The sequence below is a fragment of the Manis pentadactyla genome, chromosome 13 (assembly GCF_030020395.1).
Source record: "Manis pentadactyla isolate mManPen7 chromosome 13, mManPen7.hap1, whole genome shotgun sequence".
NCBI lineage: Eukaryota > Metazoa > Chordata > Mammalia > Pholidota > Manidae > Manis > Manis pentadactyla.
In genome coordinates this window covers 56,970,094-57,042,182 of record NC_080031.1, presented here as the reverse complement: position 1 = coordinate 57,042,182, position 72,089 = coordinate 56,970,094, and the positions used below count along the sequence as shown (strand labels likewise).

At 37.8% G+C, this 72,089-nt stretch overlaps 3 protein-coding genes and 1 pseudogene across 3 annotated transcripts; 1 reads left to right on the top strand and 3 right to left on the bottom strand.

The window, feature by feature from the left end:
* Positions 1 to 14,679: 14,679 nt before the first annotated feature.
* LOC130680436 (olfactory receptor 14A2-like) lies at positions 14,680 to 15,624 on the bottom strand. The gene has a single exon (XM_057491018.1). It carries the CDS (start codon positions 15,622 to 15,624, stop codon positions 14,680 to 14,682), a length of 945 nt encoding a protein of 314 aa, XP_057347001.1.
* Positions 15,625 to 23,740: 8,116 nt separating this feature from the next.
* LOC130680219 (olfactory receptor 14A2-like) lies at positions 23,741 to 25,738 on the bottom strand. The gene is made up of 2 exons (XM_057490489.1): positions 25,062 to 25,738; positions 23,741 to 24,077 (listed from the first exon to the last, which is right to left on the bottom strand). The coding sequence occupies exons 1-2, from the start codon at positions 25,736 to 25,738 to the stop codon at positions 23,741 to 23,743; spliced, it is 1,014 nt and encodes a 337-aa protein (XP_057346472.1).
* Positions 25,739 to 52,979: 27,241 nt separating this feature from the next.
* Positions 52,980 to 53,924, top strand: LOC118920699 (olfactory receptor 14K1-like; annotated as a pseudogene).
* Positions 53,925 to 68,169: 14,245 nt separating this feature from the next.
* On the bottom strand, positions 68,170 to 69,123 carry LOC130680218 (olfactory receptor 14K1-like). The gene has a single exon (XM_057490488.1). The coding sequence runs from the start codon at positions 69,121 to 69,123 to the stop codon at positions 68,170 to 68,172; it is 954 nt and encodes a 317-aa protein (XP_057346471.1).
* Positions 69,124 to 72,089: the final 2,966 nt, after the last annotated feature.

The window sequence follows — 72,089 nt, the reverse complement described above, 5'->3', positions numbered from 1 at the left end:
CATAAATTAGGAGATTTGTAATCTTTTTTTAGGTCTTTACATGGTTTCCAGTGTACTTTATGAAACAGATTTTAACTTCAATTGCTTTATCTGTTACTTCACCTTTTACAACTTCAGACAATAGGAACGGATACCCTATTATGATTAGGAACTGCCTATGCATTTCCCCCACCATCAATCCTCATTTCTTCTCCTCTGTTGGAAGTTACTTGACTAATGTATTCATTGGAAACCATAACTTTGAATCAAAACACACCCATAAAAAAAGTGACTTAAGCAAAATTAGAGATTTTCTTTCACAGTAAAGAAATGGGTGAGATTCCACCATCAAACATGAAGGGGCCCTGAGCTCCCATAGGTTTCTCCTCAGCATTCTAAGCACATGGCTCTAATTCTCAGGAGTCAAAGCCAGCCTGGCAGCTGCATCCATCCCTGCACCCATCCACTGTAGCTCCAAACATTTGCAATCAGTGGACGGCAACCCCAGTCATCGCATCAGGGTCCTGGCACCTGCAAGGAGGGAAGGGCATGTGAACTTCACTGAGACCCTTGGACGAATGGTCTGTGGAAGCAGATCTAAAAGTTTCTACTTAATCTATATTTGAAAGTGTTTTTTTCTCTGCATATCATCAGATGTCAAGGAGTCCTGGACATATGGTTTTCATCTGAGTCAAATCTTCGTAAAGTGACCAGTAGTGTCAAGACCTGCATATATTCTAAGTTCTTATTCATATGTTTGTTTGAAAAATGTAGCTTGATATGCATATGTGTGTGTGTATATATATATATGTATATATAAGCATAATTTTTTTGTATACTCTCTTTTTCCTTGATAAGTCTGGCTAAGGTGTAATGTCTGGCCAAGATGTGTAATAATTAAAATGGCAAGATCAAGGACAAGGCTTGAGTATTGAAAGCAGTCAGAGAGAGAAAAAAGATCACCTACAAAGGAAAACACATCAGGCTATCATCGGACTTCTCAATAGAAACCTTACAGGCCAGAGGGGAGTGCCATGATATAGTTAAGGCAATGAAGTATAAGGGCCTCAAACAAAGAATACACTACCTGGCAAGATTATCATGTAAAGTTGAAGCAGGGATTAAACATTTTTCAAATAAGCAAAAGTTGAGGGAACTTACCTTCCACAACCCATCTCTACAGTGTATTTAAAGGGAATGCTCTAGATGGAAGTGCTCCTAAGGCTAAATAGCTGTCCTCAGAGAAAATAAAACCACAGTGAGGGAAGTAGACCAATTAATTACTAACCAAATGCAAAATTAAATCAGCTACCCCCAAAGTCAGTCAAGGGATACACAAACAGTACAGAATATGACACCTAACATATGAAGTGTGGAGGATGAAGAAAAAAGAAGGGAGAAAAAAGTATCTTTATATTGTGGTTGTAATAGTATAAGAAGCAAGTTAAGTTAGACTGTTAGAGAATAAAGCAGCTGCCATTGAACCTTTGGTAATCACAAATCTAAGCCTGCAATGGCAATAAGTACCAATCTATCGATAATCACCTTAAATGTAAATGGACTGAATGCACCAATCAAAAGACATAGAGTTACAGAATGAATAAAATTCAAGACCCATCTATATGCTGCCTACAAGAGAGTCACACCAAACCCAAAGACATACATAGACTGAAAGTGAAGGGATGGAAAAAGATATTTTAGAAAACAATAGGGAGAATAAAGCAGGATTTGCAATACTTGTACCAGATAAAATAGAATTCAAAACAAAGAAAGTAACAAGAGACAAAGAAGGACATTACATAATGATAAAAGGGTCAGAACAACAACAGTATATAACCACTATAAATATCTATGCACCCAACATAGGAGCACTTACATATGTGAAAGAAATACAAACAGAACTAAAGGGGGAAATAGAATTCAGCGCATTTATTTTAGGACACTTCAACACACCACTTACTCCAAAGGACAGACCAACCAGAGAGAAATAGGCAAGGAGACAGAGGCACTGAACAACACATTAGCACAGATGGACCAAACAGACATCTACAGAACACTCTACCCAAAAGCAGCAGGATAAACATTCTTCTTAAGTCAACATGAAGCATTTTCAAGAATAGATCACATACTGGGACACTAAAGAGCCTTAGTAAATTCAAAAAGATTGAAATTCTACCAACCAACTTCTCAGACCACAAAGTTATGAAACTAGCAATAACTTGTGCAAAGAAAACAAAAATCCCACAAACACATGTAAGCTTAACAACATGCTCCTAAATAATCAATGGATCAATGACCAAATAAAAGCAGAGATCAACCATATATGGAGACAAATGACAAAAACAGATAAACACTCCAAATTCTGTGGGATGCAGTGAATGCAGTTCTAAGAACAAAGTATATAGAAATACAGGCCTATCTCAAGAAAGAAGAACAACCCCAAATGAACAGTTTAAACTCACAACTAATGAAACTAGAAAGAGAAGAAGAAATGAGGCCCAAAGTCAGTACAAAGAGGGACGTAATAAAGATCAGATCAGAAATAAATAAAATTGAGTAGAATAAAACAATAGAAAGAATTAATGAAACCAACAGCTAGTTCTTTGAGAAAAATTAAAAAAAATAGATAAACACCTAGACAGATTTATCAAGAAAAAAGAGAGCTTACACATATAAATAGAATCAGAAATGAGAAAGGAAAAATCACTATGGACACCACAGAAATACAAAGAATTATTAGAGAATACTATGAAAAATTATATGCTAACAAATTGGAGAATCTAGAAGAAATAACAACCTTCTAGAAAAATACAACCTTCCAAGACTGACCCAGGAAGAAACAGAAAATCTGAACAGACCAATTATCAACAATGAAATTGAATTGGTAATCAAAATACTACTTAAAACCCCTGGGCCAGATGGTTTCACCACTGAATTTTATCAAACATTCAAAGATGACCTAATACCCATCCTCCTTAAAGTTTTACAAAAAGTACGAGAGGAGGGAATATTTCCAAACTCATTCTATGAGGCCAGTATCACTGTAATACCAAACCAAGCAAAGACACCACAAAAAAAGAAAATCACAGACCAATATCCCTGATGAACATATATGATAAAATATTCAACAAAATATTAGTAAACTGGATTCAAAAATACATCAAGATTGGACATACAATGGAGAAATGGCAGCCTCTTCAACAGTTGGTGTTGTCAAAACTGGACAGCTACACGTAAGAGAATGAAACTGGGTCATTGTCTAACCCCATAGACAAAAGTAAATTCGAAATGGATCAAGGACCTGGATGTAAGTCATGAAACCATAAAAGTCTTAGAAAAAAACATAGGCAAAAACTCTTGGACATAAACATGAGCAACTTCTTCATGAACATATCTCCACAGGCAAGGGAAACAAAAGCAAAAATGAACAAGTGGGACTATATCAAGCTGAAAAGCTTCTGTACAGCAAAGGACACCATCAATAGAACAAAAACGCATCCTACAGTATGGGAGAATATATTCATAAATGACAGACCCTACAAAGGGTCGACATCCAAAATATATAAAGAGTTCATGCATGTCAACAAACAAAAAGCAAATAATCCAATTAAAAAATGAGCAGAGATTCCGAACAGACAGTTCTCCAAAGAAGAAATTCAGATGGCCAACAGACACATGAAAAGATGCTCCACATCATTAGTCATCAGAGAAATGCAAATTAAAACCACAATGAGATATCACTTCACACAGGTAAGGATAGCCAACATCCAAAAGACAAACAACAACAAATGTTGGTGAGATTGTGGAGAAAGGGGAACCCTCCTACACTGCTGGTGGGAATGCAAATTAGTTCAACCATTGTGGAAAGCAGTATGGAGGTTCCTCAAAAAGCTCAAAATAGAAATACCATTTGACCCAGGAATTCTTCTAGGAATTTACCCTAAGAATGCAGCAGCCCAGTTTGAAAAAGAGAGATGCACCCCTATGTTTATCAAAGCACTATTTACAATAGCCAAGAAATGGCAGCAACCTGTGTCCATCAGTAGATGAATGGATAAAGAAGATATGGTACATGTACACAATGGAATATTATTCAGCCATAAGAAGAAAACAAATCCTACCATTTGCAACAACATGGATGGGGGTAGAGGGTATTATGCTCAGTGAAATAAGCCAGGCAGAGAATGACAAGTACCAAATGATTTCACTCATATGTGGAGTATAAGGACAAAGAAAAAACTGAAGGAACAAAACAGTAGCAGAATCACAGAACCCACGAATGGACTAAGAGTTACAAAAGGGAAAGGGACTGGGGAGGATGGGTGCGAAGGGAGGGATAAGGGAGGGGAAAAGAAAGGGGGCATTACCATTAGCATGTATAATGTGGGGGGAGGCACGTGGAGGGCTGTGCAACACAGAGCAAACAAGTAGTGATTCTACAGCATCTTACAATGCTGATGGACAGTGACTGTAATGGGGATTGTGGTGGGGGGGACTTGGTGAAGGGGAGAGCCTAGTAAACATAATGTTCCTCATGTAATTGTAGATTAATGATACCAAAAAATATATCAAGAGGAATATACAACACAATCAAGTGGGATTCATCCTAGGGATACAAGGATGGCACAACATTTGAATATCCATCAATATCATCCACCACATCAACAAAAAGAAGGACAAAAACCACATGATCATCTCCATAGATGTTGAAAAAGCATTTGACAAAGTTATAAATTCATTCATGATAAAAACTCTCAACAAAATGGGTATAGATGGCAAGTACCTCAACATAATAAAGGCCATATATGACAAACCCACAGCCAACATTATACTTAACAGTGTAAAGCTGAAAGTCTTTCCTCTAAGATTGGGAGCTAGACAAGGATGCCTATTCTCCCCACTTTTTTAACATAATACTGGAGGTCCTAGGCATGGAAATCAGACAACACAAAGAAATAAAAGGCATCCAGATCGGAAAAAGAAGTTAAACTGTCACTGTTTGTAGATGACATCATATTGTAGATAAAAACCCTAGAAAATCCACTCCAAAACTACTATAACTAATAACTGAATTCTGTAAAGTTGCAAGATAAAAAATTAATATACAGAAATTTGTGGCTTTCCTATATACTAATGATAAACTTTCAGAAAGAGAAATCTGGAAAACAATTCCATTTACAATTGCATCAAAAAAGAAAAAAACCTAGGAATAAACCTAAGCAAGGAAGTGAAAGCCCTATATCCTGAAAACTACAAGATACTCATGAGAGAAATTAAAGAAGACACCAGTAAATGGAAATACATCCCATGCTCATGGATAGGAAGAATCAATATTGTCAAAATGGCCATCCTGCCTAAAACAATCTACAGATTCAAAGTAATCCCTATCAAAATACCAACAGCGTTCTTCAACGAACTACAGCAAATAGTTCTGAAATTCATATGGAATCACAAAGGACACCAAATAGCCAAAAAAGTCCTTAGAAGGAAGAATAAAGTGGGGGGAATTATACTCCCTAACGTCAAGTTCTACTACAAATCCACAGTAATGAAGACAATTTGTTACTGGCACAAGAACAGACCCACAGTCCAGTGGAATAGAACAGAGACTGGGTATTGGGGGGAAGAGAGCACAAACATCCCATTTTATCATGACTATGTTCTGATGGTCTAATGTACAGCATGGTGATTATAGTTAAATAATACTGCTGTGTATACTTGAAATTTGTAAAAAGTAGGTGTCAGTTATCCTTACAAACACACACAGAAAGTTAACTTTGTTAGGTGATGGATATGTTACCTTGGTGTTGGTAAACATATCACAATATATACATACTTAGACATCACATTGTACACCTTAAATTTATACAATCTTTATCAATCATGCCTCAATATAGCTATAAAAAATATAGTGTCTATAATCATGATGTCTGATTACAGACAGTACTCATATCACTATATTCTTGCAGTAATTGCCAAAAAAGAAATTACAATTTTCTGGAAGCATCTGTACAAAATTCTGGATATATTTTCCTCCTCTATCATAAAGAGATTTTCTGGATCGCAATCCCACCAACTCTTACAAGTGAAAACCACTTTGAAAGGCATGTTTCTTCCTGGAGAACATGAATTACCTGATGCATAGGGTTTATAATCACTTATTTTAACTGCCAGGGGACAAAACCACCTTGCATTACTTTTATTAACAAAATACCCAGTTACTCTAGGGTCAGAAAATACAGAAACTTTCCTCATGGGAGTGCAAGTCTTGAGAGAGCTAATCTTTGACTTATTTATATTCATTGCAAAAATACAAAGCTGAATGAATTTTAAATATATCAATATGTATTAGTAAATCATTAGTAAAGCAAGCACTAGTGTATACAGTATAACAAATACAGGGGGATTAATATAATTTGTGACATATCAACTTAATTTTGGGAAGGTGAAGCAATGAACTAAAAAATCATTGCAGCATTGAGATGCTTACCTTTTCTTTGAAAATTGTATAGAAGTAGTTTAATTTACAGATTAGTTGGGAAGGTAGAATTAATCCCTATGTCTTCCATTCTCAGTCTCTTGTATTAGCAGCATTACAAATTAATATGAGAATTTGTTGAAATTAATGAACCAATATTGACACATATTATTATTAGCTAAAGTCTGTACTTTATCCAAATGTCCTTAGTTTTTACCTAATGCCCCTTTTCTTTTCAGAATAGTGCATCTATTTGTCATGTCACTAGGGTTACCCTGGCTGTAAAACATCATTGTTATGTCTCCTAGTGCAGTGATTTGATGGTAGCTATGTGACAAGGGTTCTTCAGTTCCTTCAAAGTTCAGGTGAGAAAGCTAATAAATACAGATATCAATTATTCACAAATTGATTTATAGGTCTGATACTACTCCAATCAATATGATACTGTAGACATAGACAACCTTATACTAAAATTTTAGTGGAAAGATACATACATGAGAGTAGGTATAACAATTCTGGAACTAAGAATAATGTAGAAATAAGTACTTCAACAATATTACTCTCTAGATACCATAAGACTGGCTTTGTTGTTTACACTGGAGGATAGGCACATGAATCAGTGGAACAGAAGAGAGAATCCAGAAGCAGACTGTAGAATTATGACAGTGTTTTTTTGACAAAGTTTAAAGCAATTGGTGGAGGAAAGATTGCTTTTTATGCAATTGGTGCTGGAGAAATTGGGCATGAATAGCTGAAGAAAAAAATGCTACAGTTCATTCTATTGGTTCACGTTAACACAAATTAATTCAACATGAATATCATATGAATTCATTTATTTGTGGACTATAAAAACAAAACCAAACAGAATGAGCAAAATGGCAGTAGGCTCATAGACAATGAGAAATGACTAGTGGTTCCTAAGGGGGAGGGGCTGGGGCGGGTGGGTAGTAAAGGTGAGGGAAATCAAGGGGAACAGATATTCTTTATCATAACATAAATTGGTCACGGGGATAGAAGTGCAGCACAGAGAATACAGTCATGGTTCTGTAACATCTTTCTATGTTGACACATAGTAACCGCAACAGTGGGGGTGAGGGTTTAATAACGGGTAACAGTGGAATCACTGTGTTGTGTACTTGAAACCAACATGAGATTGTATATCAATGATACTTCAATAAAACCAATAAAAAATATTAAACTGGATCTTATCACAATTAAAATAATTTTATTTGCAAAAGCTAACATGAAGAATTTGAAAAGAGAAAGTACATGAACACAGTGAGATAACACTGGACAATTGTTAGAACTTCCAAAATAAGAATGCCGACAGCACTCAGGGCTCTCAGGGATGCGAAGCGGCAGAAGCGCTCACCTCCGGCCCGTGAGAACCTGACCTGGTGCAGCTGCTCACACCGGAAGGCAGTTCGGCCATTTCTTACAGGTCTAAGCAGACGCTTAACACACAATCCAGCAATTGCCAGTAAGATGATTGTGATATTGTAGTTTAGTTTTGCAGAATGCTACCATGGTGAGATACTGAGTAAAGTGTACACTGTTCATTTTGGTGTTATTTCTTACATGTTAATTTTGTGACCTCAGTACCAGTTTCAATAAAAATAAATAAACTTGAACACACGGAAATCCAGCCCATGTTCTAAGTTGGAAAATTTCACTAAGTGGTCAGTTCTGTCATTTTATTAAATTTAAAATAATATCAATAAAATTTACAAGGAGCATTTTTATTGAGCTAGATAAACGATCATAAATTTCCCATGGAAAGAAATGCATAAGTTAAGTTTGGAAAATATTGTTCAGGAAGAGTAATGAAGGGGGTTGTGCTCTAACACACACTAAAAATATTGCGAAAACTGTAATAAGCGAGTGAAGTATTCTTAGCTGCATTAAGAGCATAAGGGAATGGGAGCGCAGTGTCAGGTAAGGAAAGGGAGAGGGAAGGAAGAGGAGGGTCCAGATGTTCCTGATGGGACGTTGTTCAGGCAGAGGAGCTGGACATGACTACAGAGGGGTGGGCCATCCTATAAGATTGGTTTGGGGAGCGTATCTGGCTTTCTCTGGTTGGTCCTGAAATCAAAATGGGGCAAAAAGTTTGGAAACAGGTAGTTACTGACCGAGTCCTGGCCCTGCTGCTGATGCTGCAGTGGCTGTGGTCTGACTCCCTGGGCTGGCTGCTTGGGAGGTTGGAGTCAGAGCTCTGTTTTCATCTGCGTTCTGGCCATTGTCTGTTTTTACATTTAGTCTAAAAAATGAATGAGTCTTTGCTCAAATGCAATCATCAATTGACTCTTCACTAAGAAACCTTCATTGAAAAGTCACGCTTTGAAAAGTTAGAAGGTTGAACATTGTACGTCAGGAATCTGGAGACCGGGGAGATGACAGGACTCTCACAAAGTTTGCTTGATTGGGTAGTAAAGGATCCAAATTATTAATTCATTAACTTAATAAAGAAATAAATAACTTTCATTGAGGAGTGAGACAGAATAATAAGGAATACAAAGAAAAGATGTTCAAGAGCAATAAATCCTAAATAATGGGTTTCACAAATTTATTAAACCTAATATGTAGCAACGTCTGAATCTCTTATGGCCAACCAGTATATGTAAAAACTGTCTTCTAGTTCAAAGTATCTATGGCCATTGTTAATTTCTTTGGTGTTGTCCAGTTCTTTAAAACGGTCAAGGAGCTGCCGTGTAAATGTAAACTCACAACAGCTAACAGTGAGGAACATACGATAAAAGCTCACTTGACAGTCGCTAGCCTATTATCTAACATGATCTTTGTGAGTCATTACTTTGGTTTTTATTGTTAAATTACTATTTTTAAAGATGAGAAAACTGAAACACAATGAAGCTAGAGAAGCTGTCCCAAGTGGAGCTATGATGATCAACTCAATATCCAACCCCAGAGGCATGGACTTTGGACTTTCTGCTTTAAGAGAGTTTTTTTCCCCACAGGTCTCTATGGTATCTGTTTGGCAGGTTCAAGTAAATGGTATTTTAATTAATTTTCAAATAGAAATCACTGGTCACAGCCTTTGCTAAAATATGCTAGTATGAAATAATTCTATCCTAACTTGTGTAAGTAATGTGTATGACTATATTTATCATTTTCCAATCTCAAAGTTTTAAAATGGATTTGTGAGGACTTAAAAGTGGAGAGTAAATTGAATATCCATTACCATATTAGGAATGGCATTTTCAGATTTCACTTTCAATTACATTGCTTAATTTGTCAGATGCCATGGACAAACAATATTTGTTTTAAGCATGCAATGATTATTCCCCATATTTGAAAACCTGTATATATTGCTATACATTTAAGTAGTTTCAGTATTAAGTCTAAGATGGTCTATATGGGACTCTATGCATATGACTCAACAAGATTTTTAAAAATTGGAAAAATAAATAATTTGATTTACTGATTTTGGATTAATAACCTTTTAGTTTTACAAATTACCTAATAGGTTGATCTTTATTATAAGAAAGAGTTCAAGTTTTTAACAATCTGCTGACTGGCAGCAGAATAAGAAAAGAATTAGAAAAAGTAAGAACAACTTAAGAGATATTTTGGGCAACACCAAGTTTGTAACATTCATATTATAGGGGTCTTACAGGGTGAAGAGAGAGAAAGGGCTGCAAAAATAATTTCAAGAAACAATGAATGATTCAAGTGGGAAGTATTAAGTTCTGCCCTAATCTGGGGAAGGAATCAGGCACCCAGGTACAGGATGCCCAGAGAGCTTCATAAAGGATGATGCCAAGGATATCCACACCAAGATACATTATAATTAAATGGCACAAGTTGAAGATAAAAATAAAATATGGAAAGCAACAAGAGAAAACAGTTTGTCACATACAGGGGAAACCCCATAAATCTATAAGCAGATATTTTAGCAGAAACTTTACAGGCCAAAAGGAACAGCATTACATATTCAAAGTGCTGAAAGGAAGCAAACAAACGAACTCCCAATAAAAAAACTCTCTACCCAGCAAGACTAGTATTCAGGATTGAAGAAGGTATTAAGAGCATTTAAAGTTGGCAAAAGTTAAAGAAGTAGATCACTACTAAAAGCCCTACATGAAATTTTAGAGGGACTTTAAGCCAAAAAGAACAGAAATTAGTTAATGGTAAGAAAACATACAAAAGTACCAACCTCCCTGTAATAGATAACTAGGGGATAAAGGTAGTGAATCAATCATTTACAAAGTAAGCATGACAGTTAAAAGGCAAAAGTAAGACATTTATCTAAAATTGCAAAAATTAGTTAAATGAAGCATTGCATAAAAAGATGAAAAATGCATCATTAAAATATAAAATGGGAGGAGTAGAAAGGTAACATGCTGGAATATGTTTAAATAAAGTGTTTTTAAGTTTAAAACAGATAGTTATTTACATAGAATATTTTATGTGAACCTCACCTTAACCACAAAGAACAAAAACTTAACAGCAAATACAGAAATGAAAATTAGAAAGGAGTCTATACATAACAAGGAAAGTCATCAAGCCACAGTGTTTTGCAACAGTGGAAGAGACAGAGATGATCTACAAAAACAACCACAGAATGGGGGAACAACAGTGACAATATTTGCTATCTTGATCTGAGAGATGTTTACATAAGTGTATAAACACATCAAAATTTATGGATTTAAACACTAAAATTTGTGTATTTTTTGTATGTACCTTAATATAAATACTTAAAAAAATAAATAAAAGCCATTGATTCTGGGGAGAAAGCCTCAAAACAATGAACAGTGTGAATAAGTATATACTATTCATTATTGCTTTATTGTTTTAAATGTAAATGGACTAAGTTTGCCAATCAAAAAAACAGGGAGTGTTTGTACAGATAAAAACACAAGACTCATATCTATGTTGACTGCAAGAGACTCACTTGAGAAGTAAGGACATATATGCATCCCTATATTTATTGCTGCATTATTTACAATAGCCAAGATATGGGAGCTACCAAAATGCCCCGCAATAGATGAATGGATGAAGAAGTGGTCCATATACACAATGGAGTATCAATCAGCCATAAAAAAGAAAGAAACCCTGTTATTTGCAACAACATGGTTTGATCTAGCAGGTATGATGCTAAATGAAATCAGCCAGGCAGCAAATGACAAATACCATGTGATTTCACTTACATGTAGGATATAAAAACAAAACAAAATGAAATGAAAACAGCAGTAGACCCACAAACACTGAGAAGTGACTAGTGGTTACCAAAGGGGAAGGGTTGGCATGGGTGTGTGGGTGGGGTGGGTGAGGGGGAAAAGAGGCAGAAAATCTCAATCACAGTATAAGTTGGTATTGGGGATGAAAGAGCAGTATGTAACACCTTTTTATGTTGGCAGATAGTAACTGTACTCTTTGGGGTGACAATTTAATAATGTGTGTAATTGTTCAATCACAAATTTCTATACTTGAAACTAACGTAAGATTGTATATTAACTAAACCTCAATGAAATAAAATAAAACATTCATAGAGATTTAAGTGCAGCATAGGGAATATAGTCAGTGATATTATAATTTATTTGGTGACACGTGGTAACCACAGTTTTTTTGTTGAACATTTGGTGATGTATATGTTGGTCAAATCACTATGTTGTACATCTGAAACCAACACAGCATTGTATACTAGCTAAATTTTAATTAAGAAATGCACTTCTCTGAAGGTTCAGAACCACTCCAAAAGATAGCCAAAAGACATAGACAACCTCCCCCGATATCTGCCAGGATCAGTAGGATGTTACCTGTAGATGGGGTGTAGCTCACATTTCTCTCTGGCCATATAATAAAGCCCCCACTTGACAACTGTCCTCCTGCACAGGCAAGAGACAGCAGCTGGCGTCCGTGGCAGGAGGAAAAGAAAGACAAGTCCTCAAGAACCACAGGAAAGGTGTGGCTGTATATGAAAGAGGAAGGGCCTGCAGAGCGCATGGGTGCCCCCGAGTCACGGGACCAGAGTCACAATGCACAGAACTTTTAAGGCAGAGATCCAGAAGAGCGGACTTCGATAACACGTGTTAGCCTGTGCTGTTCTCTTCTAGTTTTCCCAGGATCCTCTCTGTGGACTCTCCAGTGGGGTGTCCCAGCCATTCCTGTTGGGGTGCCGGAAACAGTAGTGGACGAAAGTGCATTTCCCTCCCCCCTTGAAGTGCTTGAAGGGAACCTCTGTAACAAGATGATTTCGTACACATTTATTTAGTGTAAGTTTTCCTCCATGGGAAAAGAAGACCCAAAGAAATGGTGAAACCTGAGAGTCCTTATGCTCAGTTCGATGAAGAGGAGGATACGGTGGAGAGGCATGATGGGACAAAAGTTTGAGCTGACCGCACACTGAGAAGGACTTCGTGAGGCTGGTTTAACAGTTTCCTCCTGGTCTCTGGGGATAAAGAGGCTGGTGGTTACCAAGGGGAAAGGGTTGGCATGGGTGGGTGGGTGGGTGAGGGATATATATCTCTGGGTATAGAGAGGGCACCTTCTCACGTAAGTGTTTCATCATCTGCTTCATAGGAAGATCAGAAATTCCTTTCTGCCCTTGTCATTTCCCAAATTCCTTCCGTTTGAAAATCCAGAATGCCCAGTCATCACCGTCACGTGAGAACCTCGCTCCCTCACAGCGCTCCTCCTGCCGTCGGGGTGCCCACTGCAGATCACCGCTTGGATTAATCATGATATAGATGATTAAACATTGTGACTTTTCTAACTGTATCTTTGCTTCTCTATTTACCAGCTGCCACTCTTCTGAAGGAAATATAGTAACTTTTTAATCAGTGTTTTCTCTAGTAATAAAGCATATTATAGGCAGTGAAGGAACTGAACTATCTCCAGGGATTTTCATAAAGAATTCAAATTCTGAAATATTTAAACCAGTTCTACTTTATCACAACAAATTTAATTTAGGACAACCTAATAATCTTTTCTGTGGTGACAACCTTCCTTGACAGTAACCTTGACACATGGTACCTTCACATGAAATTAATTATATTTAGCATATGTCTTTCTTTAAGGAAAAAGAGAAAAAAATTTTGGTGTTTTATTTCCATTGACTATGGGAAATCTTAAGGATAATTTTATATGTAAGAGAAACAAAAATTTTATTTTATCTTATCATATTTTTACAATATCTAGTATTGGTATGGTAAGAATCAAAAGTTGTCAGAGGGTATTTGGGAACATGTTAAATGATGTCGCATGACTGAGAAACAATGCAGAATCATACATTAATGCCAAGTGACAATGAAACAAACACTGGTATCACATTGCAGAAAAACATAACATGATTGAAACAGTGTATTTTTTTTTATCTTAAGGACAGAACAAAGCCAATGCAAATCCAAGAAAGTTCCTTGATAACACATAAAATACATGGATTACATTTTGCTTAATGAAAAATCTTTCTTATCATAGGAATAATTAGTGAGTAGCTCATCTTTAATTGAACTACTTCCATAATTTTAACACATATCCTATCTTCTTTCTAGACCTAGATTAGATATATTATCCATTACCTCAAGTAGAGGTAAAAGGCTTTCTGAATTATAGACAACTAAGTGCTCAGAAACACACACAGCTTCACACCTCTGCCTGGTGTCTTCCAGGAAATAATATTCACCAGGGAGGGCACTATGTATCTTTGATAACTGGATCACCTCCCTCCAGGGTGTTGTCTCTGCTGCAGATGTCCCTCCAAAAGACAGTTTATTGATAGGGGCACAATCCTAAAATAGCCCTGAGCTCACCATGTTAATTTTGCCTGCTTTTTGTTCTGCTTCAGCACCAGACAGTCAGATCCTTCAGGAAAGTCAGGAGTAAATTTCACCTTTGTAGATCAAATGCTTCATGTACTGTCCTCATTGAAGCACCACAATATTTTTTTTTGTTTTCAGTTAATGAAATAGAGAAAATTAGTTGTAAGATGACCAAAATCAAAACTTATAAAAAGAGGAACAATTCTTTCAGAGCTGTGCCGCAAAGGGAGGAACAATTTATTGTGAATCACCAACTGAGCACACGCCCCACCGTGTGTCAGCCTGACGGGATTCAGTTCTGAACTTTGCAACAGTCATTGAGGCTTTTGAGCACTTAGGACACTGTGTTCTTTCCTCAGTCTTTCCCAAATTTATGAATACGTTAAATGATGAGAAAAAACGTCCAGCGATCTGAAAGCGCTCTGTCCCTGGGGATGTTTGGATGTATTACATGAAGTGAGAGTCTTGGCCAGGTGTCTTAGGCAGCAATCCCAGCAGAGCCTGCTTCATGTCCTTATTCCTGAGGCTGTAGATTACAGGGTTCACTGTTGGAGGTACCACAGTGTAGACCACAGAAAGCAGCCTCTCAGGAACTGATGGTGAGTTTGAAGGTGGTTTGAGATAAACAAAACAGGCAGTTGTCATAAAAAGGGTGACAACAATGAGATGGGGAAGGCATGTGGAGAAAGCTCTAGACTGACCATTCATGGTAGGAATCTTCAGCACCGTGGAGAAAATATAAATGTAAGAGATCATGATACAGATAAAACAAGACATGCCTAAACAGGTACCTAGTCCAATACTCACATAAACTATTTTTGATGTTTTAGAGCAGGACATCCTTAGTAATGAGGAGACATCACAGAAAAACTGTGGAATCACATTGGAGCCACAGAAGGGCATGGAAAATGTGCCAGCTGTGTACACAGCTCCAAATAACCCCCCAATGACCCAGGAAACACCAGCCATCAGGGCACAGGTGCCACCACTCATGAGGACCTCATAGTGCAGGGGACAGCAAATCGCCACATAGCGGTCATAGGACATGGCAGTGAGCACAAATATCTCACCTGCTGAAAAGGAAGTCATTAAGAGCACTTGGGAAGCACATCCTAAAATGGAAATTGAATTGTTGTGAGTTAGGTTGTTGACAATGAATTTTGGGATTGGGACAGACATGAGGAAGACATCCAGTAAGGACAAATTCTTCAGGAAGAAGTACATGGGTGTTTGTAGATGCAGGTCTAGGGTGATGAGAGTGATGATCAGAAGGTTACTCATTAGGACAGCCAGGTAAACCACTAGGAAGAGCACACCATGTACAATCTGGAGCTCCCAGACTTCAGAAAACCCCAGAAGAAAAAATACTGTTACAAAGGTGACATTGGCCATGCTAGATTCTCCTCACTGCCTGTCAAGACAAGGAGATATGCAAAGAAACATCAATTTACACTTTCTAACAGGAATCATGTTGATACCCAGAATAACATCAGTGAAAAAGAGGCATATGCCTTCTTTAAATAATTCTGAAGAATTACTAACAATTTCCTTTTTTTTTTTTTAAAGAAATGGGATTCCATGAGTTATGTGTGCAGTCAAATAGTCTTTGTGTGAGTTACACCTGATCCTGTAGTCTCAACCTTAACTAGCCACTAGAAAATATAATTTGAGTAAATACAGGACTTTTACTGTATATCAATGGATATTTGTATCATAGTGACATTGTTCTATGATTAATGAAAAATACTTTTGTTTTCAAACAATCCAAACCCCTGTCTTCAGGACTTTTATGTTATTATCCCTAATAGTGTAACTGGAGCAATTTATCAATTCTCCTTTGTTCTAAGTATTATGACCTCACATTTGGGCTATTTAATAATCCAACACAGCCAAATAAATTTTTTAACCTTATGGGTCTAAACAAAGGAATATTAAAAATGATTCTATGTTCAATGATTGTATTGTCTTGAGATCATGTAATTCACATATGTTGAACATTTTATTTATGTGTGTGAAAGAATTATTTAGGAAAATTTCAATTCATTTGAATATGCACATGTGTAGAGAATGCTGTTATTGGAAATGTTCCCAAAGGTTGATATTTTTATAAGGGTGTATCTTAGAGTCACCATAATAAAATATCTTCCCCTATCTGAGTGAACATGCTTTCTTTGTCATGTGCTGTCTATTTTAATATCAGATATCTGCTTTCAGAGTTCAAAATGTTTCCTACATTATTATTTACTAGTACACATTTATTTATTTATTCTCTATTGAAAATATCAGGAAGTGCTCCATATTTATTGGGCACCAAACTGTTTAGGAGAGACGTATTTTTTTTTGAAAGGTTTATTTCTGAGAGCTTCCTGTCAATGTGAGGGGACAGACACTGATGAATAAAAATAGATATAATAATAATAATAATACATATAAAAAAGAAAGAAAACCAATGGTGATGGGTGTCTTTAAAATAAGAAAAATCTATTATTTTAGAGATTAACAAAGTATTTATCTGAGTTGGTGGACGATTGCTCCCTGTTGGGGTGACCTTTGAAACCGACCCACATGGGAAGAGAACGAGAACACAGGCCGGAGACCAGCGAGGGAGCCTCTCCGGGAGCACGGCTCGCGCGGCAGAGCAGGGCGATGGGCGTCCGGGGCGCATGCGGAGAGTCTGTGCGTGGTGAGCGGCAAGAACGCACAGTGCAGACATCAGATAGTTTCAAAGGCATTTATCACCCTATTCCAATTTTCTGGAGAAATACCCAGAGAGTTAGCAAAATAGGAACAAGAGTGAAAAAATATGTTGATGTCCTCCCTCACAAAATTCTTTAAGACTCACCAATCATTATTTTGGAATAGTGTTTTACCAGTAGAAACATTTTACCAATAGAAACTTGAAATTCATACCTCAAAGTAATTCCAGTTCTTCGATCACCTGTGAAGGACTATTTTTTAGATGATTCCACCAAGTGCACTTGAAAGTGAAAATCTTACTCATAATAAAAATCTTTAGTATATCTCTTAAGCTCCTGGAATTAAAACAGAACTATATCTTCCTTTGGAATTTCTCTGTCATTAGAGCATATAGTTGTAGTTCTAGTCTTCTGTGGAGGACTGAAAAATGACAGCTAAGATGTGATAGCTTCTTAACATGGAAAGACAAATATTTAAGCAACCAGGAAATTCATTTGCTTCTCCTTTTATTTTAAAATTGACATCATTGTTGTAGACAATAAGTGTCTACAACAAATTATTTTTAAAGTATGTGACTGATGCTTAGAATTCCCCAAAGAAGAACGTCTTACAAGTCCTCTAAGTAGACTTCATACATAATTACCTCTTAAGGCCTGAGAGTTATAATTATGGGTATTTTCTAGAGGCAGAACTGTTCACACCCCAGAAAACATTCTGGAATGCACCATGAAGGACATGAGTCAGACTTTGGGTAGAAAAATAACAGAGTATTTAAAAAATGGTCCCTTAATTCTGCTTATTAATAGACTATAGGCTAGTGATTGCCACTTTATAATTAATGATTAACACTTGGGCATGTGGGCCCTTGGCTAACAATGAAGATTACTGTCAGATATTGCTAATTACTGACTCAGTGGGTCATGGCAAAGTTGGAGAACATAATTTAGTCTGTCAAATGGGCAAACCAGCTGGATCTTATGCTTTGCAAATCCTTGCTGTAGACCTAGTCATCTAACACAAAAATCAAAAGACATTTTATTGTTCAACTGGTTAAGGCCCTCAGTGTAGAGTAATGGAAGTAGATTAAATTTTAAAGAGAAAGAATTTGAAAATGAAGTGATTTTGGCTTATTTGTGAGGGTTTTTTCTTTGGCTTTTAATGTGTCTTACTAGAATTAATCATTTTTAGTTATGTTATTTGAAAATACTTGTAACTACCTGAGTTATAATTAGCAAAATGCCATTGTGTACTACATAGTTCCAGGAAATTATTTTAGTAATGAAATGGAATAAAATTCAGAGCACACTATGTCCACCTATCTTCATTTTGTTAAATGGGTTTTGAGCCATGGTTATTATTTGTTTGTGTGCCAGTTATGTTTTCTGGGAACAGACGCTTAGATGGAGTAGTGCTGGAAAATGTTTCTTGGGTGATTAAGAACGATGAATAGAAAAGATAGAAAGCAAATCTGGTATTTAGAAATGATGACCTAGGATCAAATTTTGGTCATGGCTACTGGGGATTCATTGATTTTATATCTTTTTAGCAGAATTTATATAATAAGTTCATACTGGAGATTTTTTATTTCAATCCAACTCCAACTAGATTTTCCTGTTCTTCACTTCTTCCATTTTTTGTACAACCCGGATCTCAAAAATACTATTTCTGGATTTTCACAGTCTTAAAATGTGCATAACGCAGTTAATCCCTAGTCACACCACTACAATGATCAGTTTACATGAAATAGTTGAAGATTCTTTGTAGTCCTCTTTCTTTTCCTTCTACCTTAAGTACATATGTTCAAGATGCTCTGGCCAAAGTTATGCTGAATGAATTCCTCTTTAAAAAATCTATCTGCATAGCTTTGCTCTTCATCTGGTATAGTTATTTCATTTGTTTCAGTCTGCACTCACTTAAAATTTTTCTTTACTTTTGATGACAACTTTTTAATGGGTGGAAAATTAACATGCCTTCCAAAAATAATGAAAAATATTTGAAAACAATAGCAGTGATAACAATAACAAAATACATACCATTGAAATTCCACTTCCTTCCCATCCTTTTTACTCTATTACTCAGTATCATCCAGGAAACGAGTCTCAAGGTTTAATGGATTATTTTCACATGTTTTATTTTTTTGAAAAAAGAAGAGTGACATATGTTTTCTTATTACATAGCATACTGTGAAAACTGTTTTGCCTTAGATATTTCACTTAATATTTTCTGGGAATCACTACTGATCAGTTCTAGGGATTGTCTTCCTTCTCTTTTATAAGCCAAAGAATAATTGATTGTATTATATGTGCCAGAGCTTAACTAATATCCTGTGTTTGGACATTGAGCTACTTTCTAAAATTTGGCAACTACAAATAATGGTGCAAATAAAAAGCCTGTGAAAATGTAGTACTGAATACAGGAGGTGCATATTCCGGGTATTATCTAACTGAGTTGATGATTGCCCCTGTTTATTGGCCCCTATTTTGTTACTTCATCACTGCAGTCTATGACTATACTTCGAAGCCCAGTGACCCTAGACTCATTTTTACACATCCACTTGTTTTGAATATAGCAAAATAAATTAACATGAAGTAAAAATTTTTGGCCTATAGAAACTTCCTACCTCATGTACCCTACAAATGGCACTGCAATATCTCCTAATAACAAAGACACACTCTGGGACAATAAAGTTAGTGAGCCTGCCCGTTAATTTTTGTTTCCAACTCTTCTTTTTTTTTTTTTTTACCTCTATTTCACCTTTCCTGGCAATTTTTAGGGATTACCTATACATTTTATTTATAATCTATTTTTAAATTTCATTGGATTTCTATTTTTATTTCCTATAGCAGTTCTAGGAATTACATGCTTGTCTTTGCTGTCACTTAAAATTATTATTCTACTGTTCTTGAAAATATAATATTTGCAATCACATGGAATCACACATATTGTCAATCATACTTCCATATGTGCTATAAACCCAACAAGGCCATGTTAAATATTTAGTTTTTAAACACTCATAAAGCTTATAAAGAAATGAAGTTGGAAATTGTCCAAAAATTAAAAATGAATTATTGGCATTTATCCACATATTCATTTCTTATACTATTTAATAATTTTTCTCAGGAATGGAGTATACCCCTTGTATCATTCTATTCAGTTTGAATAATTTACTTCAGCATATTTTGTACAACAATTCTTCCACCAACACATTCTCTTAGTCCTGTATAAAATGATGTCTTTATTTTTATTTCAATCTATGTATGACACTTACCAATGCTGTGTTTACTGTGCAAATTACACACATCTGACTCTTAAAGCTGAGATGGATGAAACCTATATGTTACTCCTGCAATTGAGCATGATCTGCTTGCCAGGGTCTGCTACTGATCATTCTCCAATAGTATCAAGTATTTACGCCATGTATTAAGTTTGGGTTTTACATTTGTTTTCTATCAGAGAAGAGGAATGGTCAGAAAGGGTTCTTTCTTAGTCCATCATTTTCAGAAGTAAAACATTTCTTTTGACAGGACCAAACATGAATCTATAATCTGATCAGTAAAACTTGTTTTCTGGTACTTACTAATGTCCAAACAAACCCTGCAAATGATTCAGTAGTTGTATTTATAATCACCAAAGATGAAAGCAATTAAGGAGTCCTTCAATAGGAGATCAGGTGAACAAAGTGTAGTCCAACCATACAATGAATACTATTCAGCAATATAAATGCATAAATTATTAAAGCATACAAAAATCATGCATCAATCTTGAATGCCTCATGTGAAGTGAAAGAAGCCAACATGGTTCTAATTACTTTTCTTTGGAGAAGCAAAATTATAGACACAGAACAAATCAATGTTCTTTATGTCTTAAGAGGGAGTAGGTTGACTACAGTATAAGAGATTTCTTAAATAAACTTTTAAGAATATTCTTTAGATTATTTTATTTTGTAAAATACGTATTACATAAAATTTCTATTTTAGTCATTTTAAAGGTATAATTTGGTGGTAATAAATATACTCATAGTGTACAGTCCTCACCAACATCCGTCTCATTAACTCTTGTCATATTCAAAACCAACTACATCCATTAGGCAGTTATCGTATTGATCTTCTCACTCTGGCCCCTGGAAATCCCCATTCTACCCTTTTTATTATTACTGTCCTCAGCTTTTGCCCATGTCCAGCCTCTGGTAGTCACCATTCTACCCTCAGTTATTTTTATATATGAAGAACATTCCATCCAAAAACAGTAAAATGTACATTCTTCTCACATGCACATGGCCCATTCTCCAGGGTAGACTGCATGTTGGGCCACAAAATAAGCCTCAATAAATTCAAGAAAATTTAAATTATGTCAAGCAACATTTCCAGTTATAGTCATATGAAAATAGAAGTTTATTACAAGAAGGAAATGGTAAAATGCAATATTCACAAAGAAGAATAAAGCTGGAAGCATCACACTCCCTGATTTCAAACTAAACTACACACTTTAGTCATCAAAACTATTACAAAAATAGACATACAGGTCAATAGAAATGAGAGACCAGAAACAAACCTACACATATATGTACAATTAATCTAAGACAAAGGAGCCAAGGGCATACAATGCAGAGAAGGCAGCTTTACAGTAAACGGTGCTGGAAAAACTGGAAAGATACATGCAAAAGAATGAAATTAGATCATTCAGAGAAAATTAATTCAAAATGGAGAGGTTGAATGTAAGATCCAAATCCAGAAAGTTCCTGAAAGAATCCTTGGTAGTAAATTGACATTGGTCTTAGGGACATCTTTGTGGATATGACTCCAAAGGCACAGGAAATAAAAGCAAAAATAACAATAGGAGCGCATTAAACTGAAGTGCTCTTATGCAGAATAGGAAAACATTATCAAATGAAGAAGCAACTTACTAAATACAAAGAGACATTTGAAAGCAAGTATTACATAGGTGGTTAGTATCCAAAATGCATAAGCAACTCACATAATTCAACAGTAACAACAAAAATCCCATACAATTCAGTTAAAAATGTACAAGAGATGAGGATAAATATTTCTACAGAGAAGAGGTACAGATGTCTGACAGGCACATAAAAAAATGCTCAAATCACTAATTAGAGAAATGCAAAAACAAACCACAGTGACATTATCACTTAACATCTGTTGAAAGTTTGTTATGAAAAAGACAAGAAATAACAAGTGTTGAAGAGGATGTGAATAAAAATTGTTCCCAGGATTGGTGTAGTCCCTAGGGAAAAGAGTATGGGAATTTGTCAAGCATTAAGAATAGAACTTCCATGTGACCCATCTACTCCACATCTGCGTATTTACTCAATGAAAAGAAAAGCAGTAATTTGAAAAGATATATGGACCCCTGTGTTAACTGCAGCATTATTTATAATAGGCAATAAATGGGAACAACCTACTTGACCATCAATAGGTGAATGGATAAAGTCTAAGTGGTTTATGTATAAAGTGGAATACAACCAAGACAAAAAAAGGAATAGAACCATGTCATTTGTGACAAGGTCTATGTATGGATATGAAGTTATCACACTAAGTGAAATAAATCAGATGTATGTTGAAATAATTCAGAAATAAGATGAATACCATATGGTTTCACTCTTACTTGTAATCTAAAAGAATTGAAAATTTTAAATAAATAAATAAAATTAAAACAACTCATAGATGCAGAGAATAGCCAACTAAATACCAGAAGGGAAGGGATTAGGGGTGAGAAAAATGGGTGAAGGACGTCACGTACTGTGATAGATGGTAAATGAACTTGGAGTGATCACTGCAGTGTATACAGATATATAATTATAAGGCTATACAACTGAAAATTATGTAATGAAATAATTATACTTGATTGCTCAAAAAAGATTCATGAGACATTAATCAACTCATGCCATCATCATAATTAACCATTTCTTGTTGAGAAATTAAGTAAATATTGCACAAAGAAAATCACAGAAGGTAAAAGCCAAAAAAAGATGAACATTTGATTATTTTTAGTGATGTGCCTGTCATGTATCATGAAATCAATTTTTTTGTACATTTTGTTCAAAGGAATAATTTATAATTTTATTATTTTAAATATCAAGTAGAAATAACATAAGCCTGCTTGTCTACTAAACCTAGGGAGAAAATACCGTATGTTTACATTATATTTAATGCTGGCAAATCAAAGTTAAACCTGTTTTTATTTTACTAACAATTTTAAAACTGGTTTTATTTACCTAAGATCACTTCAGATAATGTATACTTTAAAAATATTGGTTTAAATTCTTTATTCCTGAAATATTTAGATACCTAATTTATGTAAATGCTCATTTATCTCTAGAAATTGTGAATATAACTTCTTTAAGAAAGTTTATAAATTAATTTAGCAACACCACATGTGGATAGAAAGATATCACACAGATTTAACATACATATAAGCAGACATACATAAACATGCATAAAGATGGAAACAGAGCTTTTTCTACTTTGTGTTTCCAAATTTGCAGCCATGGGTCAATAGAACTTAGTAATAGAGACTCTGGTTTCTTTGAAATAATTAGTTCTTGTCTTTTCTCCACATTACATATCTTTTTCTGAATTGTGTTTCTGTCAAATAGGAAAAATTAAGGGTACCTGTTTCCTAATATTTTCCAGAGGAGAATTTCAAGTTCCTCCCTTGACCTGAAATGTAATTTTAAGGAGGCTGTGGACCAAATTTTAGGAGAGTGACCAAGGAGACATCTATGGTCTGAATCTTCCAAGAAAAAAACTAGTAGCCCAAGAAATCATTGTATTTCTGATTCATTTTTTTTTCCTTCTCAGACGGAGGTTGGCCCTCCGGGGGAGTGTCTCTGGGTGCCTGAGAGTCCCCGCGTGAAGAGGGGCCCAGAGCTCAGGTGACGGTCAGGACTGCAGCAGGAAAGGATGTGACGGCGGGGAAAGGGTGACGGAGGAGCAGAGGTCCGAAGGGGGGCCTCGCAAGGAGAGCAGGGGAACTGGGTGAGAGCTCCAAGGCGGCAGGGAGGGAAGGGGGGAAAAGCCCTCGGCGGAAGCGGGATTCCAGGGGTCACACTGGGGGGCGAAAGTTTCCCAAGGAAGCCAGTGAAACAGCAAATTTCCTTCAGCAAAATCATGCCAGTGAGGAGATGGTCAGAGCTGTCAGATCACAGAATCAGCAGGCATTCAGACAAGGGGCTCAAGTCAGCGGGGACATTCCCACGGGCAAAGCAGGCTCAGGCTGAGATGGAAGGAAAGAGGACTTTAAACAGATGGCTTCTGCGGGACTCTCATCATCCGCTTCTGATTAGGCCAACTTCTGACCACAGAGCTCTTTACAAATACAGTTCAGAAGTGGCATTATCTAGTATCATCTTGGACACACAGACATTCCTGGGAATATTGAAGCCTTTAAAAAATTATTTTATCTTTTAAACCAGAAATAAACTTAGAAAGGTACTCAAGACTAAAATAATAAGCCTTTTATTATATAACCATGGACTCTAGAGGCATCCCCAAAGGCAGGGTACAATATTACAATTTTAACATAAATTAGTCATGGGAGTGGAAGTCCAGAAATAGGACGATAGCCAATAATACTCTAATTTCTTTGAGTGTTTCCATGGGATAACTACACTTGATATAGTAAACATTTAGTAATGTATATATTTGTCCAATCAGTATGTTGTGCACCTGAAACCAATCTTATAAAGTACATCAACTATATTTTGAATAAAACAATGAAGCCCTCTCAAAGTCCAGAACGCCTCCCAAAGCGAGCTGCAAGGCTGAGACAACTCACAGCCTCCCCTGAGATCCATCAAAGGCCGGCAGGATGTCAGCTGCAGATGGGGCGCGACTCACATCTCTCTCCAGCCATGTGACGGGCCCCTAGCCTGACAGCCGGTCTCCTGCACACACAGAAGCAACGCCCTGGATCCTGGTAGGAGGAAAGCAAGGCAATTTCTTAGGAGCGACAGGAAAGTAATGACTGATACCCAGGGACAGAGAAGATCTATGACCAGTTCCAGTGTGAGCAGAGTCACAGTGCAGAGAAACAGCTTTTACACGTGATTTTGTCCTGCTCATCTGAATGGGGAAAAGAAGGAAAATGGGAGAAATTTCTTTTTCTTTCTCTCCCACCCAGTCAGCACACTGGAGAAAATATAAACGTAAGGGATCATGATACAGATAAAACAAGACATGCCTAAACAGGTACCTAGTCCAATACTCACATAAACTATTTTTGATGTTTCAGAGCAGGACATCCTTAGTAATGAGGAGATATCACAGAAAAACTGTGGAATCACACTGGAGCCACAGAAGGGCATGGAAAATGTGGCAGCTGTGTACACAACTCCAAATAACCCCCCAGTAACCCAGGAAACATCAGCCATCAGGGCACAGGTGCCACCACTCATGAGGACCTCATAGTGCAGGGGACAGCAAATTGCCACATAACGGTCATAGGACATGGCAGTGAGCACAAATATCTCACCTGCTGTAAAGGAAGTCATTAAAAGTAGCTGGAAAGCACACCCCAAAATGGAAATTGAATTGTTGTGAGTTAGGCTATTGACAATGAATTTTGGGATTGGGACAGACATGAGGAAGACATCCAGTAAGGACAAATTCTTCAGGAAGAAGTACATGGGTGTTTGTAGCTGCAGGTCTAGGGTGATGAGAGTGATGATCAGAAGGTTACTCATTAGGACAGCCAGGTAAACCACTAGGAAGAGCACACCGTGTACAATCTGGAGCTCCCAGACTTCAGAACACCCCTGAAGAAGAAACCATATGGCCATTGTGGCATTGATCATATGCTGGATTCTCTTCACTGCCTGTCGAGAGAAGGAGATGTGCAAAAAAACATTAATTTACAGGAACCATACTGATATACAGAATCATTTCATTGAAGAAGAGGCATAGATCTACCTTAAGTGCCTCTGAAGAGTACTGAAAAGTTCATTTTTCAAGATAAAAGGATTCCATGAATGATATATGAAGTCCATAAGTCCTTATACGAGTTATACTTCACCCTGTAGCCTCTGCCATAACTTCCTACCAGATAAATACAATAAATTATAATTTAATAAAATTTTCCCAACCCAATTAGTGCTGCAATAATATTGTGCTGTTATTAATGAGAAAGTCTTTTGCTTTCAGAAAGCAATCTTAAGGCCTTTAACTGTAGGATTTTTATGTTATCATCCCTAATTGTCTAAGAGGAGTAAATTTTAAATTCTCTATTTTTCATAATAATCATGATCTCTCATTTACAAAGCATTTAATAATCAAACATAGCCTAATTTATTCTTACCTCATACACACAAAGGAATATCAAAAATTAATTATTTGTTAAATGTTTGTACTGGGCATTAAACTGGCAGAGAAAAATTTTTTAAAAGGTTGATTTTGGGGAGCTTGCTATGAATGGGAGGAGAAAATTAATAAACATACCTATAAAGAAAAATTGCAAATAGTTTTTGTGTCATTAAAATAACACAAATATGTTATCTGACAGATTACCTTGGTGGTAGTGGAGACTGGAGGTGGGCAGTGGCTCCCTGCTGGGGGACCAAGAATCTGAAACCCAAGTGAAGAGAAGAATGCAGGACAAAGGCCATTGAAGGAGACACTCTGGGAAGCACAGCTGAAACAAAAGAGAAAACGCTCGGGCATCTGAATCATATATGGAGAATCTCTGTGTGGTGAACGGGAAGAATGCATGGTGCAGAAATAAAATAACTTGGAATAACCTTTATTACCCTATTCTAATTTTCTCCAGAAATACCCAGAGAGGGGTCAAAAGAGAAAGAAGAGTGGAGAAATCGGCTATTGCGTTTCACTGCTTTTGGTGCATTCCATAAATTTCCACAAGATTTACATATTATTATTTTGTAATAGAGTATTTTAACATTTTACCAATAAAACTTTGAAATTCATACCTTAAAATAATACCAGTGCTTCAACCACTGGACAAAGGATTACTTTATAGATGATTCTAACATGTAAATTAAAAGTGGAAATTCTGAAAAAAGAAATATATAATTTCACCTAAAATTAATCACCTGAAATTAAAACAGACCTATATCTTCTTTTGGAATCTCTCTGTCATTATAGGATATAGTTGTATTTCTGTTCTTCTGTGGAAGGGCTAAAAGATGTCTACTAAGATGTGATAGTTTGTTCAGAGAGAAAGATGAATATTTAAGCAACCAGGAAATTCATTTGCCTTTTTTATTTTAAACTTGACATCATTTGAAACATTCTTTAGTCAAAGTGTCTACAACAAATTATTTTTAAAGTATGTGACTGATGCTTAGAATTCACCAAAGAAGAAAGTCTTAGGAGTCCTCTGAGCAGCCTTATTATGTAATTGTCTCTTATGGCCTTAGAATAATAATTATTGGTATTTTCTGGAAGCAGAACTGTTCACACCCCAGAAAACTTTCTGGAATACACTGTGAAGAATATAGTCCAGACTTTGGGAAGAATAATAATAGAGTGCTTAAATATTCCCTTAATTCTGTTCATTCATAGACTATACGCTAGTGGTTACCACTTCATCATTGTCAATAATCACTTGGGTAAAAGCGAAGATTCCTGTCAAACATTGCTAATTACTGACTGAGTGTGTTAAGGTGAAGTTGGAGAAAATAATTTAGTCAGTCAAATTGTCAAAGCAGATGGATATTGTGCTTTGCAAATCCTTTCTGTAGACCTAGTCATCTCATTGACAGGCAGCCACATCTAGGGAGGTCTCCCCCTGGGCACTCGGTGGGACCTCAGTCTGGAGGTGGGAGTGCTGGTGACTGACGGAGCAGGAATTCTCAAGCAGCTCGAAGGCGGGCAGATAAGGAAGGGATTCATTAAAGCAAGAGCAGCAGCAAGCGGCAGCTACCCTGCAGGTAGGAGAGAGCAAGGAGGAGCAGAGGGGAGGAAGGACAGCTTGTTGGACTCCTGCTTGGCCACGGGTAGATTCCCTTGCCAGCTCCTGAAGCCAGGGCCCGTGGGTGGCCCATTTCCACTTGGATCTGCACGGCATGGGGACTAGCCCCTACCACCCCAGGATTTGGGGGAGCCACAAAGCACAGGATGGAGGGAGATTATGTTCTGAGAACTTCCCAAAGGAAGAATATTTTCAGGCAGGTCGCTAAAAGCCGATGGCACAGCTGCAGGTCTTCCTGGGTCACCCCGGAGATGGGAACTTGCAAGCCCACATCAGAGCTCTCAGGAGCCCCTCCCTGCATGTCAGGCATACAGCGGAGACAGAATGAAGACTTGGAAATAAAATGAAATAGCAGAGACAACAAAGACACTTGCCACTGGAAGAAGGCAGAGAGAGACAAGATACAACAAGCAAGGCAGTGAGAAGGCTTTGTTTAAGAGCATGCACTTAGAAAGGGGTGCAGGCCACCTCAGAGAGGAGGTGCACCGAAGGGCTGGGGATTCTGGCTTTCAAGGCTTTCAAGAATGGGGCAAAGGGTGGAGGGGGCATTGTGGGACCTAGGCCTGACCTGTGGTCTGATGATGTCCGTCTCCAGTGAGGGACACTGCATCCTCACGCACAGTCAGTTCTCTAGGTAATTCTGTAAGATGAACTGAACACAGGGTGTTTACTGATCTGGTTCCCCTCCAAGGGAGTGGCTTCCCTCAAGCACTGGGACCACATCAGTTAACACTGCATGCACCGCCTTAAGATCGGGTGGGTTACTGTCTGATTACCAAAGAATATCTTAGGAATCTTACCTCTTAACTCTCTGGTTTTCAAAGTGGAATCTTAACCATAAGAAGGGGTCCCTCTTGTTCTTACTATACTGTTTATATCTTGGCATTTTCATCAGTCAGGAAAAGTCATTCATGGTGCTTCTCCCATGCCCCTCAGCTACCTCAGCCTAACATAAAAGTCAAAAGACATTTTATTCTTCATCTGGTTAAGGCCCTCATTGTAGAGTAAAGGAACTGGAATAACTTTTAAAGATATAGAATATGGAAATGAGATTTTGTTTGTGCATTTATTTTTTTTGCTTTGGCTTTTAATAAATCTTAAAAGCATTAATCACTTTTAGCTTGTTTCTTTGAAAATAATTTTGACTACTCAAGACACAGTTGTCAATATGCCATTCATCTACTACATAGTCCAGGAAAATCTTTTAAACAATAAAGCTTATCAATCTTACATGGAGAATTAATAATATCAATTATGCAGTAGAGAATTAAGTGAGATTGTTTAAGAATTGTATACACAGCAGTGTATATATTAACATTATTAAAATACTGACTTATTTTTTAATGAGCATTAACCGCATTTTCTTTTTGTAACAAAAGCAATATTCAGAATAAAAGTCTGTTTTTGTTTTGTGTTAGAACATAGAATTTTAGTATGCAGGATCAGTAGGTCAAGACATCAAATTGAAATACTACTTATCTTATTAAGTCATGAGATTATTAACTCTTACTAAATATGTCATTAAATAGGCATTTGGAAATTATTAAAAATATGCATTAGTTTATTTGCTATAATCTTGTTTTACACAGATACACCCTAATTGTGTTTTAAATAATTTTAAACTTACAGAAAAGTTGCAAGGATGTTGTAGAAAACTCTGAAGTAAACTTACCACAATTCCCCATGTTTCAATACTTCGCCACAGTTCAGTCATCAGAAAAAATAAAGTACAATACTTGTATTTAATTCTTGTTCATTTTGAAATTAGTTTCAGTATCATGTGTTGTGTGTAGCTGCATTGTTCATTTAATCATTTAATCTATCACCTGGAAGAGTTCTTCAGTCTGTCTTTGTCTTTCCTGATGGTTGACGCTTTTGAAAAACAGGATTGTTTGTAATGGAAATGTGCTTTTTGATGGGCAATATTCTATTTTTCCTCATTACATTTAAGTTAGCATTTTTTACCAGAATATTATCTCTTGGTCAAACTTGGAGATACACCGTATTGACCTATCTTTATTTCAGTCGGTAGGTTTTGAGCCATTACTGTTTGTATGTATCTGTGGGGCACTTGTGGTCTGAGAGGAGGTGCTTGGATGTAGAGCGCTGACAGCACTCCTTGGGAGACCAACACCAGGGAATGAAAAGGAAAGGACGCTGGGATTTAGATACCGAGGCTTGGGCCTCAGTGTCAGTCACTGCCGCTGGGACCCCACTGATTCTGTGTGTTACTAGGAGAATTTACATCATGCACTCTCCCTGGTGGTTTCTCATTTCAAACACCTACCAGGATTTTCCTTTTCTTCACTTCTTCCATTTTTTCCATACTGGAAACACTGAATCTCCACAAAATATTAAATTATTCACTGATGTGCACAATCCTAAAATATGCATACATAATCCAAGCTTTCCACATCATACCCTTTGATGACCAGCCTACATTAAATAGTTTTGGAATTTATGTAGTTCTTTTTCTCTTCTAAACTAAGTGTATATAGTGCATGTACACTGCTTAAAAGTTGTGGAATGAGGTCTTTTACATGTACTTTCCAACATGCTTATTTTCATTTGAACTGCAGTTATCTTATTTGATTGAGTTTGCATTCAGTTTCAATTTTTGTCCACATTTGGTCACTTAACTTTTTTAATATTTAGAAAAATAGTATGTCTTCTCCAAGAAAAGAAAACTGTTTAAAAACAGTATCAACAATACCAACAAAATCTATGCTCAGTGAAATGCCACTCCCTTCCCATCCCTTTCACCCAATTACTCAGCACCTTGTGAGGAAAAACACTCTCAGTCTTTCAGGGATTATCTTTAATGTGTTCATTTTTTTTTAATAAGAGTTGTGTATGTTTACTTATCGCACAGTATACTATGAAAACTCTCTTCCGTTAGATTTTTCACTTATTCTATGCTGGGAATTACTACTTATCAGCTCTAGAGATTGCCTTCCTTGTATTTTATAGTCAAAGAATAACCCACTGTATTATATATACCATAGTTTTACTAATATCCTGGGTTTTGACATTGAGGTATTTTCCAAATTTTGCAATTACCCATAATGCTGCTAATAAAAAACATGTGGAAAATGCATTACTGAACACAGGAGGTGCACCTTCAGGGTATTATCTTGTCCGGTGATTGTCCCTGTTTACTAGACCCTGTGTTGTTTACTTCCTCACAGCAGTTTATGCCTGTACCCGAAGCCCAGTGGCACTAAGTTAAAGTTTTAAACATCCAATTTTTTAAAATATACCAATAGAAAAAATAAGGGTAGGGGATTATTTTGGCCATGTAGAGACTTCCTGCTTCACATACCCCACAGAACTGCATGGAATACCTGCCAGCTCTCAATGTCACCCTCTGGGCCTACAAAATATTCCACCTCAGTGAATCAGCCTAATCATTTGCTTCCAATGCTTTTCTTTTATCCTTTCCATTTCTTTTACTAGGAAATTTTTAGGATATTTTATATTTATTAGAATTTCTCTTTCAGTTTTGTTAGCTTTATAGCTATTTTTGTTGCATATGTCTGCCCCAGGAATTACAACATACCTATTTAAATTTATAGCAGTTTTATGATTATTAATCTGCACCTTCTTGTAAAATATAATAATTTTGAAATCATATAGAATCACTTAAGTTGTCATATATATTTCCATATGCATTACAAACTCCACATGGTGATGTTAATATTTTAGTTTTTAAATAGTTATATAGAGCTTATGAAGAAATGCAGCAGTCACTGTCCAAAAGGAATAAAAAAGTAACTTACATTTATCCACAAAGTCACCACTTTTATCCTATTCACAAATTTCTTAGAGATGAAGTCTACATGTAACATTTCCTCCAGTCCAAAGCATTTAATTTCATATTTCTGTTACAGTAAGCTTGCTGTAAACATATTCTTTGTCTTTTATATAATGGCATCTTTGCTTTTACTTAACTTTCAATCATATTTTTGCAGACATAGAAATTTGACTGATCATTCACATCACTTTCAGTACTGTAAAATTATTTTTCTACCATCTTTTGTCTACCACGGTTTTTCGTGAGAAAATACCCAGTATTTGGGGCACTTTCTCCTTTTAGAAAGTGTTTTATTTCTGGGCCCTTTCTTTTTCTTAAGTGTATTTTTTTATTGATGTATAGTGGAAATACAATATTGGTTCCAAGCACACAACACAGGGGTTCAATAGTTACACACATTATTAAATCCTCCCTCCTGCTAGTGCTGCTAGTCTTTGTCAACATAGGAAAATGTTACAGAAACACTGACTATATTCTCCATGCTTCACTTCCATCCCTATGACCAACTTATAGTACGAATGAGAGTCTGTGCTTCTGTATCCCCCTCACCCACCCCACCCCCTATCAGGACCCCACCCCCATGGTAACCACCAGTCACTTCTCAGCGACAATGAGTCTACTGCTGTTTTGTTCATTTTGTTTTGTATTGCTTTTAAATCCCACACATAAGTGAAAGCATATGGTATTTATGTTTCTCCACCAGGCTTATTTCACTTAGCATAATACCCTCTAGGTCCACCCATGTTGTCACAAATGGTGGGATTTCTTTACTTTTTATGGCTGAATAATATTCTTTTGTGTATATGTACTAGCTCTTTTTTATCCATTCATCTCTGTAAGGACACTTTGGTTGCTTCCATATCTTGGCTACTGTAAATAATGTGGCAATAAACATAGGGGTACACATATATTTACAAATCAGATATTTTATTTTCTTTGGTTAAATTCTTAAAAGTTGAGTTACTAGGTCTATGGCATATATTTTTTAAATTTTTTGTGTAACCTCCATTATGCTTTCCATAGTGGCTGCATCAATTTTCATTCCCACCATCAGTGTAAAAGGGTTTCCTTATCTTCACATCTTCACCTAACCATGTTCTTTCTGGTCTTTTGCCCAGTGGGATGCTGGGCTCTCTAACCCATTCCTCGGGACTACAGTCTCCTGTCCCACTCTTGGAGACATCTGGGATGGGAAGAGTTGTGTTTCATGTGTTGGGACACCAACTTCTACCCATTTCTTTCTCCCTAGGTGGGCCACGTCACTGGGCTGCATTCTCCCCCAATAATCCCAATTCGACCATGAGACTCTCAAAAGGAAAAGGTAATATTCTTCTGCAACACATCTTGGCCGCAACACGAACTAGACCAAGAACAATGGATTAATCCTAACACTTTTACTGAATTGAATCTTTTCTGGAAGTGGGCAAACAAAAGGGCAGAAGTGCCTTATGTTCAGACTTGCTTCTCTGTCAGAAGCTGAAAAGACCATGCCAAGCTTGCCAACTTGATACAGCCCTCTCTCCACTCCTCTTCCTACTTTACCTCTGCACCAGTGTCAGCTTAAAGCTGACCTTAGGTGAGCAAGAGAGAGTTATTAAAGAGGCTTGTAAGTTTTCTAGCAGCCTTCACTTGTCTAATACTGTTTCCCATTATAGAGACTGCCGTTCCCTTAGTAGACTCTAGAAGGACCCTAAGTGTTCCAAAGATGCTCTGTGGGAAAAAAACCTCTTTTCCTTGTGCATATGGACAGGGCTAAAGAAAGCTGGTATAACAGTTCACAATTGCTTCTTATTTTCACTGAAAATTAAGGTTTCTAAGGGTTTTAATTTCTAATTAAGGCTACTGGAAATAATAAGGGCAACGTCTCTGCATGCTAGAAAAGATGTGTTTTGATAAGAGAAGGTATGAGGAATGGAAATGCATTTTTATTGAGGGAAAAGAAGGTAATTTCGTCCTAAAGTACAGTTGGTTATTTTAAGAGGGAGAACTCTGAATGTAAAAATAAAGTTGTAGAAATTTTGTGGAAGAAGAAATTAATGTCATGCTATGTGAGACTGAATTAAATGAAGCTTAATATAAAGTACACCATGAGATTAGAATTTTGCTTTCTATTAAAAGGACAAAATTTTCTCAAACTATTGTTCTTTCTTAATATTAAGAGATTGCAAATGGTTTTTCTAATTGTATCATATTTCTCATATTTAATGTCTAAATAAGCTGTTTGAGTACTTAAGAAAACAAAATCTTAATATTAAAGAGCTATGAGCTAAGTTTTACAACTATGTAACCTTCTCTATTTGATATTTAACTACTGACATTTTAAAGTATTTTGTCATGTTTAGATACTGTTTCACTTCAAAACTATTTGAGAACAACTAGATTCAAGCAGAACAAGATTTAATTACATAAGCCTGAGTAAACTAAGGGGGATGATTTAAATTTTTATGACATTTTGTTTCATATGTTGTTGATCTTTTAAAGTAAGTGTCGGTTTTAAACCTTTCTCTTAAGCTGACTTGCAACAGTTTAGGAAATTATACCTTTATAAACAAAATTGAAACATGTATTTTTCTCTCTATACCTGATCCCTCCAGAATTCAGAAACTCTCAGTGAGTATTTTTATATGTTAGGGCAATATTCTTATTTGAATAAGTTCAATAAGAATTTACTCTCCTTGTGACAGGACACAATTGAAAACACTGGTTGTATTACCAAAGCTGTGACTGAAGTGACATATTTGAGAGAGGCACATGTAGACTCAGATATGACCAGGCAGCTTGAAGGAAACAACATCGACTTTATTTGGCCAACAAAGCCCCTTGGAAGAACCAGCCTGGGACCTTGCTTACAGGGGTCCCAGCTGCCTTACAGGGTGAGTAAGAAGGTCACTACCTGGCAAATGTATGAACCTCAGAGTATCTTGGAGACCTTGAGGAGACAGTAATTCACCCAATTTCTACAGGTACTGAGGGCTTGGATTTCCTTTCCTCAAGAGGCCTTTAAATGTTCAATCTGCAATTCCTTACAACAAAGCTCACTTAAAAGAGCCTGTGCAATCAACTGCTGTTCTTGCTGCATTTATGTAAATAATCAAGCCAAGCGTTTTGAAGCTAAACTAACTTGAAACTTAAATTTTAAACTAAAATTATTTTCAATTTTAATTTGAAGCTAAACAAATTAGTCTTATTATGGTTGCCTCTAATGAAAATGAAGGTGATTTTGGGAGAAAAGGATTATGTTTCAACAGTGCAGCCGTATCTATACTAGATTCTAATACTTGTGATTGTGAAATAGACTGGATCCTGAAATCTGCTTTCCACAAAATATATGGCTATAACTCTCCAAATGTTTCCAATTTTCTTCCATCACTTCAGTTGAAGTCTTACTGCTCCTAGTCTCATATTTAGCCATGCATTCTTAATCTCCTGGTCAAGTTTATTCCTTCCAGAATGGAAAATCCAACTCCAGTTATTGCTCAGATAAGGACTTCAACCTCTGTCTCTGACAATCAGTGAAGAAACCAGCTGATCAAGTCTCTCAGATTCATCAGAGGCTCTCAGAATCACGAATTCAGTCCCACTTTTAGAACTGGGATCCTGGCAACTATCCTTCATTGGACTCCCACTAATTCTTTTACTAGAACCAATGTGTGAACCATGCTTACTAAACCTCTTAACTAAATTTATGTCTTCCAGACTACAGTCCCTCGAGGTTAAAGTCCTGCTGTCATGAAGATTCAAGCCCTTACCAATTGATGAACGACGCAACTTCCTGAGAACCTCGATGGGAACCCTATGGTCCCAATCTACACCATCCCGACAGTCAGCTAGCAGAGAGACCCAATGAACACACCATCCCTCACAAGCAGGAAGCAGTCAGATTGGCCATTGCCCCTCACCCCGATGATTTGGATCCCAACTACGTGAGGGGGGAATGTTCAGCAGAAGAATAGATATGTGTGGGGTGGAAAGAGAATAAGGCCAGTAAAGCCCACTAGAAGAGACTCAAAGACTTAGCCAGATAGAACTAGAGCCAGAAAGGAGTACAGAGTTAATGGGTTAATTAGTTGAAGCTGCAAAGTCCAGAAGTAACTTGGAATATCCAGATATTCCCCAAAATAAAGAAAAGTATATGAGCATGGCCCATGTCTTCATTGTATCAATTTGATGATGTCATTGTAAAATCTACTTAGCCTGATAAAAGGCCCATTTTATTCTTTAACTTAACCTATATGCTGTTTTTTCCTCTCCTCCAGCCCCTAATCAAGTCACTTTGCAACTAGGACAGGAAGCCTACCTCAGAAGTGTAAATAGACCTATGTGGACAAAGAATGCTGAGGTCCCAAACCAACAGTCACCTAGATAATCCTATTCTTAAAACAAAGCTTCAAAGGAATTATAAATCACCTGTTCATGACTTATGCTGACCCTTACCCAAGAAAGCCCTATAAAAACCAGAGCCCAAACCCTTAAGTGCACCTCCTCTCTGAGGTTGCCCACACTTGCCTTTCTTTGAATGTGTCACTCTCTCGGTCCTACTCCACGTAAGTAGGGAGGGGCTGCTGGGAGCTCTGATCTAGGGCTTGCAAGTTCCTGTCGCCTGGGTGATCCAGACAGGATTGCAGCTGTACCATCCTGCTCTTTATTTTAGTAGCCTGCCAGAAAATCTCCTTTATCTTTGGGAGGTTCTCAGAATATAATCTCAGTCATCCAGTGCTCTGCAGCTCCCCCACATCCTAGGTGGGAGGGGCTCAGTCCCCATTCTGTGCAGATCCAAGTAATCACTGGACACTAGCTGACCCTGGCTTAAGGAGTTGGCAGGGATCTGTCCCATGCTGAGTAACAATTCAGTGAACATCCCTTTCCTTACTTTTTCCTTCCTCTCTGCTCTAGTCAAGTAAACCTACCTTTGTCTGCCTTGGCTCTGGCCTGCTTCTCTTCTTGGGGTGCATTCAAATAAAACTTTTACTCTGCTTCACTAATGTGTTTCTGTCTTTCAATTCTTTGCTGTGGTGGGGATAAGAACTGAGGAAAATAAATCAACTCCCACTAACAGTAAAAAATACTATGTAGAGAATTAAATGATTTCCAACCATCAAATAGATAACAATATTGGTATGATTATATTTTAATATTCTTAAATATTAGATTATCTTTTTGATGAATATGAAAGAGACTGTGTTTTCGCCAAAAAGGCACATTTAAAAATAAAAATCAGGTAGGTGTGTTGTTTCAGATAGACTTTTAGTATGAGGAACAATTATGTTCCCAAATTTTGAATTATAATAATGCTAATTTTATTAAATTATCACTATATTAGCTTATACTAAATATGACTTTAAAGTTTAAAATTATTGAAAAATATACATGGCTTTTTGGTATATATTTTTTACTCTGATGTACCCTAATTTTTTCAAATAATTTTAAACTTACAGAAAAGTTCAAGGATATTGTGAAGAACTCTCAAATAATCTTACCATGTATCCCCAGTTTTCAATCCTTTTTTGCATTAGAAGTATGTGATAAAAGATATTAAATATACTATAATTGTATTTGATTGTGTTCCCTGTTTTTGTTGATTATTTTATTTTATTTTTGCATTACAGGATCAGGGTTTTTAGTTGCAGTGTCCCTTTAGTCTTCTATAACCTGAAACAGTTCTTCAGTCTCTGTCTTTCAGGACATTGACATTTTTTGGAACACATTACTGTTATTAAAGGAAATGTGCCATCATTTGGGATTTCATTTTTTTTCCTCATAATTTGTAGGTTAGCATTTTTGACCACAATATTAAATTAGGATCAAACTCAAGGCACACTATGACAACATATCTTTATTTTATTCAATGGATTTTGAGATGTTACTGTTTTTATTTATTTGTACTCCAGTTGTGATGTCTGGGGCTTGGGAGATTAACACCTATGAATACAAACGAAAGCGAGGTTTCTAAATTGGTAATTAGTAACTCAGATATGGGCCTGAGGTTTGGTCACTGCCGCTGAAGTTTCACGGATTCTGTCTTGTTGGGAGAATTTATATCATGGGTGTCCACTGGGAGGTGCTGTTTCAGTACAACGCATACTGGATTCCTCCTTTCCTTCCTTCACTTCTTCCAAATTTCCATAATGGAAAGACAGTATTAAAAAAGTTAAATAATTTATTGTTTTCACAATCTTAAAATATCAATGACACAATGTATTACTTCCACACTAACATCAAAACAATGTCCTGCTTATATAAAATAGTTGAAAATTCATTATTGAGCTTTTTTCCCTTCTAGATTAAGTACATATATTCAGAGTTCACTGTGGAAAAGTTATGTGGAATTGTCTCCTTTTTTAAAAAAATCAACATGTTATGTTTTTCATTTGAAATGCAGTTATTTCATTTGAGTCAATATTCATCAATTTTAATTTTTACTTTCACCTCTCATGACTTACCTTTTGCATAGAGTATAAATATGCCACCCCAAAGGAAAAAAAATACAAATAAATATGTTTATATAAATAAATAAATATAAACATATAAATTGCACATGTATAAACAATAAAATCTATACTCAACAAAATCCCACTCACTTCTGATCCTTTTCATTGTTTCTCTCAGCACCTCACAAGAAACCACTTTCACGGTTTTAAGGACTATCTTTCCTGTTGTAACTCTGGGAGAAAATATGTTCCTAGCCTGGGGAAAATTACCTTTGAAGCCAAAATCAGTTAAAGGGAGAAATAAAGTGGAAGAAACACATATATTGCTTACACGCAGTTGTCTACTTCTGCTCACCAGTGTCTCTTGTGACCCAGCTTCAAAAAGGGACCCCACCCAATCACTCTGGTCCAGTCATGCCCTCACTCCCCTTGTAATTATCTATTGATATGAGATAGACTACTTCTCTCCACTCTTTGGAAACACCTATTGATATGGAGATGCACTAAGGCCAGCTGAGAGCTTCAGGAAATATTACAATGTTATCCAGAGCAAACCTCTTCAGAAATCTCACCTCACAATCTACTCACTCCCCATCTTTCACAATGGCACCTGTGTGAGAAAGGTGGAGCACTGTAACCAGGCTAATAATTTACAACAACAATAGCAATAAAATCGTGATAATCCTCAGGCCAGAGGATTCAGCTAGATTCAAAATCCTATGCAGTTTAAGTCCATAACTCACCCATTCCACAGGTAGTCAGCTGCTGAACAGGTAGAGAGTTCACAGCAATCACCATGAGGAAACTGCAGCCAGGGGGCAGGCCCAGGCCACAGGGACTGTGAAGCAAATAACCTTAAAGAAGATAAGATGCATGTTTTAATGACACCAGCAAAGGCAAATCTTGTCCATCAGGTAGGATGCTTGCAAGAGAGTGGTCCTGTGACAGGACAGTGGCAGGCGAGGGGCGGCGAGGGAGTCCAAGGGAGTCGGAGGGAGGGTGATGGGGTCTGTGGGAGTAGTAGAGATCCCGAGGGAGTCCGAGGGAGGGCGAGGGAGACTGAGGGAGTTGAAAGGAGTCTGAGGGAGTCGAGGTAGTCCTAGACAGGGAAAGGGAGGAGCAGGGATTACAGGGATTTCAAAGGAGGGTGAGGGATTCCGAAGGAGGGCGAGGGAGTGTGTGGGATTCTGAGAGAGTCCGAGTGAGGGCGAGGGAAGGCGAGAGAAGGCGTGAGATTCCGAGGGATTTGGAGGGAGGGCAAGGGTGTCCGAGGGAGGGCGAGGGATGCTGAGGGAGTCCGAGGGAGAGTGACGGGGTCTGTGGGAGTAGGAGGGATCCCGAGGGAGGCCAGGCCAGACACTTAGATTTTAGTCTGTATCCCATTTTTTTCTGGCTATGATTTTGGCAAGTCACAAAACCCCTGTGGGACTCAATTTCTTCATTTATAGAAATGGGAGGTACGTGCACGGACCATAAAGATAAACAAAACTTCCCTGTAAGATGCTCTTATATCCTGAATGTTTTAGGTAAACTACCATGACCGTTGGGTGTCATTCTGCTGTTATTCCAGTAACATAGTAACATACAGGAGGCCAGCTCCAGGCATTTTCTCAAGGTGCGGGAAGGGCCAGCCATTGCTGGGTCACGTGTCAGAATGTCCAGGGCTGTGTCCACTCAACAGAGTCTCCAGGGTTTAATGCATTTGGGGCTGGCAGCAGGATGTTGCTCTGCTGGTCATATCTTAACTTCAATAACTCCTCTTTGGTTTGCACATATGCTTGTATAGGAGAGGCAGCCATGTGTGTTAGCATATCCACAGAGATCAAGGCTCCTTTTCAGTGCTTCTCATTCAAACACCATTGAACTGTGCATAAGTGAACTGATCATCCCCGTAGACTATTGGTGTCTGACTTCAGGCCAGATTTCAACAAACCTTTGTACCTCTCTATCATGCCTGCCCTGGTAAGGATATATGGTAGATGAAACTTCCACTTTATCCCTAACTAATGTACAAATTCTTGTAATATGTGTCCAGTAAAGTGGGTGCCTTGATCACCCTGTCACCTGTGGCTGGCCATAGGCTACAAAGAGACTCTCTAGGCTCTGCAAGGAGATGCTCTAGGCGCCTCTTGGTGTTTTGCTGATTTTCACAATGTTCAGGAAAAGCAACTAACAGTCCAGTAGCTGTGTCCACACAAGTCCCGGCATTCTGATACCTTCTGATATGGGCAGAGGCCCAATAGAGTCTAACTGCCACCTGACAAGGGGTATCAGAGCCTTTACTGTGGTCCATGTTGCTGTAGGATTTAGTGTAAGCCCCTCTTAGAGCACACAAGACACTCATTCTGGGTTCTGCTGACTTATTCAAGGGTCTACAGCAAGCCCCTCTGATGGGCTACAGCCCCCATTGTCTTTTGTCCCGCATGCAACAGTGCTGATGTAACTATTGGGCTACATCAAAGGCAGGCTTTCCTTCTAGCCAACACAGCTGGGCCACTGTGTCTGCTGCTTCATTCCCTGGAGATGCCAAAGGCAAATGGCCAGTCGCATGATCTATGATGACTATCTTAGTTTGACCAGAGGCCCATAGGTCTTGCCACAACTCTTGCCCCCTAAGAGGCCAGTGAAAAACCATCCCATTGGCATGGTGCCATAATGGTAGCTGTAGAGTCAAGTGCCAATAGGCAGACCAGCTGTCAGGGCAAACAACTTAAGGGAGGTCTCCTGGTTGATCATGAGCCATACCGCGGGCATCTCAGCACATTGCCTGCTCTTCCCCGCTCCATCCTCCATCCATATTGTCTCAGCCTTAGGATGGAAAGCCACAGCCCTCCACTTTGGGGGCTGCCCATGAATGGAGCCATCTGCGTACCAAGCGTCTTCAGGTATAGAGGCTTTTCCCTCTTGATAAGGACTCATGGCTACAAGTGGCTCAAAACAAGTTCTTCCCTCTTTCCACTGGTATATATTACTAGCCCCAATAAGCACTGGAGTTCTCCCCTAAGGGCTATTGGATGGGGTGCTGTGCTGCTGTAAATATGTGACCATTTGGCCCGTTTAGGTACCTGTGCCATGTGATTTCATGGCCTTTGAGTCTAGTCTCACATTCTGTGATGGGATAGGTGGTTATTATATAGGTCAGAGTTGTTCCAGTGATGGGCTCAGTAGCCAGAAAAGCGTGGAACTCAGCAGCCAGCTGCTACTCTATCAAGGTGTACTGGACCTCTGCTCCTTTCCACAGTTGTGACCAGAATCCAGTAGGTTAGCAGGTCCATTCAAGCTGCTGCCAAAGGCCCCATGCATAACCATCTTCAGTTACATGAACATCTAGCTCATAGGGCCTTGATGAGTCCATTACATTCAAGGACTGTACAGCCTTGACTACCCACTTATCAGCAGTAAAAGCAGCTGTATATGTTTCATCTCAGTCACACCTGATGCCCTTCCATACCAACTGGTAAAAGGGCTTAAGATTTTGTGCCCAGTGCAGGATAAACACTACAGAGTAGCCCAAAAGACCCCAAAACTCTTGTAATGCTGCCACAGTGGTAGGAGTGGGGAAATCCTCGACCTTGTCTATGACTGCTCCTGCAAAAAGTTTAATTTTACCCAATCTGACAACCCCCAGAATCTGTGCTTATAAACCAGGTCCCTGAACACTGGTGCTATTCACAGCCTATCCTTTCTCCTGTAGATGTTGCAGCAGTCTAGGGCAGTTCCTAGACTGTGACACTTGGTGGGACTGTGGAGGTATGCCTGTGGAAGGACAGTGAATGAACACTGCAAGATTTCCCAGGTGAAGGCAAACTGTTTCTGACTTCCCTTTGTTATGGCAGTAGAGAAGAAAGCATTAGCAAGGCCCACACATAATGATACATTCCTTGTTCATGACTGAGGGTGTCCACAAAGGGCTGCAATAGAGGGGGCAGCAGCATGCAAAGGGGGTGTGACTTTATTCAATACCCTGTAATCCATGGTCATATGCTTGGAGTTGTCTGGCTTCTTCACTGGCCACACTGGGGGATTAAAAGGACTATGAGTGGCCTTTACGATGTCCAACTTCTCCAACTCCTATAGAGTTTCTCCAATTTCCTTGTGTCCCCAGGGGGTAATACTGCTTAGTATTTGTCTCCCACTGAGGTACAGGCATATCTACAGGTGGGTGCTTAGCTAGTCTCCTCAAAACTGCCTTTACTACATGTACCCTCAGTCTGAACTCACCTGCAGTGGTCTATAACCTCAAGTTCTGCTGGATATCCATACCCAAAGTATATTCAGGGATGGGAGAGCTATACTCAGTATACTTTACTGGGGTACTGCCCTATCCCCAGTGGGATTTGGGCCTTATTCAGTCTAATTGCTTCACCTCCATAGCTGCCTTTCTCAGCTGGGGTTCCAGGAAAATGCTCAGAGTTGCCATTAATCAGATAACATTCAGCTCCTTTGCCCTCCAGTGCCAGGACTATTTGTACATTCATGGGGGGTCAATGAATTGGTAATTCTACATGTGGCCTCTGTTCCCCACCACATCCCCTAAGGTGGGGGCCTTGACCCCCACCTCAGTCAAAGCACAATGCCCAATCTTTCTCCTTTGTGGGTGAGGGCCCCAGCAGAGCCTGAGTACTGTCCCCCAGGAAGTCCCACAGGGATACAGGCCACACATGGGGTTTTGCCTCCAGCCTCCATGTTCTGGACCTCAGTGGCTGGAACTACTACTCTGGCTTTAACTGGTGTCATAGTTCTAACAAGACCCTATTACACTGCCCATCAATAGGCACTTTCACTACCCCGGCCTTTATCAAATCAATCCACATCTGGGTCCTCGAGACCTTCCCCAGTCCTTTGAACCTCTTCTTTCAGTGATAGCCTGTACTTCCTTCCATTCTCTTATTGTTTCAACTTCCTCCAGAGCTGCTAAACTATGAGTAGCCTCACTTATGGGCTGTTCTATGTGGGGGGTAAGAATAGTCAATAGGGACACAAGGGGAGATGGGGAGCTGTATGGTGCACCAGATTTCTCATTCCTACGGTGAACAACTCCTCACTGGGGCCCTAAGGGTCCATATTATAGATGATATTTTGCATGCCCAATTCCTGTAACACCTGCTGGAGCTCTGCATGTTTTCCAGCTAGTGAGTAAGTATGGTAAATGACCCTGATTAGGCCAAACTGCCCTGATGGCTGCTGTAAACCAATCCAGAAGTTCCTGATTCCCTGAGGTGTGATGGCCAGTTTGCAACCACTGCCAGAGAGAAGGGTGAGTCAACAGCAAAGCCAGTCTACCCATTTCAGAACCAGACATAAGAATGTTTTCAACCCCCATATCCCAAAGATACAAATGCCATGTAGGCAGAGGTTCTGACAGCTTCTGCGGAAACTTGGTGCTCATGTGAATCAGCTCATCCTGGGTATAGGGGCAGAGCATGGAATGATCCACAACCTAGGGAGGGGGTGACTCCTTCCCTTGAGGAGCACCATGGTTGTTGCATTTTTATTTTCTTATTTACAGCCACGCGGGCCTTTAATATGAGAGGTACTAATGCCTTGGGCTGTAGCCTCAGCAACAGTTCTGCCCTCAGCCCCACCCCCTCATTCTCTCCAACATCTCCTCTTCCATCTCCAGGGCTGAAGGCACCGTTCTTTCATCCCCCTCCTACATGGCTTCCTGCAAAATGGATTCTCTTGCTGCCTCCTCTCTCACTGCTAATGTATCTTCCAGGAGCAAAACCTGTCTTCTCAATAAATGTCTCTTTTAAGGGCATCCTATAGTCACCACCCAGATTCTCCAAGTGATTCCAAATTGTGTCTCTCTCCTCAAAAACGCTTTCCCCTACCTCAAGAAACAAATATCCCACAATCCCGGCTTTGGCATGTCTACTCAGGGCCTCTGAGCAGTCTTCTGTCTCACAGAGGGCTGATTCCAGAGCTTCTGGTGTCTCCACACTTCCCCAATTCTGGGAAAGGCCCCACCCATCTAGTAGGAGCTTTACTCTAGTCTAGCTTTCCCACTAGGTGCTCCCCAGTTGGGAGCCCCACAGATACGGGTCTCCTGGCTGATGCCACACCCTCCACTGATGGAGCCACGGGGGAACTCCCCACCATCCACAGGGACATTTCCTGGTATCTCCCCACCATCTCCAGGGGCAGCCTGGCTAAGTGTCACACCCACAAAGGCAGATTTTAGGTTCAGAGGTCCTTCTGACTCTTGCCAGATGTAACCCGGTCCCAGCCCTGGGCAAATAATCTTTGAAGCCAAAATCAAAGAGAGAAATAAAGTGGGAAATACTTGTTTATTGCCTACAAGCAGTCATCCACTTCTGCTCAACTGTTTCTCTCATGAACTGGCTGCAAAAAAGGGGTTCCACCCCACCTCTCTAGTCTAGATATGCCCTCGCTCCCCCTTGTAATAACCTGTTGATATGGAGATGGACTACTTCTCTCCACCCTTTGGCAACATCTATTGATATGATGCACTAAGGCCAGGGGAGAGATTCTGAAAATATTGCAATTTTACCCACACTTGTGTATCATTTTTTTAAGAGAAGAGCCATGTATGTTTTCTTATTTCATACTATAGTATGTAGACTCTCTTGCAGTAGATTTTTCACTTACTACTTGCTGGGAATCATTACTTATCAGTTCTAGAGATTGCCTTTCTTATATTATAGCCAATGAATAACCTACTCTATTATGTATACCATAGTTTTACTAATATCCTGTGTTTGACATTTTGGTACTTTACAAAATTTTGCAATTATGAATAATGCAATATATAAAAAACCTTTGAAAGATATTATTGAATTTAGGAGGTACATCAGGGTAATACCTAACTGAGCCAATGACTGTTTATCAGCCTCTGTTTTTCACTTCCTCACAGCATTCTATGACTATATTCAAAGTCCAGTGCCCATAAACTCAAGTTTTTACACATTCAATTGTTTTGAATATAGCAAAAACAGTTAACCCCAAACAGGATTATTTTGCCCACGTAGAGATTTCCTGCTTCAGATACCCCCAAAAAACTGCACCAAATGTCTTTAGCTCTAAAAAAGAAACACTCTGGAACCACAAAATATTCCAAGTTATTGAGTCTTCCATTATTTTTTGTTTCCACCTCTTTTCTGTTTTTCTGCTGTTTCTTTTTTCCTTGCAATTTTTAGTTATTATTTGAATGTTTTTTAGAATCTGTATTTTGTTGGTTTTCTTGCTATTTTTATTGCATATAGCTGCCCTAGGAAATACAGTGTACTTTTCTAAGTCATTTAAAATTCATAACCTACTCCTTCTGTAAAATATGTTTTGCAATTGCATAAAATCAGATGCTCCCATTGTTTTGTTACCCTTTCATATATACTATTACTATACATGCTATAAACCCCAAAAGGAAATGTAATACACATGGTTTCTGAAGTTATAGGTCTCATGAAGAAATAAAGAATCATCAAATAAGAAAAACATATGTTTGGCATTTATTCATATATTCACCATTTATTTTTCTATTCACTATTTTTCTCAGAAATGGACTTTTACACCTTGTGTAATTTCCTTCTGTCTGATTAATATTACTTTAGTATGCCTTCTTGAACAATTCTGTCATCAACACATTCTCTTAGTCCTTTACATAATGATTCCTTTATTTTTCTTTCTATATCCAATCATATTTTTGATGGGCATTCAAATTTCTGTTGACCAGTTTTTCCCTTTCAGTACTTTAAAAATATCTTTCTACCCTCTTTGGGCTACCATTATTTCTCGTGAGAAATCATCCATTATTTGGAGCACTTTTTTCCCTTTTACATACTTTTGTTTTTGCTGCTTTCAAGATGTGCTGTTTATACTTCGCTTCCAATAATTTTGAAACAATTTATCTTTGGGTTATGTGTATGTGTGTTTTCTGCTTGGTGTTTACTTAATACCTTTTATCTACAGATTTCTATGTCATCAAATTAGAGGAAATGCTGGCTATTGTGTCTACAAATTATTGGTAGAAAATTATCTCTTATATATCCTTCTTCATTGCACAATTTCTATCATTTTATGTTCAATTTATCAGCTCTTTCTGTAAAGTTTTCCTTCAGAAACTTAAATTTCCAAATCTATAATTTCTAATTTTTATGTTTGCATTTCTTTTTGAGACATCTCATTTGTATGCCAAGATTTTACATGCATTACGTGAACTGACTGTGTTATGAGTTGAAATGTGTCCTGAGGCATTTCACATGTTGAACTCCTAATCCACAGGACATCAGAAAATGACTCTGTTTGGAGACAGGGCTTTGAAGGCACATCTGGGTTAAAATGAGGCCTTTAGGGTGGCCTCATTCAATCTGATTGTTTTCCTTTTAAGAAGAGGAGATTAGACACATAGGGAGACACAAGGGTCACTTTGCACAGAAGGATGCACCCATATAAATACACAGCCAGAAGCCAGGCTTTTGCAAGTCAAGGAGACACAACTTAGAGGAAACCAACTTTGCTCATACTTCACTCTTGGACTTCTAGCTTCACATCGGTGAAGAAATAATTTCTGCTGTTTGAATCACTAAGTCTGTGATTTTTTTTAATGACAGCACATGCAAACACATTTGGACCAGAAAATGAAGATGGATTTAACAAAATTTTTGCAAGGCTTGTGTACTCAATCTGTACACATTGCTGAGATTTTTAAAAAGCTTTTTTAAGATAGAGAAATATACAATATCATTGCTTGTTATATTTAGTATTATTACCATGAAAATGTTCCCTACATTGATTTGGAATCAATTTCAATAAAAATTTTTCCAAGGGATTTGGAAATTGTTAACTTGATTCAAATGGGCTAACAGTCTTATGTTTTCTACTAAATACAATCATGATATCAGGAAATAATGAGGATGAAGACATCATCTAAAAAGCAACTTTAATGAATGTGCGAAAGCAAACAAGGCCTTGCTAGGTGACAGAAAAATAAAATAGGCAACATGGAGGTGTACCATCCAGGATATGTGGAGAGGTAATTATTTGGCACAAACCAATGTACAGATTCATATACATTGGTTTGAAATTTATGTATGTTCTAGAAGATAAGAATATTAGATGACTAGCCTCTGAGAATAGATGTCACTTATCCCAACAATGGAGAGGACACCGCTGCTTCATTAGGATGCTGCTCCCAAGAGGGGCTGTACATTTTGTGTTCATAAGAATGCCATTGACATCACTTGAGAACTGTTATTAGATGCCAAAAATGAAGACTTCTGGGGAACTTCTACCCTGGCATCTCTGGTTCATTAGTGAGAATCTGAAGGGAAGTCATACACCCTGGAAGCTGCTTTAAATCCAGTGTAAAGGAAAAATCAACGAGGCATTTGGTGGCTCAATATCTTTAAAACCATGCTATCAATCCCAAAGTCAGAGGACTGTGTCTCTCAATGTCCCTCTCCACTGAAGCTTAACTGAGATCGTCAGACTCAATCTAAAGGTTACTGGACTCGGACCTACATTTAAATTGTTGGATGCTTTAGAAGCAAATGAGTATCTTAGGATTCAATAGTCATACACGTATTAGAAATACTTGAAAGGTTGCACAAAAGTTTTTTCTAATGAAACGCAGTGAGATCTCATCTTTTGTGTCACTGGAGGAAAGGGCGATGATGTCAGCCCTCCAATCTGGGTTGGGAGTTAATGGCAGGCTCTCCAAGGACTTAGAATCTGAGAAATGAAATGTAAGCACAACTAAATGTCTAAACCATAGAGTCTATGAAGGTCCTCTCATACTTGCTCAAAAAGTCTCATCCTTTCCTGGGGAAATAATTGCCTGAGACACAGGACATGCAGGACACATATTTCCCCTAGAAGTTGGATTCTTCAAGAAGGAAATAAATGCTGACATGTGGGACAGAGAAGCTCAGTCAAAATCATTGTGAGTTTGAATGGCACGGGTATAACTTGAAACAGGAGTCTGGAAGCACATGGGAAAATTTTTGCAGTGCTCTAGCTTTTCCTATTTCTTGAAAATAAGAGCTTTCTCTTTAACAATAATTGATGAGGAGCCCCAAATTATTTAGCTGTTTCATTTTTACCTCCTTCTTTCTTCACTAAAATTATTTGAAATCTAAACATATTTGGGAAAATATTCTTTTCAGAATTTTCTTTCAGTGTTGTTCTTATTGATCTTACTGGATAATGCAAACATTACCATGATTATAGACTCTAAGCAATTATTTTTGATATATTTTTAATTGAAGCATAGTTAATAATTGTATGGTTTTAATTATACTAGTGATTTGACAGTTATCTCCATTATTAAATGCTCACCACAACTAGTGCACTTACTGCCAACATAGAAGGATGTTCAGAACTATGAAGCAGGTTTTCTCTTCTGTACTTTCACCCCCCGTGACTACTTTACATTATGAGTGTGATTTTGTGCCTTTTGTCCCCTTCACCCGTTTCACTCACCCACTCCTAACCCTCCCCATGGTAACCACTTGTCAGTTCTCAGTGTGGATGAGTCTATGACTGTTTGTTTATTTTGTTTTGCTTTTAGATTCCATATAAAAGTGAACTCATATGGTGTTTCTCTTTCTCCACCTGGCATATAAGCAATAACTTTTCTCCCTTTCCTTTTAGTTTTCCCATCCCCACCCTGTTTCTGCTCAAGGGGCAGATATGTTGTTCACACGATGTTGAAACAGTGCAGGCACTGATCCACCAGGCCCTCCTTGATCTTTGGGGCTCCTTGGAGAAGGTCAGCTGTGACACAGCACGTAGGCTACTATTCAGGTATGTGGAATTGCTGTGGACAAGTGTCTCAACATGACGTGTTGGAGCTTTACGATATTGATATTGTCTTCAGTGCAAAGCACTCAAAACGGAAAGAAAATCCATTATCAAAGTCAAACACTGTGGGGATTAGTGGAGCTTTAAAGGATGCTCTCTGGGTGACTTACCCTGTCCATCCCTAAAGCACACAGGTTGAGTCGAAACCATGATGGGTGATCCGCTAGTTCTGGACCAGCTCTCAGAGAAAGCAGACAGTGTTTAAAGATTTATTTCTCCAGCAGGTGAAAGAGCAGAGTCTTTAAAAGTTGAGGTGTGTGATCTAGTTCATGTTGAGTTATGAATTTTGAGTTAGGCTTTTTAATACTTTCCTAAAAGTAGGTCAATGCTGTCTTTCCATTACTAAGGTATCCAAAGTTTGAAAAAAAAACCCATGAAATTGTCATATTCTTTTTTTTTCTTTTTTATTGAAGTACCATTGATATACAATCTTACATTGGTTTATTGGTTTCAAATATACAATACAGTGGTTCACCAGTTACCCACACTAGTAAATCCTCATCCCCATGAGTGCAGTTACTGTCTGTCAACAAACAAAGCTGTTACGGAACCATTGGCTATATTCTCCACACTGTACTACCATCCCAGCCACCAACTGACATCATGATTGAAAATTTTTGTGCACCTTTTTCCCTCCCATCCTCCAAACCCACTGCCCCCAAACACTCCCCCATGGTCACTACAAGTCACTTCTCAGTGTCTATGAGTCTACTGCTATTTTGTTCCTTCTGTTTCACTTTGTTTTTATTTTCCACAAATAAGTGAAATCATATGGTATTTGTCTTTCTCTGCCTGGCTTATGTCATTGTGCGTAATACTCACTAGATCCATCCATGTTTTTGCAAATGTAAATTGTCATTTTCTTATGAGCCTTTTAAATTTGAAAACACTTGTAATTTTACTCTGGAAATTACCAGTACTGGAGAATGTGGATTCTATGAAAGTGTAAAATAGGCGTGCTCACACAGAAAAGCTCAATTTGCCCTTGCCGACCCCTCTCAGTACACGGATACAGGGAAAAAATTAGCAATGTATATTGAAGTGATCACATGTTTGAGAGATTACTATTATTTTCTTCCCTTCTGCTCTGGATGGAAAGTTGCTTTTTCTCCCTAAATGTCTTCTGTGCCTTCCAATGCTTTTTTGTTCCTACTCTCCTTTATTCTCTCAATATATTGTGCTTCTCTCTACCTCCCTCCTAATCATCCATTTTATTACCCTCTTTCTCTATCTTCTATTCTCAATCTATTCTTTTATCCTCTCTATCTCTTTTCCCTTTACAATCTTAATTTGTATCTTTAAATTTATGAGATACTGTATTCAATTATCAAGAAAAATAATTGTAATTCCCCACTGCTCAGTTATAATTCACCACTCCATTTTTTAAACCACCTTCCTTCTCATACTCTCACCACTGTAATTGTTCCCAAAGTTTTGGTGAATCCTCTGCAGGTCAGCCATAAATCATAAATATTATATAAATCTGTATATATAAGATTCTGGAGAGTGGAACTTATCCTGAGAGAAAAACTGGATGCAGAAAATGTGTGTAAATCTGAGTCATTATATCTGAAATAATGAGGGCTCTTTTCACTTGACTCTGTGTCTGTGATACCCTGGACTGATTCACAAGGCATACTTTTCTGGACAGTGCTGGGAGGAACATATGAAGAGCATGTGTGTGTGGAGGGTGCATGTGGTGTTTGTGCATGTTGTGTGCTGTGTGTGTGTGTCGGTGTGGGTTTGACAGGTGCTCTGCATGTCCTGATTAGTTCTTCATCTTTAACTTATTATCTATTTTAATCTTCCAGATTTAAATCATATTTAATTTCACTTTCTCATTGCCTTTGTCGTCTTTGATTTCTCTCCCCTCCATTTTACCTAAAAATAAAATAAATCAAATGCCTAATGTTTTGTATCAGATGTTCAATTTCATGTAATTTATTCAACTTTCTGATATTTATTATCTTTGAAAATAAAAAATGAAAACCAGAATATTCAAAAAATAAAATTTTATAAGTGGTCTTGGGAGAAGAGGCTCTCCTTGTTTAAAGTCCATGGAGGTGAAAGAAATTTTCAATATGTTAGATATTTTTAATCATTTAATATTTATATGGAACTTATTTTTGCATAAAATATGACTATTTATTCTCCATTAGTACACTAGTTATTTAGAATTAGGTAACTTCAATATGTTTCCCTATAAGATGAAAATAGAAAATATTAACTTCTTTTGGTTTTGTAAATTTAACCTACCCTAGATGACTTGCATTAGACAATATTAAGGGAAAATTTCATTATAAAATGTTAATAATTGTGTTTGATTGCAGAAAATATTAATAATTATTTCTGATTTTGAAACTGGTAATTGCAGATTTCATGTTAAAATCATTGATTTTATTAATAAAAATGTCCATATTGTAAACAATAAACTGAACTGATCAGATCACATGTTTATGCTCTAGTTTATAGTTTTGGGAATTTCAGATTAACAGAATATCAACAAAACGGAACTTGCAAAAACTTGAGAAACCATTACTTTGAAAGGTGTAGAAGACATATAGGGAACCATCCATAGAAAAACACCTGATTTTCCAGGTATAGAGAAGAAATACCAAGGAAAGCACAATGGAAAATTCAAATTCGACAATCCATCATGTACAGAATCAATAACTGCTGCTGTTGTTCCAGGCATAAAAACTCTGTGTTAGCCGTGGTGTACTCAGATAATCAAGACACTGAAATTAAAGTGAATGAGAATCTTCCCACTGGCAGAAGAATCTAAGTAGGATACCAATTATGAATTCCCACTACCTTTACATTTAAGAGAAACTGCTTGGTGTGGAGGCATGGCGTGCAAACGCAGCCCCTGGGAAGCTGAACAGTGATGCAGAGGAGATGGGCTCAGGGCCCGAGCCTCCTGAGATGCCTGACGGAGGAAAAGGACAGGCCGCTGGGGATGCTCCCACGGGCAGAGATGGAGGCCGCACAGTGTCTCTCCGCAGATCCCAGCCAGAGCCTGGGCACCAAAGGTTGGGTTTCATGCACACAGGTTAAGGAGGAATACTTTTTCTTAAACTTACATTGTCCAAAAGCCACATATATTGGGGAAGAAATGAGGCTGGTAGGGAAATGAATTGTCATTGAAGTGATGCTAAAGAGAGTCCCTAAAGATAAGGACGACCTGAAGGAGGAAAGCATGATCCACGCCCCCCCATTTTAGGTTAAGTGTATGATCTTGGATGACAAGCCTGTGTGTCTTTAAGAGAGGAGGACGCTCTGCTTCTCTCATTAGATGCAGGGGACATCCCTGATATTTGGTGGTTCTTGGTGTTAATTAAGTGCTTCCTAATGTTACATGCTAAATACCTGGCTTATAGTCTTAAATTTTGTTCTTTTTAAGAAAACATGGCACTGTACATTCTTAAATCAATTCGTCAAAATGTCAAAGTATCTTTCTAATTTTTCTGATACAGTAAATATCTGCACTAAAGGAACATAAATTTCTATAATGACATTTTCATCACAGTTAACATTTTTATGAAAAATGGGGAACAATTTTAATGTTCTTCAATGGGAAGTAGATAATAAATTGGAGTATCATCTAAATGATTATTTAAAAAGATTACAATATGCAGGAAAGAGAAAATTCATTATGACACCTAATACACACCAAAATTTACATCAAATAGGATAACATTGATGCATAACAAATATGTACTCTATTACAATTACTGTTACATAGCTAATCCTGCAATTCCACTGGAAATAAACTTTTAAAATCATTTCAAGTAATAATGAGGGAAGTGGAGTCCTTTTTTTCTTCCACAATAAATTTAAGCCCAGTTATATTGGGCTGTTCTACCCATAATTGTTTTGTACCTAAGTCGGCTCTGTATATGAATATCTTGGCATTTTAAAACTTTCCATTTAACCCATTGCAGTGAACTATACATGCTTCAAAATAAAGAAGCAAATGATTTCTTAATTTGTTATATTAATATAACTTTCTTATTTACTCAACAGGTGGCTTAAAATTTTAAAACATGATGAATCAGACAGTAATGATGGAATTCTTGCTTGTGACTTCTACTGAGAGCCAGATGCTGTTAAAGCTGCATGCTGTTCTCTTCTCAGTGGTCTACCTAGTGGCAGTGTTGGAGAATTTAATTATCATCCACCTCACAATTCTGGACAAACACCTCCACACACCAATGTAATTTTTTCACAAGCATTTGTCCTGCTTAGATCTGAGTCTCATTTCTGCCACAGTCCCCAAATCTGTCCTCAACACCCTCACCTTGACTGACTCTATATCTTTCCTAGGATGTGTGGTGCAGCTCTTCCTGGTGGTGCTGATGGCTGGGTCAGAGATAGACATCCTCATTGCAATGTCTTATGACCACTATGTCGCTATCTGCCACCCTTTGCATTATGAGTCTGTCATGAACAAAGGAGTTTGTGTCCAGTTGATGGCAGTGTCCTGGCTCAATGGAGTGGCCTTGGGAATCTTGTACGCAGCTGGGACATTCTCTCTGAATTTCTGTGGGTCCAATAAGATCCATCAGTTTTTCTGTGACGTTCCTGCCTTGTTACAGCTCAGTGGTTCTGAAGAACATGCAACTATTAAGCTCAGCGTGGCCATTGGGGCCTGCTATGCATTTGCATGCTTGGTATGCATTGTTGTTTCCTATGTGTATATATTTTCCACTGTGTTAAAGATTCCAGCAAGAGAGAAGCAGTCCAAAGACTTCTCCACCTGCCTTCCTCACCTCATTGTTGTGAGTGCATTCCTTCTAACAGGCACTGTGGCGTACTTGAAGCCAGCGGCCAATGAGCCTTCTCTCCTAGACTTGCTGGTGTCTGTATTCTGTTCAGTTGTACCTCCAACCTTGAACCCTCTTATATACTGTCTGAGGAACAAGGACATTAAATCAGCTCCAGGTAAAGTCCTGTGGAATGTGAGAAGCAGTGGAGTAAAGGAAAGATGACCTAATTTGAAGTTAGGAAATAGGAATTCCTTTTCTGTTTTGCCATTAACTAGCTGTTTGAAATTATTTGTATTAGAGATGAATCTATCACTGAGTCCTGCTGCTGATAGTCTCAGGTGGTCAGTTTTAATAGATATTGTCTTCCCTTATACTTTTTCACTTTATATCTTTTAACTATATAGATATCAGGAGGGCTTTCCTCTTACATCTGACTTTGGTTCTTGTTCTGATCTTTATAAACATGATATTTGTATGAGGTTCTTACTCTTCCCACACTATCATCTTCTTGGCATTTTTCTTATTTAGCTTGCTAGAGAGAATTATGAATAAATTATGCATTTCCCAATCTCTAAACCCTTGTACATAGCTGATGAAGATAGTCTAAATATCTCCGCTAGGGAGTCCCATACATGTAGTAACAGAAAACTCCTACCTACAGCTCTTCTAAGGGGCACATTGCTACAACCACAGCAAGTGGTGTCTGTGATGCCTGTGTGAGAAGCCCATGCATAAACTCTCTGTCTTCACAGAGGATGTCATATTTATGAGCATGTACTAGTCATGTCATAACTCCCTCTTTAACATACTCCTGATCAAGAGTTAAATCATTTCAAATGCATAATAAATATAAGTATACATTTTTCAGGAAAGTAAACATTACATTAAAGGAATATATCAATTTTCAGTTGAGTGCCTATTATAAAACATTGAAATATGAAAAAGTTTATCTGAGAATCAGGTACATGTTATAATGACTTAATTTTGGGGAGAAATCACAACAAGTATGTGGTAAGTCACACTAATATACCTATACAGACACTGACAAATGCAACCAAAACTTCAAGTGGAGGAGAAAAAGGAGAAGCAGTAGTGTAATGTAGAAGAATCAGGGCGGTTTCATATGGTTGTCCTCACAGGACACAGAACTATGACAAGTCGCTGGTCCTCTGGTGGTGCGGGGCGACAGTCGGGCAGAGCATCGCCATGACAGCCGGGCCGTGTGTCCCTTTGCCCAGCGTCGTGGTCCTCCATCGCCTGCTTCACGGAGCTTCCGCTGTGATAGACTTTCCTGCATCCCCTGGGAACCCGGCTCAGCTGTGGGAGCCCCGCAGACCTGCACAGCACTTCCCTTCCATGCCTTCCTACTCCGTTTCCCCGAAACGTCACAGTCACAGGGAACATTCAGATGAAAATGAGTGGAAATAGTGCCCCCACCTCAGTTCAGAGAGGTCTTTTGAATCTGAAAAAAGAAAGTGTGGTCCTCATAAATTGAAGCAAAATATACCCAGTGCTTTCAGAAAGCTTTTCCATAGTTTCCATGGGTCTATAGAACGTTCTGAATTTGTTATGGTGTAAACATATTTGTTTATTATTTTCTGACATAGTAAAGCACTTACCTAAAGGGCTCCTCAAGCAGGTAATTAAGTCAAATATCCAATACTAGTCATTTGACGGCGTCTCCAAGGAATGTGGGTTCCCACTGACTGTGGTCTAAATTCCAGATGATGATCAATACAATAATATTTAACAAGATTGCAAATATTTGCATTTCTAATTAAATTTGGGAAGCTCATATGTAGGAATACTGGTTTGTGTTGGCATAACTTGAAGATCATGCCAGCAAAGAGGACATGACTGAGACCAAAAATTGCACAAAAGTTTAAAAATAATATTCAATGGGAGAGGGGCGGAAGATGGCGGCGTGAGTAGAGCAGCGGAAATCTCCTCCCAAAACAACATATATCTATGAAAATATAACAAAGACAACCCTTCCTAGAATAAAGACCAGAGGACACAGGACAATATCCAGACCACATCCACACCTGAGAGAACCCAGCGCCTCGCGAAGGGGGTAAGATACAAGCCCCGGCCCCGCGGGAGCCGAGCGCCCCTCCCCCCAGCTCCCGGCGGGAGAAGAGCAGGCAGAGCGGGAGGGAGACGGAGCCCAGGACTGCCGAACACCCAGCCCCAGCCATCCGGGCCAGAGTGCAGGGCGCTCAATACTAGGAAAACAGGGCAGCAAGAACAGTGAGCGGGCACTGGAGGCTGGGCGACAGAGGACATAAGAAAAGCGCGCGACCATTTTTTTTTTTGCTTTTTTGCTGTTTTGTTTAGGCGAGCGCTTTTTGGAAGTCTTAAAGGGATAGGGACCCCAATACTAGGGAAACAGGGCAGCAAGAACAGTGAGCAGGCACTGGAGGCTGGGCGACAGAGGACATAAGAAAAGCGCGCGACCATTTTTTTTTTGCTTTTTTGCTGTTTTGTTTAGGCGAGCGCTTTTTGGAAGTCTTAAAGGGATAGGGACCCCAATACTAGGGAAACAGGGCAGAAAGACCGGTGAGCAGAGGACTGAGGCTGGCACCGGAGAATAAAGAAAAACGAACGACCACCCCCTTTTTTTTTTTTTTAATTAAAAAATTTTTTTGTTCTTTTTTTTTTTTTTTTGTGGTCGTTGTTTTGTTTTGGCGGGTGCTTTTTGGAAGTCTTAAAGGGGCAGGGCGGGTCACTTAATCCAGAGGTAGGGAATCCGGGATCTCTGGGCACCCTAACCCCTGGGCTGCAGGGAGCAGGGAGGCCCCTTACGGAGATAAATAGCCTCCCAGCAGCTCCTGCTCCAACGCGACTCCACCATTTTGGAGTAGCTGCCCGAGCCAGGCCACGCCCACGGCAACAGCGGAGATTAACTCCATAGCAGCCGGGCAGGAAGCAGAAGCCCTGTCTGCGCACAGCTGCCCAGCACAAGCCACTAGAGGTCGCTGTTCTCCCAGGAGAGGAGGGCCACAAACCAACAAGAAAGGAAGTCCTTCCAGCCGTCACTCGTCCCAGTTCTGCAGACTATTCCTATCACCATGAAAAGGCAAAGCTACAGGCAGACAAAGATCACAGAGACAACACCAGAGAAGGAGACAGACCTAACCAGTCTTCCTGACAAAGAATTCAAAATAAGAATCATAAACATGCTGACAGAGATGCAGAGAAATACGCAAGAGAAATGGGATGAAGTCCGGAAGGAGATCACAGATGCCAGAAAGGAGATCGCAGAAATGAAACAAACTCTGGAAGGGTTTATAAGCAGAATGGATAGCATGCAAGAGGCCATTGATGGAATTGAAATCAGAGAACAGGAACGCAAAGAAGCTGACATAGAGAGAGACTAAAGGATCTCCAGGAATGAAACAATGTTAAGAGAACTGTGTGACCAATCCAAAAGGAACAATATCCGTATTATAGGGGTCCCAGAAGAAGAAGAGAGAGGAAAAGAGATGGAAAGTATCTTAGAAGAAATAATTGCTGAAAACTTCCCCACACTGGGGGAGGAAGTAATCGAACAGACCACGGAAATACACAGAACCCCCAACAGAAAGGATCCAAGAAGGACAACACCAAGACACATAATAATTAAAATGGCAAAGATCAAGGACAAGGAAAGAGTATTAAAGGCAGCTAGAGAGAAAAAGGTCACCTATAAAGGGAAACCCATCTGGCTAACGTCAGATTTCTCAACAGAAACTTTACATGCCAGAAGAGAATGGCATGATATATTTAATACAATGAAACAGAAGGGCCTTGGACCAAGGATACTGTATCCAGCACGACTATCATTCAAATATGACGGTGGGATTAAACAATGCCCAGACAAACAAAAGCTGAGGGAATTTGCTTTCCACAAACCACCACTACAGAACATCTTACAGGGACTGCTCTAGATGGGAGCACTCCTAGAAAGAGCACAGCACAAAACACCCAACATATGAAGAATCGAGGAGGAGGAACAAGAAGGGAGAGAAGAAAAGAATCTCCAGACAGTGTATATAACAGCTCAATAAGCGAGCTAAGTTAGGCAGTAAGATACTAAAGAGGCTAACCTTGAACCTTTGGTAACCACGAATTTAAAGCCTGCAATGGCAATAAGTACATATCTTTCAATAGTCACCCTAAATGTTAATGGGTTGAATGCACCAATCAAAAGACACAGAGTAACAGAATGGATAAAAAAGCAAGACCCATCTATATGCTGCTTACAAGAAACTCACCTCAAACCCAAAGACATGTACAGACTAAAAGTCAAGGGATGGAAAAACATATTTCAAGCAAACAACAGTGAGAAGAAAGCAGGGGTTGCAGTACTAATATCAGACAAAATAGACTTCAAAACAAAGAAAGTAACAAGAGATAAAGAAGGACACTACATAATGATAAAGGGCTCAGTCAAACAAGAGGATATAACCATTCTAAATATATATGCACCCAACACAGGAGCACCAGCATATGTGAAACAAATACTAACAGAACTAAAGGGGGATATAGACTGCAATGCATTCATTCTAGGAAACATCAACACACCACTCACCCCAAAGGATAGATCCACTGGGCAGAAAATAAGTAAGGACACGGAAGCACTGAACAACACAGTAGAGCAGATGGACCTAATAGACATCTATAGAACTCTACATCCAAAAGCAGTGGGATATACATTCTTCTCAAGTGCACATGGAACATTCTCCAGAAAAGACCACATACTAGGCCACAAAAAGAGCCTCAGAAAATTCCAAAAGATTGAAATCCTACCAACCAACTTTTCAGACCACAAAGGCATAAAACTAGAAATAAACTGTACAAAGAAAGCAAAGAGGCTCACAAACACATGGAGGCTTAACAACACGCTCCTAAATAATCAATGGATCAATGACCAAATCAAAATGGAGATCCAGCAATATATGGAAACAAATGACAACAACAACACTAAGCCCCAACTTCTGTGGGACACAGCAAAAGCAGTCTTAAGAGGAAAGTATATAGCAATCCAAGCATATTTAAAAAAGGAAGAGCAATCCCAAATGAATGGTCTAATGTCACAATTATCGAAATTGGAAAAAGAAGAACAGATGAGGCCTAAGGTCAGCAGAAGGAGGAATATAATAAAGATCAGAGAAGAAATAAATAAAATTGAGAAGAATAAAACAATAGCAAAAATCAATGAAACCAAGAGCTGGTTCTTTGAGAAAATAAACAAAATAGATAAGCCTCTAGCCAGACTTATTAAGAAGAAAAGAGAGTCAACACAAATCAACAGTATCAGTAACAAGAAAGGAAAAATCACGACGGACCCCACAGAAATGCAAAGAATTATTGGAGAATACTATGAAAACCTATATGCTAACAAGCTGGGAAACCTAGGAGAAATGGACAACTTCCTAGAAAAATATAACCTTCCAAGATTGACGCAGGAAGAAACAGAAAATCTAAACAGACCAATTACCAGCAACGAAATTGAAGCGGTAATCAAAAAACTACCAAAGAACAAAACTCCCGGGCCAGATGGATTTACCTCGGAATTTTATCAGACATACAGGGAAGACATAATACCCATTCTCCTTAGAGTTTTCCAAAAAATAGAGGAGGAGGGGATACTCCCAAACTCATTCTATGAAGCTAACATCACCCTAATACCAAAACCAGGCAAAGACCCCACCAAAAAAGAAAACTACAGACCAATATCCCTGATGAACGTAGATGCAAAAATACTCAACAAAATATTAGCAAACCGAATTCAAAAATACATCAAAAGGATCATACACCATGACCAAGTGGGATTCATCCCAGGGATGCAAGGATGGTACAACATTCGAAAGTCCATCAACATCATCCACCACATCAACAAAAAGAAAGACAAAAACCACATGATCATCTCCATAGATGCTGAAAAAGCATTTGACAAAGTTCAACATCCATTCATGTTAAAAACTCTCAGCAAAATGGGAATAGAGGGCAAGTACCTCAACATAATAAAGGCCATCTATGATAAACCCACAGCCAACATTATATTGAACAGCGAGAAGCTGAAAGCATTTCCTCTGAGATCAGGAACTAGACAGGGATGCCCACTCTCTCCACTGTTATTTAACATAGTACTGGAGGTCCTAGCCACGGCAATCAGACAAAATAAAGAAATACAAGGAATCCAGATTGGTAAAGAAGAAGTTAAACTGTCACTATTTGCAGATGACATGATACTGTACATAAAAAACCCTAAAGACTCCACCCCAAAACTACTAGAACTGATATCGGAATACAGCAAAGTTGCAGGATACAAAATCAACACACAGAAATCTGTGGCTTTCCTGTATACTAACAATGAACCAACAGAAAGAGAAATCAGGAAAACAACTCCATTCACAATTGCATCAAAAAAAAAAAAAAACCTAGGAATAAACCTAACCAAAGAAGTGAAAGACTTATAATCTGAAAACTACAAGTCACTCTTAAGAGAAATTAAAGGGGACACTAACAGATGGAAACTCATCCCATGCTCGTGGCTAGGAAGAATTAATATCGTCAAAATGGCCATCCTGCCCAAAGCAATATACAGATTTGATGCAATCCCTATGAAACTACCAGCAACATTCTTCAATGAACTGGAACAAATAATTCAAAAATTCATATGGAAACACAAAAGACCCCGAATAGGCAAAGCAATCCTGAGAAAGAAGAATAAAGTAGGGGGGATCTCACTCCCCAACTTCAAGCTCTACTATAAAGCCATAGTAATCAAGACAATTTGGTACTGGCACAAGAGCAGAGCCACAGACCAATGGAACAGACTAGAGAATCCGGACATTAACCCAGACATATATCGTCAATTAATATTTGATAAAGGAGCCATGGACATACAATGGCGAAATGACAGTCTCTTCAACAGGTGGTGCTGGCAAAACTGGACAGCTACATGTAGGAGAATGAAACTGGAAGATTGTCTAAACCCATATACAAAAGTAAACTCAAAATGGATCAAAGACCTGAATGTAAGCCATGAAACCATTAAATTCTTGGAAGAAAACATAGGCAAAAACCTCTTAGACATAAACATGAGTGACCTCTTCTTGAACATATCTCCCCGGGAAAGGAAAACAACAGCAAAAATGAGTAAGTGGGACTATATTAAGCTGAAAAGCTTCTGTACAGCAAAAGACACCATCAATAGAACAAGAAGGATCCCTACAGTATGGGAGAATATATTTGAAAATGACACATCCGATATAGGCTTGACATCCAGAATATATAAGGAGCTCACACGCCTCAACAAACAAAAAACAAATAACCCAATTAAAAAATGGGCAGAGGAACTGAACACACAGTTCTCCAAAAAAGAAATACAGATGGCCAACAGACACATGAAAAGATGCTCCACATCGCTATTTATCAGAGAAATGCAAATTAAAACTACAGTGAGGTATCACCTCACACCAGTAAGGATGGCTGCCATCCAAAAGACAAACAACAACAAATGTTGGCGAGGCTGTGGAGAAAGGGGAACCCTCCTACACTGCTGGTGGGAATGTAAGTTAGTTCAACCATTGTGGAAAGCAGTATGGAGGTACATCAAAATGCTCAAAACAGACTTACCATTTGACCCAGGAATTGCACTCCTAGGAATTTACCCTAAGAACGCAGCAATCAAGTTTGAGAAAGACAGATGCACCCCTATGTTTAATGCAGCACTATTTACAATAGCCAAGAATTGGAAGCAACCTAAATGTCCATCAATAGATGAATGGATAAAGAAGATGTGGTACATATACACAATGGAATACTACTCAGCCATAAGAAAAGGGCAAATCCAATCATTTGCAACAACATGGATGGAGCTGGAGGGTATTATGCTCAGTGAAACAAGCCAAGCGGAGAAAGAGAAATACCAAATGATTTCACTTATCTGTGGAATATAAGAACAAAGGAAAAACTGAAGGAACAAAACAGCACCAGAATCACAGAACTCAACAATGGACTAACAGGTACCAAAGGGAAAGGGACTGGGGAGGATGGGTGGGTAGGGAGGGATAAGGGGGGGAGAAGTAGGGGGGTATTAAGATTAACATGCATGGGGGGGTAGGAGAAAAGGGAGGGCTGTACAACACAGAGAAGGCAAGTAGTGATTCTACAACATTTTGCTATGCTGATGGACAATGACTGTAAAGGGGTTTATAGGGGAGACCTAGTATAGGGGAGAGCCTAGTAAGCATAATATTCGTCATGTAAGTGTAGATTAGTGATACCAAAAACAAAGAAAAAAAAAAAAAAAGGGCAGTTCCTGTGTGGTAACCTCCAACGAGTTCTACACAAGGGTATAAAGGGCATATAAAAGTGTAGGCAAAGGGTCTGTTTGTGTTTATACAGAGGATCAAAGCATAATTGGGCTACCACAAAAATGAACTAAGATACGATATGAAAAAGAACTTCCAACATCAGCACTCTCGGGAAGACTCATGCCAGAAGATGATCATCAAAAAACCCCAACAAAGATCCACGCACTGCTACAGCTGTAGATGCACTCATCCCACCCGTTCCTGGACTTGCCATGGGAATGAGGAAGGAGATATCTAAACTGGCCTGTGCATACAGTAAATCAACAAATTTGACTGGATCTATACTGTTGGAACTCAACCAAGAATTTGGAGAAGTGCAAATTGTAGCGCTCCGAAGTCTTACAACTACAGACTATTTACTGTTAAAAGAACATATGGCATGTGAACAGTCCCCAGGAATGGGTTGTTTTAATTTGTCTGATTTCTCTCAGACTGTTCAAGTTCAGTTGGACAATATCCACCATGTCATAGATAAGTTTTCACAAATGCCTAAGGTGCCTAACTGGTTTTCTTGGTTTCACTGGAGATGGCTGGTAATTACAGATATGCTTTGGTTATGTAACTATACTCCTATTATGTTAATGTGTGTGCGCAATTTAAGTAGTAGCTTAAAACCTATTCATGCTGAAGTACTCTACAAGAAGATATGCCAAAGAAATAATCAATCTTCCCATGTTTTCTTCCGCCTGCTACTTCTATAGCTTTTCTTCTTCCTTCCTAATTACAACCCTTAAATAGAATTCGTGCCTTGTATCAAATTTATCGAGTATCATAATTCTTCCAAGTGGTAAAGATACCTCAAGACAAATGCTGGGCATAGAAGCCACAGGGCATAAATATGCAAAGATGTAAAAAGCTAACCTTTTCAAACAATAAGGCTTCTCTCTCACTTACCAACTTCACATTTCCCTGTATGGCCCCGGAAGATGACTGGTTAGCCAGAGACGGGTAAGATTCCTCAAGGGAGGAACAACCTAAGACAGGCACAGTCGCAGGGGGGCCATCAGGTGAGAAATTGGGGATCAACAGAGGTGAGGCTTAGAACCTCACCCCCCCTGTTCTGAGAGAAATCTTCTGCATACGTGGATGTTTTATTGCCCTGGTCTAGCTTGGATTAACACATAGTCTACAGGCACACACCTGATCATCTACATTTGCTCTCTTACAACACTAAACTATGTTTTCTACCTTTATCTTGTATCTACCTACCACTTCAGCATTTTATTAAAAATAATAATAATAAAGAGAGAAATGTAGTATCCACACATAAATCAAGTATAAAAACCAAATGAGTATTCATATCTGAACTGACTGTTTAGAGTTCATAATGCATGAGCAAAACTGAAAGTTTCTGTGATGACTGCCCTTGTACTGTTCACTATGTAACTTATTCATTATGTAAGAATTTGTTCTCCATGTAAGAACTTGTTTGTTATGCCTCAGAAGATTGGAGACTGACGAAAATTAGGCTTGGGGTGGATTAATGATTGTGCATTGAGCATTGACTCCCCTATACAGAATTTTATTGTCGTTAACAATCATTTGATCAATAAATATGAGAGATGCCCTCACAAAAAAAAAAAAAAAAAGGACAGACTTCCAATGGTAAAATAAATAAGTAACCGGGATGTAATGTATAGCATAAGGAATATAGTCAAGATAATGTAACAGCTTGGTAGGGTGATAGCTGGAACCTCGAATTATGTATATAAATGTTCTACCACTGTGTTGTACACTTGAAACTAATGTAATGTAATACTGTGCGTCAACTACCCTTCAATAAAAAATAATTATTAAAAAAAAAATAATAATAATAATATTCAATGGAGAATTTTTAAAAAGTGAGTTTTTAAATTACAGGTAGGAATTCTATCACTAGACATAAGCTTACAAGTCAAAGGTGCCCAGAACTGTACTATCAAATATGTTAATACTCGATATATGTGACTATTAAGGGCTTGAAATGTAGCTAACATGACAGTGACATAATTAGTTTCAGTTCATTTAAATTTAAAATCGGATATTCAATTTGGTTATTATAACATCTTAAGCTATACTTGGAACAACCTGAGCATGAGAATAAAAAATATATATGTATGCATTTCATTGTGTTTCATTTTCTTTTTCTGTGCAACTTATTTCTAGAGACTTTGTCATGTGAAACTACTACAGTAACAACTACAAATAATGATGTCTTAGACAAGGCTTTAAGAACTTCTCACATACTTTTCATTTTAAAAGCCCCAAATGTATCATAATGTTAAGGGTTATTTTCTTTATTTTTGAGTGTAGAATTAAATAGATATAATTATAAATATAAGGCATGATTTCATATTATTTGTTCTGAAGGGAAAGGAAGATAGATATTTGGATAGACTGAATGGGTTTCTAGATGGTTGATATAATTGAATAGAAAAGAATAAGATAAAATAAAATTAGCAATTTTCAAAGTCCATGGTCAAGCCCAGCATTTTGGCTCCAAAGCCCATACTTACAGCCAAGAAATTGGACTATATGAAATATATGTGGCTTCCAGTAACGAACATGACTATAAAATCCATCCTAAACATATATTATCATGTAAAATTTCCCTTTATTAACTTTTTCAGTGTGCTAGTTAGGGAAAGATAAATTGCTCCTATGTGTACCGATTTCTTTTGTTTAATGAATGATACAAGGAAAATGAAGTCCCCTTCTTTTCCTATGTACATGATTTCAATTATCCATTGTAGTAAAAATAACAGTGTGCCACATTTCTCAACTCTCATTCAATAGAGTTTTACACAGGCATATAAATATATTTACACATATATATATGGAATAATACATATGTTGAGGGTTAGTTTCACCACACATTTATTCCCACTTTGGAAAGGCAACCTACAGTTCAGGAAAATATATTCACAAATAATTGATACAATTAGGGGTTAACATCTAAAATATATAGACCAAAAAACAAAACAAAACAAATAACCCTTTTAAAAATTGAGCAGAGATCGGAACAGACATTTATCCAAGGAGCACATACAGATGGCCAACAGGCACATGAAGAGATGCTCCACATCTTTAATCATCAGGGAAATGCAAGTCAAAACCACAATGACATATCACCTCATACCAGTCAGAATGGCCACTATCCAAAGGACAAGAAATACCAAGTGTTGGTGAGTATGAAGAGAAAAGGGAAACCTCAGGCACTGTTAGTGGGAATGTAAGTTGGTGCACTGTGGGAAACCAACATTGAGATTCCTCTGAAAAATAGAAAAAAACATATGACCCAGCAATTCTACTTCTGGGAATTTATCTGAAGAGCAAAATTACTAATTCCAAAATATATATGCTTACCTATGTTCATAGAACCATTATTTACATACAGTAGCCAAGACATGGAAGCAACCCAAATACCAATAGACTGATGAATGGACATAAAAGATTAGCACATATACCCAATGGACTATTACTCAGTCACAAAAAAGAAGGAAATTTGCCATTTGTGACCTGGTTGGACCTAGTGGGTAATATGCTATGTGAAAACGCCAGGCAGAAAAAGACAAATACCATATGATTTCACTCATATGTGAAATCTAAAAAAAAAAAAAAAAGTCCTATAAACATGGAAAACAGATAACAGTTACCAGGGGGAAGGACTGGAGAGATGGGTGAAATACATGAAGGGGACATAACGGTCCGCACTTTTTTATGCTAAATGATACTCCATTGTGACAATCAATTCCATACATTATCCACACTTGCTACATTTTCTTTATTCATTGGTTGAAAGACATTTACCTGGCTGTCGTATCTTCATTTTTTAATTAATTAAATAATTTAGTTTCATTGACATAAAATCTTTTATTGGTTTCTGGTGTACAGCACAGTGGTCCAGCAGGTACCCATATTACTGAATCCACACCTGCACTGCTGCAGTCGTGTTTCTTTTAGTGAACAATTCTTACAGTAAACATAAAAGCACAGGTATAAGCCTAATATTAAACTGTCATAATATCTGTATCAATTTATATTCTTACTAACAGTGTACAAATGTTCCCCATTCTCCGTGTCTTCACCAACATTGTTTTTTTATTAATAAAGGTTACCCTGATAAATGTGAATTATACCTCATTATGGTTTTCTTGGCATGTTTTTGTAGATGATTAGTGATACTGGCTATTTTTTAATATTTCTGTTCACAACTTGTACATCTTCTTTTGGAAAAAACATCTGTTCAGGTCCTTTGCCATTATTTTAATTATATTATGTGTTTCTATTGTGTTGTGTGAATCCTTGCATATATTAGTCATTAGCCCCTTGTCAGATTTATGGTTTTCAAATATTTTTCCCATTCCATAGGTTTCATTTTTATTTTGTTGGTTATTTCCTTTGTTGTGCAAATACTTTTTTATTTTAGGTGTTACTGCTAATTTTTTTCTTTTTGAATCAAAGTATAGTTGATAGACAATCTTATATTGGTTTCAATTATACAACACAGTGGTTCTACGGTTACTCATATTATTAAATCCTATCAACTAGTACAGGTACTGTCAGCATAGGAAGACATTACATATTCTCCACGCTGTTCTAAAGTTTTGTGACAAACTTATGATTGACAATTTTTGTGTCCCTTTATCACCTTCCCTCCCACAACTCACCCATTCCAAGCCCTACCCCATGGTAAACACCAGTCCCTTTTCAGTGTCTATGAGCCTCCTGCTATTTGTTCATTCTGTTTTGTTTTGTATTTATATTCCACACATAAATGAAATTATATGGTATTTGTTTATTTAATTAATGTTCTTTAAATTTCTACTAAAAAATTCTTACTGAATTGGATACCCAAAATAAATGTACATCTACCTAACTAAAGAACAATTTTATTTCTAATGATTCCTCTTACTCTTTTTTAAACTTAGATTCTCATAATACAAATCAAGCAATGGACACCTATGAAATCAACAGAGAAATATCTACTTCCGGTGTTTTGAGGTGTCTGTGGTTGTTTAAGTTAATTATTTAAATACCCTATTAATTTTTATATTAAAAAAAAAAGATTCTGGATTTTCCAAGTTCAGAAAACATTATGTAATTCCTATAATATTCTTTTTAAATTTATTTTATTGATATAATTTACATATAGCATTCTGTAAGCTTATGGTGTGTTGGTTTGATTCACGTATTGCAGTTTGATTACCACTATAGTGTTAGACACCTCTATCACATCAGATACTTATAATTTCTTTTTTTTTTTGGTGGAAACAATTAAGATCTAGTGTCTTAGAGACTTTGAAGTTTATAAGACAGCATTGTGTATAATCACTATGTGTGCATTATATCACCAGGGCTTGTTTATCTATTAGTTCCAAGTTTGTACCCTTAAAAAATCTACCCTAAATACCCCAACCCCCAACCATCTGGTAATCACCATTCAACTCTGCTTTTATGAGTTTATTAAAAGCAGTGCTTTTAATAGCATAAGAAGGAATATAACTAAATAATGCATTTGGTACCATATTGATAAAAATTTACTTTAAAATACATCACACAAATGAAACTAGTAGCTGCTAGAATACACCAGCACAATAATGGTACATTAAATACAACCTCACTTTTCAAACACATTAATACATCTCTTATGGAAGGTCCACTACCTAATATCTATATATTTATAAAAGTATTTGTGTAAAATTCATGAAATTCAATACAGGAATTTTAATATGTGCAATTGTTCTATTCTCCGTATATGATTTTTGAATTAGCTAAAATTTGATATATGAATTTATTGTTTGAAAATAAGATACAAAAAGAAATAGTCCAAATTTGGTAGCCTTTTATTGTTGAAACTTCTAAAGATACAAAATTATTGTATGAAAGTAAATCTGCTAAAGTCAGTAAGATAAGATAAATTCAGAGGTAGATTCACTAAGTGAAATATATCTTGATAAAAACTAGAGCTTTTTTGAAGCTGGGGCAATTCCAATCTTTCAAACTTAGATTAATTTTTAGAAAACCAACTGAGAAGAATTGCTACACACCCAATATCATAAAGACTGTTAATGAGAATAAGAAAGAAAGATTCAGCTCTGGCAATTGTATTTCTATTTCTCCTATTTCACACTGCCACCTGTTTTCCACAGGAGCTTTCTCAGGACTGCCTTGATTTCCCTGTTCCTAAGGCTGTAGATAATGGGGTTCAGAGAGGGAGGCAGCACTGCGTACAACACTGAGAGCAGCAAGTCCAGGAGAGATGGGGTCTCAGGCACTGGTTTCAAATAGGCAATGGCTCCTGTCAGGAGAAAGGTTGACACAACCATGAGATGGGGAAGGCAGGTGGAGAAAGCTTGTGACCTGCCTTGTACAGATGGGATCCTTAGCACTGTATTGAAAATATAGATGTATGAGAAAACAATGGCAAGTAAGCAAAAAAACCCATAAAATATCCCAATGGCCACACTGACATTAATAGTGATATGATCTTTAGAGCAAGAAATCTTTAATAATGAGGGAACCTCACAGAAAAACTGTGGGACTCTTCTGGAACCACAGAAAGATAAAGAGAAAGTGCCAGTCGCATATAGACCTCCAAAGAATCCTCCAAGGACCCAGGAGGCAGCTGCCAACTTCCCACATGCCATCTTGTTCATGACGACCTCATAGTGTAGGGGGTGGCAGATGGCCACATAGCGGTCATAGGACATGGCGGTGAGGATGGACACCTCAGACCCTGCAAAGTGTATCACCAGTAAGACCTGCAGTACACATCCGGGGAAAGAAATAGAGGTGTTGTTGGACAGAGAGTTGAGAATGGATTTTGGAACAATGGTGGAAATAAGGCAGAGGTCAAAGAAGGACAAATTCTTCAGGAAGAAGTACATCGGGGTGTGAAGACACTGGTCCATGGTCACAAGTACAATAATGAGAATGTTTCCCAACAGTGTTGCCAAGTAAATCAGTAAAAAAAGAAAGGCATGTAGAAATTGGAGCTCTCTGGTGTCAGAGAATTCCACCAGGAAGAATCCCATCACTGTTGTGAGGTTGGCCAATGTCCTTGCCTCTACCATGCCTCCTGTGGGATACAGCAATTTAATAATATTAACAGGCTTCCCTAAAGCTCTATTTTTTTAAGACTACACATTTCTTACAGTTCTTCAAGACATTGTCTGAAATCTGCACTTTATCAGTTTGTAGAGTGTGGGCTGGCTTTAAAGTGAGACTACATCATACATATGTGCTCTCTTTTGTTGAGAAAAGGTGGTGATGTTATCTCCTTTTTAACATATATACATCTATAAAGCTTAATTGAATAGCAAAATTATAATGGAGTTAATTCATACTATGTATTACTAAATGGCAAATGTTTCATTGTTGCTAAATTAATTGAATTAAAATTAAGTATTATATATCAATCCTATATTGTAGAACATTTGCTTTTTAAGTTGTTTCTACTGCAAATATATAGGGTTTATCTGTAAGCAACACAAATTTGAGAATGCAGCAATGATAAGTGGACATTATTAGTACAAAGTTCAATTTAATAAACACTATGACAAGAAAATGACCCACTAATAGATAATATATTAATTGAATTAATCTCCTATTTCATGCTATAAAGAGAAAAAGAGCAAAATGTAAAGAAAATGAAGAGAATGGTTAAATCATAAGGCAGAGTTGGAAATGCAGTTGTAGTAAGAAATGAAAAATAAAGAAAATGTGTTAGCAGGAGGTAGACAGGACTACTTATCTTCACAATCAGACACACAATCTGCTCACCCTATTTCTTATCTTTTTAAGTAAGGAGAACATATCTTAAGAGAATAAATCTTTATTGTAAATGAAAGGAGCTATTATTTCTAGGGAAAATTAAGCAACAAGTTCATATTTCAAGGAGGATGAAGATATCCTTTTCTGAGAAAAGACAAAATATAGACTGTATCCTGCAAAAAGAAAAAGAAAAAAAAGTACCAGAAACTTTGAAAAAGGTAGTAACAATTAGAATGTTATCACTTACCAATATTCTTAGGCAAACAACTTCTGAAAGTATCTAAAATAGATTATGTTTATTGTTACAAATAGAGAATATGCAAATTTTTGCAAAACCTATGAGCTTGCCAAATTTCTTAGAGATAAAACTAAATATATTTTCAAGCACCACCTTAATTTCAGATGTGCTCAATGTTTTTTCCCCTCAAAGCTTATTTTAAGCTTATTGAATGCTTTTAATTAACTATTAAAACCCTCAAATCAAAAACTCCTTAAATTGTTGTTAAAATTAATCTTTTCACTTATCTTTGGATTAATTTCTCATGGATCAATTTAGGCGTGTCTCTCAATAACAAAGAACATCAAATCCAAAACGTTTTAGCTTATTATTATTTACCTAAATATTTCGAATATTTTCTGGAAGCTAATGCAGAAATGAAAGCAAGCATGAAAAGCAACTTTAGGATAAGAATATTCAGTATCTGCTTCTAAAATGAACCTCCAATGCTTGTAATTACCTGTTGAGATGAGAAAGCCTACCTTGGCTGGATCTTAGGTTTTGCTTCCTCTTGGAGTGTCTGCTTTCTTGGAGATAAAAAGACAATGGCAGTGAATAGTGTCATGTCTGAAAATATTTTTTCAACTTGATTGATTTTCTGAAATCCTTTCCATAGTGTCGCAAAGCTCCATTTAAAGGAAATCGGGTCACAGCAAGTGAGGTTCTCAGGGGAGGTATTAAAGCATCTCAGGGGGGTGAATTTGATCATTTAAAGCCACAGGGCCCCTGCACCATGACTCCTGGCTCACCTCAAGACCCCACGCTGTTCCCCTTCTCAGGGCAGGACGTGTGGGAAGCCCTACAGGCCTCATCAAGTCAGAAAAACATCAGCGTCACTGCATTTCATTATCTGTTATATTTAAATCTAGAAAGACTAATTTTTCACAATTATAAAGTCTCTAAGAAGTTTAATTTCTTTTTCCTAGGACCTATCTATTCATTTACCTAAATTCAGCTGTCAGAGAAACCAAGAAGAGGGAGGGGAAATAAAGAATTGTCATTGAACGTGTCAGGGCCCTGATATCTTTTTTTATCATAAACCCTGACTGGCAATATTGAATATACTAGAAAGTTGTGCTCAGCCTAGAAAACTGCACCCATTTTCCCTGTTGGACAACATTAAAAGATATGGCTTTCTCATTACAATGCCAATGCATAGCCAAGAAAGACACTACAGATTAGGGCCCATTTGCTTCATTATTCAGAAAGTAGTTTTGGTATTGCTGCAGATCTACATGAAGAAAAGTATAAAAGACTATTTCACTGATTTCTATAAATTTAAATTTTATTCATATAAACAGACTCCAGGGAGAAGAATAAGCAGATTCTACAGCTTGAGCGTAACGATGTCCTGCCTCAGGGGAGACTGCTTAGCAACGACAGTGGGAAGTCCTCTAAATATGAAGAGACTTAATTTTGAAGACACTGACTGCTTTCCCTTGCTTTATAAATTCCATCAAAATAAGACCTGTGTTTCAATCTTTTTGGATATTAATGTACACTCTTCATATGGTTTGTAAAGTATTAAGTGAATTCATAAATACTATCCACAGATGACAGTCATAGTTATAATTTAGAAAAGATAAGGAAGGGATGCATCAAAAAGCCTCAATACTGGGTGCCTGATTTAAAGATGATTACATTAAACCTGTAATTTTCCCTTTGGTCTCTCCCATTGAGTAGCAAGCTGAATGCTGTTAAAAAAATTTCTGTATCTGTTGTTGGCAGCTCTATTTTATAGTAATCAAGTCATTTTGTCATAAGAAAGAGCATGTTCACCATTTTGCATCTTCTCAAGCATCAAGCAGTTTTTTATCTATTCATTCAAGTCTGCTTTTGCAATTTGCCCAGATGTAATTGTTTTGAAAATAGCCCATATATATTATTTATAAACTGACTTTTCATCATTTTTTATTCTATGTCCTTTTTTTGAGCATATTTTTATATATTAAAGCACATTAGAATGATAAGGATAGATGGTGTTGAAAT

Bases quoted from the DNA above. Each gene is read 5' to 3' on its own strand.
- LOC130680436 (XM_057491018.1), bottom strand. From the start codon at position 15,624: ATGGCCAATGTCACCTTTGTAACAGTATTTTTTCTTCTGGGGTTTTCT.
- LOC130680219 (XM_057490489.1), bottom strand. From the start codon at position 25,738: ATGATCAATGCCACAATGGCCATATGGTTTCTTCTTCAGGGGTGTTCT. The intron at 24,078-25,061 runs GTGGGAGAGAAA...GTGATCTGACAG, and splicing joins TTCTCCAGTGTGCTGACTGG to CTCTGACCATCTCCTCACTG.
- LOC130680218 (XM_057490488.1), bottom strand. From the start codon at position 69,123: ATGGTAGAGGCAAGGACATTGGCCAACCTCACAACAGTGATGGGATTC.